Raw genomic sequence first — 72,089 nt, forward strand, 5'->3', positions numbered from 1 at the left:
ATGACTTTAGAGGGGCCGTCCCTTTTAAGTTAATGTTAATTCCTGGGCACAGTTTGCTATGTATAAAAAATTAAGTTGTGCTGTACTCACCTTCCCCAGGTCCACCAGTAAATCTCCACTACTTTGGAGAGTTATGGGATCCAGCTCTCGTCATACCAGAATCTCATCACCCAGAAGTTCTATCTCGACTTTTGCAAGAAAGTCAGGTTCTTTCAAGTGACATTAGGGGCATTTATCATTATTTTGGATAAGGGTTATTTAGGAAAAATGATCATTCTGTGACTGTAAAATAAGGGCAGCCGCAGATTGGTGACGGGTATTCTTTCACAATAGGAGGTAAATATTCTGAATGAGTCACAAATAGAATTTTCAGGGTCAAGGTCATAGTTTAAAAAAGTCATACGTTTAAAAAAACAAGTTAACCTTGTACTTCATCTTATTAACCCCAGCATGTCCTTAAAAGAGGAAGCAGAGACGTCTCGGTGAGGAAAGCACAAATTATGCTGCTACAGAGGGGAGTACGGAACATACCAATAGAAAAAAAAAATAAAATATATATATATATATATATATATATATATATTGCAGATATTGCAAAAAACACTTTTTATTTACATTTATGATTTTATTTGTAAATAATGTCGTTTTATCTATCATGTGTGTGGATCAATAAGCAGTTTGTCCAACTTGTCAGCGAGTTTCAGGAAGTGATCTTGATCTTATTTTCGCAGCCTTTGACGTAGCAACTTCTAGGGCACGAAACATGTCCACAACCGTGTGCTTCTCCTATGAGCGAGTCATTTAGGAAACTATTGAGGTGAAGTTTATGGAGTATGGAAGATCGATGGATTTTATTGTTCAACCTGTGGTATGTGGTTCACTTGGCTCGGAGCTGCTGCATCGAGGTAGGTGCTGCCTTGTGTTACCTGGTTTATACTTCTTGTGTTTTTTCTTGTACAGGGTAAAAAATATAAGTCTGTATCTCAAATCTAAGAAAAATATTTTTTTTAAATTGAAATATAGACTTATATTTTTTACCCTGTACAAGAAAACACAATATATATATATGTATATATATATATATATATATATACCGTATATACTCGAGTATAAGCCGACCCGAGTATAAGCCGACCCCCCTAATTTTGCCACAAAAAACTGGGAAAACTTATTGACTCGAGTATAAGCCTAGGGTGGAAATGCAGCAACTACCGGTGAATTTCAAAAATAAAAATAGATCATTATTTCCCCATAGCTGTGCCATATAGTGCTCTGCACCGTTCATTGTGCCCCATAGATGTGCCCCGTATAGTGCTCTGCACCGTTCACTGTGCCCCATAGATGTGCCATATACAGTGCTCTGCACCGTTCACTGTGCCCCATAGATGTGCCATATACGGTGCTCTGCACCGTTCACTGTGCCCCATAGATGTGCCATATACGGTGCTCTGCACCGTTCATTGTGCCCCATAGATGTGCCATATACGGTGCTCCGCACCGTTCACTGTGCCCCATAGATGTGCCATATACGGTGCTCTGCACCGTTCACTGTGCCCCATAGATGTGCCATATACGGTGCTCTGCACCGTTCACTGTGCCCCATAGATGTGCCATATACAGTGCTCTGCACCGTTCACTGTGCCCCATAGATGTGCCATATACAGTGCTCTGCACCGTTCATTGTGCCCCATAGCTGTGCCATATATGGTGCTCTGCACCGTTCACTGTGCCCCATAGATGTGCCACATACGGTGCTCTGCACCGTTCACTGTGCCCCATAGATGTGCCATATACGGTGCTCTGCACCGTTCACTGTGCCCCATAGATGTGCCATATACGGTGCTCTGCACCGTTCACTGTGCCCCATATACAGTGCTCTGCACCGTTCACTGTGCCCCATAGATGTGCCACATACGGTGCTCTGCACCGTTCACTGTGCCCCATAGATGTGCCATATACGGTGCTCTGCACCGTTCACTGTGCCCCATAGATGTGCCATATACGGTGCTCTGCACCGTTCACTGTGCCCCATATACAGTGCTCTGCACCGTTCACTGTGCCCCATAGCTGTGCCCCATATACAGTGCTCTGCACCGTTCATTGTGCCCCATAGATGTGCCATATACGGTGCTCTGCACCGTTCATTGTGCCCCATAGATGTGCCATATACGGTGCTCTGCACCGTTCACTGTGCCCCATAGATGTGCCATATACGGTGCCCTGCACCGTTCACTGTGCCCCATAGATGTGCCATATACGGTGCTCTGCACCGTTCACTGTGCCCCATAGATGTGCCATATACGGTGCTCTGCACCGTTCACTGTGCCCCATAGATGTGCCATATACGGTGCTCTGCACCGTTCACTGTGCCCCATAGATGTGCCATATACGGTGCTCTGCACCGTTCACTGTGCCCCATAGATGTGCCATATACGGTGCTCCGCACCGTTCACTGTGCCCCATAGATGTGCCATATACGGTGCTTCGCACCGTTCACTGTGCCCCATAGATGTGCCATATACGGTGCCCTGCACCGTTCACTGTGCCCCATAGATGTGCCATATACGGTGCTCTGCACCGTTCACTGTGCCCCATAGATGCTCCACATAAATCTCTGCCGCCGCTGCTGCTGCTGCAATAATAAAAAAAAAACACATACTCACCTCCCTTGATTGCAGCTCCCGGCGTCTCGTTCCGGCGCCTCCATCTTCCCGGCGTCTCTGCTCTGACTGATCAGGCAGAGGGCGCCGCGCACACTATATGCGTCATCGCGCCCTCTGCCTGAACAGTCAGAGCGCAGACGCCGGGAAGATGGAGGCGCCGGCCGGGAAGATGGAGCGACGCTCGGCGGCTGGAACGAGGACAGGTGAATATGCTATACTTACCTAGTCCTGGCGATCCTCGCGCTGTCCCTCTGCCTGGTCTTCGGTGCCACAGCTTCTTTCTCTATCAGCGGTCACCGGCACCGCTGATTAGAGGAATGAATAGGCGGCTCCGCCCCCATGGTAGGTGGAGCCGCTTATTCATTTCTGTAATGAGCGGTCCCACGTGACTGCTGAAGAGGGGAAGAAGCTGCAGCACAGAAGCCCGTGGGACGGCAGGGACAGCGCGAGGATCGCTGGGACTAGGTAAGTATGCCTCAGCGCCCTCACCCGCCGACCCTGCCACCCACCTTGACTCGAGTATAAGCCGAGAGGGGCACTTTCAGCCCAAAATTTTGGGCTGAAAATCTCGGCTTATACTCGAGTATATACGGTATATATATATATATATATATATATATATATATATATACCAGCTGAAGAGCCCGGCGTTGCCTGGGCATAGTAAATATCTGTGGTTAGTTATAGCACCTCACTTCTCTTATTTTCCCATCACACCTCTCATTTTCCCAATCACATCTTTCATTTTCCCCCTCACATCTCTCATTTTCTCCCTCACTCCTCTCATTCCCCCCTAACACTTGTCATTTCGCCCTCACATCTGTCATTTTCCGATCACTCCACTATTTTCCCTCACTCCTCTCATTTTGCACTAACACCTTTTCATTTTCACCTCACACCTCTCATTTTCACCTCAGTATATACATGTTTGTCATCTCCCTTATATATAGTATACACCTGTATGTCATCTCCTGTATATAGTATATACCTGTATGTCATCTCCCCTGTATATAGTATATACCTGCTGTGTGTCATCTCCCCTGTATATAGTATATACCTGTATGTCATCTCCTCCTATATATAGTATATACCTGTATGTCATCTCCTATATATAGTATATACCTGTATGTCATCTCCTCCTGTATATAGTATATACCTGTGTGCCATCTCCCCTGTATATAGTATATATATGTGTGTAATTTCCTCCAGTATATAGTATATACCTGTATGTCATCTTCTATATATAGCATATACCTGTATGTCATCTCCTCCTGTATATAGAATATACCTGTAGGTCATCTGCTCCTGTATATAGTATATACCTGTGTGTCATCTCCTCCTGTATATATTATATACCTGTATGTCATCTCCTCCTGTATATAGTATGTACCTGTGTGTCATCTCCCCTGTATATAGTATATACCTGTGTGTCATCTCCCCTCTATATAGTATATACCTGTGTGTCATCTCCCCTGTATATAGTATATACCTGTGTGTCATCTCCTCCTGTATTAGACCTTGTTCACACGTTATTTGCTCAGTATTTTTACCTCAGTATTTGTAAGCTAAATTGGTAGCCTGATAAATCCCCAGCCAACAGGAAGCCCTCCCCCTGGCAGTATATATTAGCTCACATGGTACATTTGTTGCTCTTGTAGTTTGTCTGCTTATTAATCAGATTATTATTTTTGAAGGATAATACCAGACTTGTGTGTGTTTTAGGGCGAGTTTCGTTTGTCAAGTTGTGTGTGTTGAGTTGCGTGTGGTGACATGCATGTAGCGACTTTTGTGAGATGAGTTTTGTGTGGCAACATGCATGTAGCAACTTTTTGTGTGTCGAGTTGCATGTGACAGGTTAGTGTAGCAAGTTGTGTGCAGCAAGTTTTGCGCATGGCGAGTTTTGCGCATGGCGAGTTTTATGTGTGGTGCCTTTTGAGTATGTGCAAGTTTTGTGTGAGGCAACTTTTGCATGTGTTGCAACTTTTGTGCATGTGGCAATTTTTGCGCGTGTGCAAGTTTTGCGTGTGGCGAGTTTTCCATGAGGTGAGTTTTGCACTTGTGGTGAGTTTTGCGTGAGCCTAGTTTTTGCATGTGGCAAGTTTTGCGCGTGGCGAGTTTTGAGTGGCGACTTTTGTGTTTCGACTTTTATGTGGCGAGGTTGGTGTATGTGTGGTGAAATGTGTGCTGAGGGTAATATGTGTTCAAGCACGTGGTAGTGTGTGGTGCATTTTGTGTGTGTGTTCATATCCCCGTGTGTGTTGAGTATCCCATGTCGGGGCCCCACCTTAGCAACTGTATGGTAAATACTCTTTGGCGCCATCGCTCTCATTCTTTAAGTCCCCCTTGTTCACATCTGGCAGCTGTCAATTTGCCTCCAACACTTCCTTTCACTTTTCCCCACTATGTAGATAGGGGCAAAATTTTTGGTGAATTGGAAAGCGCGGGGTTAAAATTTCACCTCACAACATAGCCTACGACGCTCTCGGGGTCCAGACGTGTGACTGTGCAAAAATTTGTGGCTGTAGCTGCGATGCCTCCAACACTTTTCCTTTCACTTTTTCCCATTATGTAGATAGGGGCAAAATTATTTGGTGAATTGGAAAGCGCGGGGTTAAAATTTCACCTCACAACATAGCATATGACGCTCTCGGGGTCCAGACGTGTGACTGTGCAAAATTTTGTGGCTGTAGCTGCGACGTCTCCAACACTTTTCTTTTCACTTTTTTCCCCATTATGTAGATAGGGGCAAAATTGTTTGTTGAATTGGAACGCGCGGGGTTAAAATTTCACCTCACAACATAGCCTATGACGCTCTCGGGGTCCAGACGTGTGACTGTGCAAAATTTTGTGGCTGTAGCTGCGACGGTGCAGATGCCAATCCCGGACATACAAACACACACACATACACACACACACATACACACATTCAGCTTTATATATTATATATATATACTAGCTCTTGAACCCGTTCTACACCCGGGTGGTGAGCATTTATATTGGTATATGGTCTCCATCCTGGTATGTGCTGCTCCATCCTGCATCCCCATCCTGTCATGTGCTGCTCCATCCTGCGTCCCCATCCTGTCATGTGCTGCTCCCATCCTGCGCCCCCATCCTGTCATGTGCTGCTCCATCCTGCATCCCCATCCTGACATGTGCTGCTCCATCCTGTGTCCCCATCCTGTCATGTGCTGCTCCATCCTGCGCCCCCATTCTGTCATGTGCTGCTCCATCCTGCACCCCCATTCTGTCATGTACTGCTCCATCCTGCATCCCCATCCTGTCATGTGCTGCTCCCATCCTGCATCCCCATCCTGTCATGTGCTGCTCCCATCCTGCGCCCCCGTTCTGTCATGTGCTGCTCCCATCCTGCGCCCCCGTTCTGTCATGTGCTGCTCCCATCCTGCGCCCCCGTTCTGTCATGTGCTGCTGCCATCCTGCGCCCGTTCTGTCATGTGCTGCTCCCATCCTGCGCCCGTTCTGTCATGTGCTGCTGCCATCCTGCCTCCGTTCTGTCATGTGCTGCTCCCATCCTGCGCCACCATTGTATGATATGCCCCCCATAAGACGCTCCAGTGTGTATGCCCCCGTATGCTGCTGCCATATAAAAAAAAAAAAAAAATACCATACTCACCTATCGTCCGGCTCCACTGCAGGTGTGTCTTCAAGAAAATGGCGCCGGAAAGCGCGGACTGCGCAGGCGCCGATTCCGGCAGCAGGAATCGGCGCCTGCGCAGTCCGCTCCTTCCGGCGCCATTTTCTTGAAGACACACCTGCAGTGGAGCCGGAGTGTGTCTTCAAGAAAATGGCGCCGGAAAGCGCGGACTGCGCAGGCGCCGATTCCGGCAGCAGGAATCGGCGCCTGCGCAGTCCGCGCTTTCCGGCACCATTTTCTTGAAGACACACTCCGGCTCCTCTGCCTGTGACTGGTAAGTCAGAGGGCGGTGCCGGCGCGCATTAGGCGCGTCTCGCGCCCTCTGAACTGTCACAGCAGAGGAGCCGGGAGACGGAGCCGCACGCAGCGCTGGAACGGGGAACAGGTGAATATACTTACCCTCCTGGCGGTCCCTGACTCTCCGGTGGAGATCGCGGTATGCGTTCAGTGTTTACGCATACCGCGATCTCCCGGGAGCGTCACTCTGTGGGGGCCAGACTGCGCCGGCGCTTGCGCCTGCGCAGTCTATAAAGGCTTCTGACAGAGTGACGCTCCCAGCGTTATATTATATATATTTATATATATATATATATATATATATATATATATATATATATATATATATATATAATTATTTTTCTTAGATTTCCTATACATAAACTGAAAATAGTGTTTTGGTGTTTTCCACCTTAGGAGAAATTTTGTTTTTACTTAAATAAGCTAAAAATATATTTTTTGTGATTGGGTTTCCTCAATGGTCTTGCACCTTTTTCCTTTACATAAATGAACCTTAAAAATACATCTCCGAATATAGACAACATCTGGGAATAACTGTCAGGACCAGAACAAAGGATAGGTGAACAAAACGAACTGTAGAAGATGACGGACTGAAATATACATTTATAGCCGGCTAGCCCTGCATTGAAAGGTCTCTGTCCGCAGGTTTTTTGCTATGTAATTTAATGGCAGCAGGAGGTAGGGGCTGAAACCCTGATTCCAGTGATGTGTCACTTATTAGGCTGTGTACTGTCGTTTCAATATGATGAGTATTAATCACTGCCCGGACTAGTGCCCTTGTGAGACTTAGTCCAACAACGGCCCCAGCACTGATAAGCAGCTGTCAATATGCAACGTACACAGAAAGCTGCGGTATGGGGTCAGCTTTCTGAGCTCTGCTGCGTCTAAAAACTCAGATGGTATCACAAATGCTGCACACAGTAAAATCAGTGATACGTGACTGGAATCAGGGTTTCTGCCCCTACATAGCCATGCTCTCAGATGAGGTAGAACAAACCTGCTGACAGACTCCCTTGAAGATCTTTGCCTGCATGGAAGCGATATACTGTAGGTGAATTGAAATGGGTAGCAAGTAGCATAAATAAAATGCAAATTGGTTAATAAAAGAGCAAAAGAAAACAATTTTTATAAATCATTGTATACCGTCTCAATATTCTGTTGAACAGGGACCATTGATAGTGGAGCATTTTCTGAAATCCCTTAGTTTTGGTATAAAAATAGACTGTATTTCCCGTCCCTGTTCCCCTTGACAATGTCACATGTAGCTGAAATATTTGATCTGAGTATCTTGTGCTTGTATATTATGTTTCTGTCCCTGCGGCTGCATGATTTGTGGCTGTTAGACACACGTGGGGATTCCCTAACAAACAGGCACATAAGACGATATCTGAGCACGTTCGCTCATTACTCCTCAATGCCTTAGAAACCGACCACCATTGCCAGATAGTCAAACATGCGCAGTGCTTACAAGCTGCTTTCTATTGAGCTTGTAAGAGCTGTTTTGAAGTCGGCCAGGATAGCTGGAGATCGGAGTTACCTCCTAATCCCGGCCAGCTTCAGCGCAGTGCTTGCAAGCTACACAGCAGCGATGGTCGGTCTCCTAAGCAAAAGTAAAATGTCACTATCTCAAGAACGGCGGCAACATTTAAAAGGAACCTGTCGGCAGGATTGCGCACAGTAACTACAGACAGTGTCAGGTCGGCGCCGTTATACTGATTGCAATGATACCTGGTGATGAAATCCGTCTTGTGGTTCTTGTGGAATCTTTATTTTCAGCTTTGAGTTAATGATATGCTCGTGCTCCGGGGCGGCCTGAGGGCGGGGCTGTGGGTGGGGTTTTATGTGGTGCTCTGATTAGGTATCCATAATGCAGACTGCTGACAGGTCACTGATCCCTCACTGCCCCACCCCCTAGTTTACATAATGAATATATGCACATACTAAAAAAAAACCTTCTGCGGGCAGCTGCCAGTGATCGCCGATAGCTGCTACTGCGTTGTGCAGGCGGTGCCATCTTGGAGGAAGAATTTTTTTTCTCAAGCAAGATGGTGAGCAGTAGCAGCTATTGGATCAGCTCGATATACACAGATAGGTGCTACTGTGCAAGCACAGTGAGCGCCATTTTCAAATGGATTTTTTATATACTCCTGAGGAAAACATCAAGCACGGTTATTAACGTAACACCCCAGGAAGCCAGTTGTTACAGTGGTATTGCCTTCCTCACGGGGAGGGTAATTCCATGCCTGGAAGCGATGAAGGATCCCTTTAACAGGTGACACATACACACAACACTGTTCTGACTCCAGGCTAGAAGGGGAAGCTCTGATCCAGTTTGTTGGTGGCTTCCCTATATATTCTGGCTGGAGGAGGAGTTAGATGATTGAGGGTCATTGGTTCGTCAGCATGACAACCAGAGGTCTCAGACTTCTATGGTTGTCAGTGCAGGAGTGCTATGAGCGCCACCCGGTGGTCAGCGCTCATAGCAACTCAGCAATTCTGCTGCATAGGAGCGATCTGATCATCGCCTCTATGTAGCTGAGCCGATTCATTTATCGCAACTTCTAACCTCCCATGGAGGCTATTGAAGCATGGCAAAAGTAAAAAAATATATATTTTTAAAAATTTTAAAAATTTTAAAAAAGTTCAAATCACCCCCCTTTCGAAATAAAACAATAATAAAAAAATCAAACCCACACATATTTGGTATCACCGCATTCAGAGTTGCCCGATCTATCAATAAAAAAAAGGACTAACCTGATCGCAAAACGGCGTAGCGAGAAAAAATACCAGAATTAAGTTTTTTTGGTCACCACGACATTGCATTAAAATGCAATAAAAGGCGATCAAAAGATCGTACATGCAATTAAATGGTATTATTAAAAAAATCAGCTCGGCACGCAAAAACTAAGTCCTCGTCCGACCCCAGATCACGAAAAATGGAGACACTACGGGTCTTGGAAAATGGCACAATTTTGTTTGCTTTTTTTTTTAGCAAAGTTTGAAATTTTTTTTCACCACTTAAATAAAAAAAGAACCTTAACATGTTTGGTGTCTGTGAACTCGTAATGACCTGGAGAATCATAATATCAGGTCAGGTTAGCATTTAGTGAACCTAGCAAAAAAGCCAAACAAAAAACCAGTGTGGGATTGCACTTTTTTGAAATTTCACCGCACTTGGATTTTTTTCCCATTTTCTAGTACATGATATGGTTAAAACCAATGGTGTCGTTCACAAGTACAACTCATCCTGCAAGAAATAAGCCCTCACATGGCCATAGTGACGGAAAAATAAAAAAAGTTATGGCTCTGGGAAGGAGGGGAGTGAAAAACAAAAACGCAAAACCGAAAATGCTCCAGGGTGAAGAGGTTAATAAACAGTAAATTCAAAAGTACTAAAACAAGTGCTAATCTGGCAATATCCATTATAAAGATGGTAATAACCATTCAACTGTAAGGTCATGTCACTGCCTTGGTGCAGCTGTAACACATTTTTTAACACATTAGTAGCAATGTATCCATGGAGCCTTAAACTCAGACTTGTCTTTACAGGCAGCAAAACCACACATCCACTATACAAGTGCATCTCACTAACTTAGAATATCATAAAAAATTTATTTATTTCAGTTCCTCAATACAAAAAGTGAAACTCATATATTATATTATATCAATGCACTTGCAATTGTTTTTTATTTTTTAAAACATGCTTTTTCTCCTGCAAAATTAAGAAATTACGGCTGCCCTATGGGTATGACAAAGATCATTTGGTGCGATCCTTTCCCCACCAACACAGTCAACCTCGCCCATCTCTGACTGTAGAACAAATCAGATGAGTTATAGCCACTGGATAGAGACCCGCAGAAAATTTTTGAAAGCGCAACCCCCAGCATGAACAGTTAGGAGACATCCACATGAGCAATTTTTTTTCCACTATGGATAATGATTAGTGATGGGCGAGCACTAAAATGCTCGGGTGCTCGTTGCTCGGGCCGAGCAAATTAGAATGCTCGGGTACTCGACCCGAGCAACAGCCCAATGTAAGTCTATGGGAGACTCAAGCATTTTTCTGGCAGCCACCCCGCCTGGTAGTCTGCAGAGGGACTAGAAAATGCGAAAATCGATGGGAACAGTACTCAAATGACAGGGGAACAGCATGGGGAAGACCCCTGGAAGCCTTTTTGACTCCCAGGTCACTGCTGTGAATAACGTTGTCCGAGTCTTACGCCACTCAAACATACAAAAACTAAACCAAAATGGATTTTCCTGGGAAATATGTTAAGGAACATCCTTTCCAGGGTAATGACTTGTATATAAGACACAACAAAATAACCAAAAGCAAGAATACTCCTCCACACTTTGGGCTATGTTCACACGTAGCGTTTTGAACTTTTGCATTGCTTTCAACCAAGGCAAATGCATTCACTGGGAAATGTCATTGTAACGTTTAACAACCTTATCTGGCCATGTGGTGTGTGACACATCATCAGACACACCCTGTTTAATTTATAAAGGAGGGACTCTGAAAGTCACAAAGCCATCAGGCAGCCTTTCCTATTTTTAAAGGGCCAGCAGTCGGCCCTCACTATTCTTAGAGAGCCATCAGCTGGCTATGTTTTGTTGTTCCCATTATTAAACAATGGGTTTCCTATACTGTTATTGCGTATGCAGTGAGTGGCAGGGCTGCCCAAAATTTGTACGCACCCCAATACCCCTTTGAAGAAACACACAGATGGGCCTCCTGAAAACAATGCTCCCATTATTAGGAAGTGGGTCTCCCATAGTGTTTTCTTATGCAGTGAATCCAAGGGCTGCCGAAAATTTGGAGGAAGAGTCTGCCTGTCAGCATTTTCAGTTGACAGGCGGATACGCCTACCAGTTATAATTCCACCAGCAGCACTAAAAATCCGCTCTGACAAAACACTAGCCGCAGGGCAGGCCAGGACCTCCAATGCGTAGAGAGCCAGTTCATGCCACGTGTCCAGCTTGGATACTCAATAATTATAAGGCACAGGGGAATCACGGAGGACTTTGGTACGGTCAGCAAGATACTCCCTCAGCATCTTCCCAAACTTTGCACTCCTTGTGAGAGTACCCCGCGCCCTAGGACCTGTGCGATGGGAGGGTCTGAGAAAACTCTCCCAGAACTTTGACAGCGTTCCCCTGCCCCTGCTGGATTGGCGTTGTGTCTCTCGACTGTACTCTTTGGTTGTCCAATGAACTGTGACCTCTGCTGTCAGCGTTTTCAGATGGGAATTTTTTAATAATTCCACAACAAGGGCCTTTTGGTACTGCCCCATTTTACCATTTTAGTAGACCTGTCTGCCTTGGGAATAAGAGATAGAAAGTTCTCCCTGTAGCGTGGGTCTAGAAGTGTCACCAACCAGTGATGACTGTCACCCAAAATTTTGAGAATCTGAGGGTCACGGGAAAGGCAGTGTAACATAAACTCAGCCATGCGTACCAGACTGCTAACAGGCAAGACTTCCATGCCCTCACCAAGAGGATGAATAACCATGCTCTCCTCCTCTTCCTCTTCCCTGTCCTCAGGACATCCAGGAACAGATGGTATGACAGTTGTGCAGGTAGTACCATCTATAGCGCATGAAACTAGCTCCTGTTCTTCTTCCTCCTCCTCTTCCTCATTATCACCCAATCCACATTGGGATGAGATGAGGCTGGGCTGAGTGTAATCACCCTGTATGGTTCCTTGCTCCATCTCATCGTGCTCCGCCTGCATTGCATCTTCTTTGATTGTGAAAAAAAAAACACAAAATTGAGCTTAAAGTGAGTTGGTACACATGCAGAGGTTAAACGCATGTTCACATTGGCCACAAAACATTAAAACCTACAGGAGAAAAAAGTAAATGAAAACCCTGATGTAACTAAATAAAAAAGCAAAAGTGCATTTAAATAACACAGAGTTTTTAGTAATACTGTTTTTTGATAAAAAAATAGCACAAAAGCCATCCCACCTCGTCACGGTAACTCTGATCGGGACAGTCCTACACTGTCTAATATTAAAACCTTACATTGTGTCAATGTTGACCTCAGTGTGATTATGAGCAGAGAGCATTTCAGAACACAGAGAAGTGGGATGGCTACGCTAATTATGGCGTCATCATCGCTCACCATCTTGGTGGAGTCCTCAAAGTTTTGGAGGATGGTACCTATGTCTGAAGTCCATGTCCACTCCTGATCTCTCATGTGTGGAGTCTGAACTGAATACCGATGGCCTTGTTTATGCTGGTAGTCAGTAACTGCCCTCTTCTGCTCACAAATCCTTCCCAACATCTGCAATGTAGAGATCCAATGCGTGGGGACATCACACATCAGTCAGTGAGCCGTAAGCTGCAGATGCTGCTGAAGCACAGCAACTGCAGCAGAAGCTGTAGCTCACTTTCTAAAATGGGCACACAGGCGGCGTACTTTGACAAGCAGAACCGGCAGCTCTGGGTAGGTTTTGCGAAACTGCTGAACCACGAGGTTAAGCACAAGGGCCAGGCATGGTCTTCGCCTCAGAGCTGCCACCAGATTCCGGCCATTGTTACACACGACCATGACTGGCTGTAGGTTCAGCGGTGTCAGCCACAGATCTGCCTGCTATTTCAGAGCTGTCCACAACTCTTTAACATTGTGCGGTTTGTCACCGAAGCATATCAGCTTCAGCACAGCCTGTTGCCTCTTGGCGGAGGCAGTGCTGCAGTGCTTCCAGCTTGTGACTGATGTGGTCATTTCACATATGGAGGCTGAAGAGGAGGAGGAGGAGATGCAGGAGCTGTAGAATATGGGGGGAACCCTGTTTGACCTAGGGCCCACAATCCTTGGTGTCGGGATGACGTGTTCCATCCCAAGGTCCGACTGGGTACCGGCTTCCACTATGTTAACCCACTGTGCCATCAGCAAGATATACCATCCTTGCCCACAAACACTTGTCCACATGTCTGTGATTAGGTGGGCTTTCCCAGTAACTGCATTGTTGAGGACACAGCTAATGTGAGACACGTGCTTGTGTAATGCGGGGATGGCACACCGGGAGAAATAGTGGCGGCTGGGGACTGAGTGCAGAGGGATGGCCGCTGCCATCAGGTTGTTTAAAGTTACCGTCTCCACGAGTCTAAAAGGCAACATTTCAAGTTTAAGCAGTCAGGAAATGTGTGAATTTATAGTGTGGCCTGTGGGGCGTTGGCTGCGTTTTTGAGCTTGCATTCCAAGGGTTGAGGTATGGACAACTGAACGCTGCGTTGGGACAAGGACGTGGATGTGCTTGCTGATGGTGTTAGTTGAGTGGGTGCAATGACAGGTGCAGGACAGGAGGCATCTTCGCATGCACCACAGACAGGGGATTGGCTTGCACGCACAAAAGCGGAAGAAGCCGTGGTCACCTGCAGACACTGTGACTGGACACTGGGATTTGGACAACAAAGTCGGGTGCTTTGCTGCCATGTGCCTGATCATGCTGGTGGTGGTCAGGCTGGTAGTTTTCATACTCAAAGAAAAACAGACTAGGTCCTATAAACAGGGATCACCACGCAACAGATATGGCATAACTGTGAACACAGCTTTATTAAATAACACGAAAACAAGTGACATGAACACTTATTAAAAACATTTAAAAAGCATAGTTATGCTATGTACAACAGCCTCTAATACGGCAATAACCCACATAGGACTCAAAAGTATAATCTTATATACAATATATTCTCACAAAAACCAGACTGGCCATGCTGTAATACATATAGGCCCTGATATATTGGCACTCCCCTGGAAAATTATTCAATTATACAAGTGTTAGTAACAAATGAAAATAGACATATAACAATGGCAGAAATGTGGAGCTGACCCCAGCATGTAGAGCCCTGCGCCCTTGGCCCATAATATGGGACCACACCGCACCAACCTGCCTAACAATAAGAATCAGACGTGCGACTAAATGAATCCACTTCAAGGTAGCAGAGACCGTAGACAGGTCAGGTTTTTGAAATGTATTCTTTAGCATTCTGATCGTGCACTCCGCCTCCTAGCTTCAGGTGTTTTAATTACAGCAGGTCCAATACCCCTCCACAGAGAGAGAGAATTTTAGTCTAAGAAGAGGTTTCACATTTACACATTCAGATGGAGACGTTTATTCTCAGCGAGGTAAGGCAAGCGTAGGACCTGGTATAAGAGAGATGCCGTAAAGAGGCTACCAGGTACACATAAAATTGGCCATTTTTATGCGCTAAAAGCTCTCATTTTTCATATTTCTAGTGCAGTAATGCAGTTCAAATTTCGTGTTTTCAATTTGCATGTTCTGCCAGACGTATATTCTGCTTGTGAGTAGTGATGAGCGAGTATATGCATTGCTCGGGTTTTCCCGAGTATGCTAGGGTGTCCTCCGAGTATTTTGGCGTGCTTGGAGGTTTAGTTTCTGTCGGTGCAGCTGCATGATTTGCGGCTGCTAGACAGCCTGAATACATGTGAGGAATGTCTGTTTGTTAGGGAATCCCCACATGTATTCAGGCTGTCCAGCAACCACAAATCATGCAACTGCATCGACAGAAACGAAATCTCAGAGCACGCCAAAATACTCAGAGGACCCCCAAGCATGCTCGGGAAAACCCAAGCAATGAGTATACTCGCTCATCACTACTTGTGAGGTTTGTTCTCCTGTGCCTGGAGTTCTGTATGCTTGATCTGTTGCCTGACCTTGGACTTCATTCTGACCATCTGCCTGTTTAACGCCTTCAGACCTGATCCATTATCCTCCCGGTTCTCTGACCTCGGGACGTTACTTGACTACACTTTTGTCTCTTCCTTCTGCTTATGACGTAATCTCCTGGTTTCTGACCTTGAACTCCTTGACCACTCTGACTCACAGATTGGCCGTGAGAAGTGACTAGCATCACATCAATCGCACATTAACTGTTCCCATATAAAACCAGATCACATACATAGCCATCAGCTTTTGCTTTGGCCAAAAGATCTTTTAAGCCGCCACCATGACAAGGTAGACTCTTTTGGCCAGGTCCTACTCTACTCTAACCTATTAAAAACTTCTTAAAATATCCTATACTCTTTTTTAGGTATACTTTTATTTATTTTCATTTAAGGGAATGTGTCACATACATTTTTTAAAATGACCAATAATACCAAGTACAAGGAACAAATACCGCCACACCATGATCAAACCACATATCACCACCACATAGGGACCAATAATACCACATAAAATGAACAAATACTACCACACCATGACCAGACCACATATCACCACCACATAGTGACCAATAATACCACATACAATGAACAAATATCGCCATGCCATGACCAGATCATATATCACCATATAGTAACCGAATAATACCACATACAAGAAACAAATACCTCCATGCCATGACCAGACCACGTATTACCACCACATAGTGACTGAATAATACTACATTCAAGGAAGAGATACCGCCACACCATAACCAGACCACATATTACCACCACATAGTGACCAATAATACCACATACAATGAACAAATACCGCCACAACATGACCAGACCACATATCACCACCACATAGTGACCAATAATACCACATACAATGAACAAATATCGCAACGCCATGACCAGACCATGTATCACCATATAGTGACCGAATAATACCACATACAAGAAACAAATACCGCCACGCCATGACCAGACCACATATTACCACCACACAGTGACCAAATAATATCACATACAAGGAATAAATACCGCCACACCATGACCTGATCACATATTACTAGTGATCGAATACTGCAATACTTACACACGTCTTCACATATACGCAACAAGCATATACACATTGCTTGCAAACACACACGCAAGTATACCCATGAAAAAATTACACAACTACACACATTACACAACACATATATACATTACACACATAAACACACATGACAAGCACATATATAGTATTTACATGGACAATTTTTCTTCAAATGCCTGATTTTGGGACATAAATAAGTAGGATTGTTGCATTCAAGGATAGCAATAGGTGTGGCTTTTGTCTTCTGAGAAGGCCAGGAAAACTATTGGAGGGAGGGCAATAGGTATTTGGAAGAGTAATCAGAGGATTGGAGTGGGTTGTTGGAATGTGGGGGAGAGGATAGGGAAGGGCAGCTGTTAAGGGGTCAGCAGACAGGGAATGTGGCTAGGCTACAGGCATAAAACAGCCTTTGCATTTGATCCCTGCATGGCTTTAGGTTGCTTTGCAGCCTCTTCCTCCTTATTGTCAGGGCCACCACACTGGTTTAGCAATGCAGGAGAGGAAGAAGGACATGATCTCTACTATATTTTCCCTCCTAGACATTGTCAAGGCTGTCTGAAAAAGCAGCATTCTGGCTTCTCATTAACATGCCCATGCTACTTGGTTGGGTTTGTTGCTTTGGAATAGTTTAATCAGAGCGAGAAGGATGACTGGGCTGTGTCTCAGATGATTGCTGCTGTGGCCGCTGTGCAGACAGAGCGGCAGGTGAACTAGCTGCTGATCACTGCTGAGAGGCACAACATGTGTTCAGCGGCTGCAGCACCAATCACCTGTTGTGGACTATGCAGTGTCTTTGGTGACTTTGTTTCATCCCAGCAGTCCCCCTCTACGTCCTTGCATTATGTGACATCAATGCATTTTGCGCAAGTGTCATGCACTAAATGAATCTGTATTTTATCTCAAAGATGCATCCATTATTACCTTTCCCTTCTTGATGTGTGTTTTCTATATATGAGGATAGATGTTCTGCATCTGAGTTATCTCCATTTTTAGCCATTACAACAGAATATTAGCTTTATCTTACTGTCAGCCTCATTATTATTATTATTATTATTTATTTTTAGAGTACCATTGATTCCCAGCTGCTGTACATGACAAGGGGTTACAGGATACAAATCGGAAATACAGATAACAAACTAACAATGACAGATGGGTACAGAGGAGTGAGGGCCCTGCCCTTGTGGGCTTATAGTATAGAGGATCATGGATAATTTGGAAGAAGAAAGTAGGTTACAGTAGCTCCGGTGTTGGTGAGTTGGCACTGGGGTTATTGAACGCTGCCAGCTTTTTTGAAGAGATGGGTTTTCATGTTCTGTCTGAAAGATTCAAGGGTGGCGGATAGTTGGAGCAGTAGCGGCATAGAATTTCGGACGATGGGGCATATGTCAGGAATGGTAGCTCCTTTCCTGAGCAGACCCCTCGCACTCCTGGGCGGGCTCCCTCTCTTCAGCGGGTCACCAGACCAGGTATCACATTCTGGGAGATGCCGTGCTGCTCGCTGACTGGGAAGGGTTCGGCTAAAGTTTCCCTTTGCCATTACAGGGAGGTGAATGAAGAGTATACTCGGCCTTCAAGGGTGCGCGGCAGGGTGACTGACACACTACTCTTGCTGGCTGGCAGTAGGTCATTTCCCCATTACCCAGTATTACACTTAATTAGTCTTGATTGAATTAATCAGCTGGTAGAGCAGATGCAAAATCTGCTTAGCATTTTTCAGGATTTGGCTGTTACTGTGGGGCATCATACCCAAGGGTCTCAGGTGAAGCTGGCTATCTCTTTATTTTGGGGGGGATTCCCAGACATGGGCCTTTACTTTGATGATTCCCTGTCCAGTAACTCCATTGAGGAATTTTTTAGGGCATTGGACTCCTTTATGATGAACCAGAAACAGCTGGCATCACCAAATTTAAGGCTACTTTCACACATCAGTTGTTTGCCGTCAGGCAGGATCCGGCTAATTGTTGAAAAAACGGATCCGTTGCAAATAGTGGAAAACCTGATGCATAGTAACATAGTTAGTAAGGCCGAAAAAAGACATTTGTCCATCCAGTTCAGCCTATATTCCATCATAATAAATCCCCAGATCTACGTCCTTCTACAGAACCTAATTATTGTATGATACAATATTGTTCTGCTCCAGGAAGACATCCAGGCCTCTCTTGAACCCCTCGACTGAGTTCGCCATCACCACCTCCTCAGGCAAGCAATTCCAGATTCTCACTGCCCTAACAGTAAAGAATCCTCTTCTATGTTGGTGGAAAAACCTTCTCTCCTCCAGACGCAAAGAATGCCCCCTTGTGCCCGTCACCTTCCTTGGTATAAATAGATCCTCAGCGAGATATTTGTATTGTCCCCTTATATACTTATACATGGTTATTAGATCGCCCCTCAGTCGTCTTTTTTCTAGACTAAATAATCCTAATTTCGCTCATCTATCTGGGTATTGTAGTTCTCCCATCCCCTTTATTAATTTTGTTGCCCTCCTTTGTACTCTCTCTAGTTCCATTATATCCTTCATGAGCACCGGTGCCCAAAACTGGACACAGTACTCCATGTGCGGTCTAACTAGGGATTTGTACAGAGGCAGTATAATGCTCTCATCATGTGTATCCAGACCTCTTTTAATGCACCCCATGATCCTGTTTGCCTTAGCAGCTGCTGCCTGGCACTGGCTGCTCCAGGTAAGTTTATCATTAACTAGGATCCCCAAGTCCTTCTCCCTGTCAGATTTACCCAGTGGTTTCCCATTCAGTGTGTAATGGTGATATTGATTCCTTCTTCCCATGTGTATAACCTTACATTTATCATTGTTAAACCTCATCTGCCACCTTTCAGCCCAAGTTTACAACTTATCCAGATCCATCTGTAGCAGAATACTATCTTCTCTTGTATTAACTGCTTTACATAGTTTTGTATCATCTGCAAATATCGATATTTTACTGTGTAAACCTTCTACCAGATCATTAATGAATATGTTGAAGAGAACAGGTCCCAATACTGACCCCTGCGGAACCCCACTGGTCACAGCGACCCAGTTAGAGACTATACCATTTATAACCACCCTCTGCTTTCTATCACTAAGCCAAAACCTGATGCAACGGATCAGTTTTTTTGCTGGATCCATTTTTTTTATTTAGATTATCCCGCGGATGGACTTCCTGTTCCGGGGAAGAGAGAGAGAGACCCCACAACAGAAAATGTGCATGATTTGAATGGAGAATGCATGGAAAACCTCTGAACATTTTCTCCTTCCGCTGAAAACAGCTTTTAGGATGGATCTGGCAAAAAATAGATGAAACGTGGGGCCATCAGGCGCAATCCAGCGCTAATACAACTCTATGACAAAAAAACGGATCCGGCGGAAAAAAACGGATCCTTTTTTTTTAAACTCGCCGGATTTTGCCTGATGGCAAAAACCTGATGTGTGAAAGTAGCCTAACCTCAGAGCACTCGTTCAGGGTAGCCTCTTGGAGGAGAAAAATTGTTCTCAATTCAGACGGTGGAATGATGCAAAGCATAGACTGGCAGATTCTGCAAAGCACATGTTAGTGCATCACTCACCGCTTCAAAGTCTGGAAGCCTCCATGACTCTGGCCGTACATCTGTACAGAAGGAGACAAGATCACTTATGCGACAAAGCTTCTGGTAGGAGAGTAGAGCTGTCTCCATAACTACCTTCAACTATCGTGGAGGAGCCGATGCAACTGGGAAAGATGTCCTCCTTATATGAGCAAAGACAATTACACTGGGAAGGTAGATTGTGGCTCCTCTGCGGGTCAACTGAACATTTGGTGTGAGACTGTCATCATCTGGACCATCTGGGAAATGACCGCTCAGATGGGACCCTGATGGTGTAGATGATGTAGCTGAGGGTACGCAAAAAAGGGGACATTGTGTGCATGTGGCGGGAGGCCATTGCGCATGTGAGCAGATACTATCAGCCACGGCTATGGCCCTGGCCCTCCCTCACATATGTGTCCCTGCAGCTGCATGATTTGTGGCTGTTAGACAACCTGAACACATGCAGGGATTGCCTGATTGTTAGGGAATCCCCATATGTATTCAGGCTGTCTAGCAGCCGCAAATCATGCAGCTGTGGGGACACAAACATAATCTACGAGCATGCCCAAGATACTCGGAGAACACCCGAGCATGCTCGGAAAACTCGAGTAACGAGCACACTCGCTCATCACTAATAGGGATGTGTTGTCCCATAGGGATCATGTTCATATTGTCTTCAAGAGACTCAAAGATTATTTTTTATATGTAAATCAGCCCAAATGCTCTTTTAACCCCTTGACCCTCGAAGGTGGTTTGCACATTAATGACTAGGCCAATTTTTACAATTGTGATCTCTGTCACTTGATGAGGTAATAACCATGGAACGCTTCAACGGATCCCAGTGAGATTTTTTTTTCGAGACATATTTACTTCATGATAGTGGTAAAATTTCTTCGATTTGACTTGCCTTTATTTGTGAAAAAAGTGGAAATTTGGCAAAAATTTAGAAAATTTTCCAACTTTGAATTTTCATGCCTTTAATCACAGAGATACAGTCATGACCAAAAGTATTGACACCCCTGCAATTCTGTCAGATAATACTCATTTTCTTCCTGAAAATGATTGCAAACACAAATTATTTGGTATTATTATCTTCATTTAATTTGTCTTAAATGAAAAAACTCAAAAAGAATTGTCCTAAAGCCAAATTGGATATAATTCCACACCAAACATAAAAAAGGGGGTGGACAAAAGTATTGGCACTGTTCGAAAAATCATGTGATGCTTCTCTAATTTGTGCAATGAACAGCACCTGTAACTTACCTATGGCACCTAACAGGTGTTGGCAATAACTAAATCACACTTGCAGTCAGTTGACATGGATTAAAGTTGACTCAACCGCTGTTCTGTGTCCTTGTGTGTACCACATTGAGCATGGAGAAAAGAAAGAAGACCAAAGAACTGTCTGAGGACTTGAGAAACCAAATTGTGAGGAAGCATGAGCAATCTCAAGGCTACAAGTCCATCTCCAAAGACCTGAATGTTCCTGTGTCTACCGTGCACAGTGTCAACAAGAAGTTTAAAGCCCATGGCACTGTGGCTAACCTCCCTAGATGTGGACGGAAAAGAAAAATTGACAAGAGATTTCAACGCAAGATTGTGCGGATGTTGGATAAAGAACCTCGACTAACATCCAAACAAGTTCAAGCTGCCCTGCAGTCTGAGGGTACAACAGTGTCAACCCGTACTATCCGTCGGCATCTGAATGAAAAGGGACTGTATGATAGGAGACCCAGGAAGACCCCACATCTTACCCCGAGACATAAAAAAGCCAGGCTGGAGTTTGCCAAAACTTACCTGAAAATGCCTAAAATGTTTTGGAAGAATGTTCTCTGGTCAGATGAGACAAAAGTAGAGCTTTTTGGGCAAAGGCATCAACATAGAGTTTACAGGAGAAAAAAAGAGGCATTCAAAGAAAAGAACACGGTCCCTACAGTCAAACATGGTGGAGGTTCCCTGATGTTTTGGGGTTGCTTTGCTGCCTCTGGCACTGGACTGCTTGACCGTGTGCATGGCATTATGAAGTGTGAAGACTACCAACAAATTTTGCAGCATAATGTAGTGAGAGAAAGCTGGGTCTACCTCAGAGGTCATGGGTCTTCCAGCAGGACAATGACCCAAAACACACTTCAAAAAGCACTAGAAAATGGTTTGAGAGAAAGCACTGGAGACTTCTAAGTTGGCCAGCAATGAGTCCAGACCTGAATCCCATAGAACACCTGTGGAGAGATCTAAAAATGGCAGTTTGGAGAAGGCGCCCTTCGAATATCAAGGACCTGGAGCAGTTTGCCAAAGAAGAATGGTCTAAAATTCCAGCAAAGCATTGTAAGAAAATCATTGATGGTTACCGTGAGCTGTTGGTCACAGTTATTTTGGCTAAAGGTTGTGCAACCAAGTATTAGGCTGAGGGTGCCAATACTTTTGTCTGGCCCATTTTTGGAGTTTTGTGTGAAATGATCAATGTTTTGCTTTTTGCTTCATTCTCTTTTGTGTTTTTTCATTTAAGAAAAATTAAATGACGATAATAATACCAAATAATTTGTGTTTGCAATCATTTTCAGGAAGAAATTGAGTATTATCTGACAGAATTGCAGGGGTGTCAATACTTTTACCCATGACTGTATGTCACAAACATAGTTAATAAGTAACATTTCCCACATGTCTACTTTACATTAGCAAAATTTTGGAAACAAAATTATTTTTTGTTAGAAAGTTGTACGGATTAAACTTTGATAAGCGATTTTTGATTTTTCCAACAAAATTTACAAAAACATTTTTTAGGGACCACATCTAGTGATGAGCGAATGTGCTCGTTGCTCAAGTTTTCCGAGCATACTCGAGTGTTCTCCAAATATCTTGGCCGTGCTCGTACATGAATTGTGGCTGTGAGACAGCCTGAATACATGTGAGGATTCCCTAACAAACAGGCAATCCCTGCATGTGTTCAGGTTGTCTAACAGCTGCAAATCATGCAGCTGCGGAGACACAAACATAATCTACGAGCACACCCAAGATACTCAGAGAACACCCGCATGCTTGGAAAACTAGAGTAACGAGCACACTCGCTCATCACTAACCACATCACATTTGAAGTCACTTTGAGGAGTCTATATAATAGAAGATACCCAAAAGTGACACCATTCTAAAAACTGCACCCCTCAAGGTGCTCAAAACCACATTCAAGAAGTTTATAAACCCTTCAGGTACTTCAGAGGAATTTTTGGAATGGGGAAAAAATGTACATTTATCTTTTTTTCCCCCCAAAATTAATTCAGATCCAAATTAATTTTTATTTTGACCAGGGTAACAGGAAAAATGAACCCCCAAATTGTTGTGCAATTTCTCCTGAGCATGCCAATACGCCATATGAGGAATAAAACCACTGTATGGACGCACAGCAGGGCTCGGAAGTGAAAGAGCGTAATTTGACTATTTGAACTTAAAATTTCCTGGAATCATTAGCGAAAGTCATGTCCCATTTCTGATGTGCCTAAACAGTGGCAACCCCATGAGTGACCCCATTTTGGAAACTAGACCCCTCAAGGAATGTATTTAAGTGTGTGGTGAGCACCTTGAACCCCCAGGTGCTTCACAGAAGTTTATAACGTTGAGCTGCAAAAATAATAATATCATATTTTCCTCACAAAAATGTTATTACGGCCCCAAATTTAGCATTTTCATAAGGGTCACAGAAGAAAATGCACCAATTTGTTGTACAATTTTTCCTGAGTACGCCAATACACCATATGTGGGGGAATACCACTTTTAAGGCACAGTGCAAACCTCTGAAGGGAAGAGGCGCTGTTAAGGATATGTATCCTGATTAATGATTGAAGATATTTAAAAAAAATTATGCTTACAGACAAAATGGATGCTTTTCTGAATATGTATATCTCCATGCTTTAAGAAAATTATGATGAAAACCAAGGAAACCACATTGATGACCATACATGCCGACTTTAATGATCTTCTAGATGAAAGATGCTGCTGTGAAACCATGAGAGGAGTGACATATCCACCTCCCCTGAATATGTCTGCCTGAAACATGTCAATGAGGGAGAGAGTAGGATCTGATTTCATTATGCACAAGTCCGTTAAGGGGGGTCCGTCTACTAGAGATAGCTCGTCTCGTAAGCAGTGAAGAAATCCATCAGATCACTAAGACATATCGATAGGCTCGATGAGATTAGGGGTCTGATTTTACATATCTCCAAAGGGATATGTATCCTGCTTAAAGATTGAAGATATCCAAAAAAATAAATGCTTACAGACAAAATTGCCGCTTTGCTGAATATGTATAAAAATCACAGATATTAATTAATGTGTGTACGTGCTCTAAGGCCGGTTTCACATTCGCATTTCCCTGATCTGCGGCGGGCTGCGGACTTCCTCCGTGAAGCCCTGCCCTCGGCCGCACCTCCGCCGCTAGCTCCACCTACATCTGCATGCGGCCTGCGTACCTATATTTAACATTAGGTACGCAGGTCGTGCGGCTGTATGCGGATGGTGCCGCATGCGTCGTTTTGACGATGCGGCGACCAGCGTAGACGCAGCCTGTAGCATTTTTTTTTCTGCATCGTCAAAACGATGCATGCGGCACAATCCGCATACAGTCGCACGAACTGCGTACCTAATGTTAAATATAGGTACACAGGCCGCATGCGGGCAGCATGCAGATGTAGGCGGAGCTAGCAGCAGAGGTGCGGTGGAGGGCGGGGCTTCATGGAGGAAGTCCGCAGCCCGCCGCAGGTCAGGTAAACGCTAGTGTGAAACTAGCCTAAGTCATACCTGTCAGCAGGTTATACAACGCTCAAGTGGACTCTGATATGACAACATGTCCACTCAGCTAATAAAGAATGAGGTAATACTTAGGAGAAAAACAGAATAATAAAAGTTATGAATATTAATTAAAGCCCTCCATAAAGAAGGAGGACTTGGGGGTTTAACGACAGATTTACATTGATAATTGATAATTTATAAAAGGATGTGCCTTCTGATCAATAAACGGATTTGCTGCTAATAACTGTGCCGTCAATCATGAGTGGTTTTTCCTTGTGCATGTAAAATATTTCTCAGAGATACACTTGAGCCACAGACAATTAAGAAGAGTCACACCCTACTGTGACACCTTCAACAGCGCCATATTAGAGTTCAGATTTTGCTGGAATGGTTTGAGGGTACCATGTCACATTCGCAGACCCCTGAGGTGCCAGGACAATAGAAACCCCCTATATGTGAACTCATTTTACAAACTACACTCCCCAATGGATTCATGTAGGGGTGCAGTGATAATATTGACACCACATGTGCCTTACATAATTTTATACCATTGAGCGATGAAAAAAGAATTCATTTCATTTTTACCACTAAAATGTTGTTTAACCCCTTTACCCCCAAGGGTGGTTTGCACGTTATGGACTGGGCCAATTTTTACATTTCTGACCACTGTCCCTTTATGAGGTTATAACTCTGGAACGCTTCAACGGATCCCGGTGATTCTGACATTGTTTTCTCAACACATATTGTACTTCATGATAGTGGTAAAATTTCTTTGATATTACCTGCATTTATTTGTGAAAAAAATGGAAATTTGGCGAAAATTTTGAAAATTTCGCAATTTTCCAACTTTGAATTTTTATGCAATTAAATCACAGAGAGATGTCACACAAAATACATAATAAGTAACATTTCCCACATGTCTACTTTACATCAGCACAATTTTGGAACCAAAATTTTTTTTTGTTAGGGAGTTATAAGGGTTAGGCCGGCGTCACACTAGCGAGTTTTACGGAAGTATGAGCGTATAAAATATGTCCGTAAAACACGCATTACACACGGCCCAATTATTCTCTATGCCCCTGCTCCTATCTGCCGTATTTTACTGATCTGTATTATACGGCTTTCTACGGCCGTAAAAAATTGCAGCATGCTGCGTTTGTCACCGTATTGCGCAAAAAAATTGCCAATGAAAGTCTATGGAAGCCAGAAAAATACGGATTACACACGGACCAGCAGTGTGACTTGCGAGAAATACGCAGCGGTGTTAGAGAGCAAAGCCGGCAATTCAGTGCGGTTTACAGTAAAATTACACTGACAGCTTACAGTAGAATAGGTAGAATAAATGTGTACACATAGCATAGGTATATATATATATGTCAGTGAGACACATATATGTATATATATTATTATTTCATACAGCGCTAGATAGCTTAAAAGCCGGTAATTCAATTGCCGGCTTTTGCTATCTTCTTCCTAAACCTGACATGATATGAGACATGGTTTACATACAGTAAACCATCTCATATTCCCATTTTTTTTGCATATTCCACACTACTAATGTTAGTAGTGTGTATATGCAAAATTTGGCCGTTCTAGCTATTAAATTAAAGGGTTAAATGGCGAAAAAAATTGGCGTGGGCTCCCGCGCAATTTTCTCCGCCAGAGTAGTAAAGCCAGTGAGGGCAGATATTAATAGCCTGGAGAGGGTCCATGGTTATTGCCCCTCCCCCCCGGCTAAAAAAATTTCCCCCAGCCACCCCAGAAAAGGCACATATGGAAGATGCGCCTATTCTGGCACGTGGCCACTCTATTCCCATTCCCGTGTAGCGGTGGGATATGGGGTAAAGAAGGGTTAATGCCACCTTGCTATTGTAAGGTGGCATTAAGCCAAATTAATAATGGAGAGGCGTCAATTATGACACCTATCCATTATTAATCCAATAGTAGTAAAGGGTTAAAAAAAACACAAACACATTATTAAAAAGTATTTTAATGAAATAAACACAAAGGTTGTTGTAATATTTTATTCTACGCTCAATCCATCTAAAGACCCTTGCTCTGTAACAAAGAAAAAATAATAAACCAACAATATCCATATCTTCCATATATCAAACACCAGTGATTGTCTTACCGCTGTCTCTAACATCATGTCCTCCCTCTATCTGAAACTAAACCTGTCAAAAACTGAACTCCTCGTGTTCTCTCCCTCTACTAACCCACCTTTGCCTGACATTGCCATCTCCGTGTGCGGTTCCACCATTACTCCAAAGCAACATGCCCGCTGCCTTGGGGTCATCCTTGATTCTGACCTTTCATTCACCCCCTACATCCGATCACTGGCTCGCTCTTCTTACCTGCATCTCAAAAACATTTCTAGAATTCGCCCTTTTCTTACTTTCGACTCTGCAAAAACTCTTACTGTTTCACTTATTCATTCTCGTCTGGACTATTGTAACTCTCTACTAATCGGCCTCCCTCTTGCAAAACTCTCCCCGCTCCAATCTGTCCTGAATGCTGCAGCCAGGATCATATTCCTCACCAACCGTTACACCGATGCCTCTACCCTGTGCCAGTCATTACACTGGCTACCCATCCACTCCAGAATCCAGTACAAAACTACTACCCTCATCCACAAAGCACTCCATGGCTCAGCACCACCCTACATCTCCTCCCTGGTCTCAGTCTACCACCCTACCCGTGCCCTCCGCTCCGCTAATGACCTCAGGCTAGCATCCTCAATAATCAGAACCTCCCACTCCCGTCTCCAAGACTTTACACGTGCTGCGCCGATTTTTTGGAATGCACTACCTAGGTTAATACGATTAATCCCCAATCCCCACAGTTTTAAGCGTACCCTAAAAACTCATTTGTTCAGACTGGCCTACCGCCTCAATGCATTAACCTAACGATCCCTGTGTGGCCTATTTATAATAAATAAAAAAAAAAAAAAAAAAAAGGTTCCTCGCATCATGTTCTCATACACTTTATGCAGTATTAGCCCTCTGTGTCTGTACTGCTACATACTGGTTCATGCAGCTTTACATGAACACCTGAGCCTTACACTATAGCTGGTCCGAATAACTAAAGCAATTGTTACCATCCACCTCTCGTGTCTCCCCTTTTCCCCATAGTTTGTAAGCTTGCGAGCAGGGCCCTCACTCCTCCTGGTATCTGTTTTGAACTGTATTTCTGTTATGCTGTAATGTCTATTGTCTGTACAAGTCCCCTCTATAACTTGTAAAGCGCTGCGGAATATGTTGGCGATATATAAATAAAAATTATTATTATTATTATTATTATCTTCCGAAGATCTGTAACGTCCCACACTGTAAATCCATCTGAAGGGGTTAAAATATTTTACAGCCACGAGCTCTGCTAATGCAGCAGTGCTCGTGGCTGCAAAACCCCGGGGAATGAAGGTAAACTAGGTCAATGACCTATATTTACCTTCATTTGCGGTGAGGCGCCCTCTGCTGGTTGTCCCTCGAGCGTGGGAACTTTCCTAGAAAGCTCCCAGGCTCGAGTTCCTATGAGGACAACTAGCAGAGGGCGCCTCACCGCAAATGAAGGTAAATATAGGTCATTATATATATGTTTTTATTTATTTTTTTTTACACATGGATCCCTTGTATATCCGTATGTTGGTTTTGCAAGCCTGCGAGAAAAACACGCAGTACGGATGCCATACGGATTACATACGGAGGATGCCATGGGCAAAATACGCTGACACACCCTGCCTACGGAGGAGCTACAGACCACTATTTTGGGGACTTTTCTGCGTATTACGGCCGTAATATACGGACCGTATTGTCTTACGCCGAGTGTGACGCCGGCCTTAAAAGTTGACCAGCAATTTCTCATTTTTACAACACCATTTTTTTTTAGGGACCACATCTCATTTGAAATCATTTTGAGGGGTCTATATGATAGAAAATACCCAAGTGTGACACCATTCTAAAAACTGCACCCCTCAAGGTGCTCAAAACCACATTCAAGAAGTTTATTAACCCTTCAGGTGTTTCACAGGAATTTTTGGAATGTTTAAATAAAAATGAACATTTAACTTTTTTTCTCAAAAAATGTACTTCAGCTCCAATTTGTTTTATTTTACCAAGGGTAACAGGAGAAAATGGACACCAAACGTTGTTGTACAATTTGTCCTGAGTATGCTGATACCCCATATGCGGGAGTAAACCACTGTTTGGGCGCATGGGAGAGCTCGGAAAGGAAAGAGCGCCGTTTGACTTTTCAATGCAAAATTGACAGGAATTGAGATGGGACACCATGTTGCGTTTGGAGAGCCACTGATGTGCCTAAACATTGAAACCCCACACAAGTGACACCATTTTGGAAATTAGACCCCCTAAGGAACTTATCTAGATGTGTGGTGAGCACTTTGACCCACCAAGGGCTTCACAGAAGTTTATAATGCAGAGCCGTAAAAATAATACAAAAATTTTTTCCCACAAAAATTATTTTTTAGCCCCCAGTTTTTGTATTTTCCCAAGGGTAACAGGAGAAATTGGACCCCAAAAGTTGTTGTCCAATTTGTCCTGAGTGCGCTGATACCCCATATGGGGGGGGAACCACCGTTTGGGCACATGGGAGGGCTCAGAAGTGAAGGAGCGCCATTTGGAATGCAGACTTAGATGGAATAGTCTGCAGGCGTCACATTGCGTTTGCAGAGCCCCTAATGTACCTAAACAGTAGAAACCCCCCACAAGTGACACCATTTTGGAAAGTAGACCCCATAAGGAACTCATCTAGATGTGATGTGAGAGCTTTGACCCCCCCAAGTGTGTCACTACAGTTTATAACGCAGAGCCGCGCAAATAAAAAAATATTTTTTTTTTCCACAAAAATTATTTTTTAGCCCCCAGTTTTGTATTTTTCTAAGGGTAACAGGAGAAATTGGACCCTAAATATTGGTGTCCAATTTGTCCTGAGTACGCTGATACCTGATATGTGGGGGGGAACAACCGTTTGAGCGCATGGCAGAGCTCGGAAGGGAAGGAGCATCATTTGGAATGCAGACTTAGATGGATTGGTCTGCAGGCGTCACATTGCGTTTGCAGAGCCCCACATGTACCTAAACAGTAGAAACCCCCCACAAGTGACCCCATATTGGAAACTTGACCCCCCAAGGAACTTATCTAGATGTGTTGTGAGAACTTTGAACCCCCAAGTGTTTCACTACAGTTTATAACGCAGAGCCATGAAAATAAAAAATAACATTTTTCCCCCCAAAATCATATTTTAGCCCCTAGTTTTGTATTTTCCCGAGGGTAACAGGAGAAATTGGACCCCGCACCTTTTTTTCCAATTTGTCCTGAGTACGCTGATACCCCATATGTGGGGGGGAACCACCGTTTGGGTGCATGGGAGGACTCGGAAGGGAAGGAACGCCATTTGGAATGCAGACTTAGATGGAATGGTCTGCAGGCGTCACATTGCGTTTGCAGAGCCCCTAATGTACCTAAACAGTAGAAACCCCACACAAGTGACCCCATATTGGAAACTAGACCCCACAAGGAACTTATCTAGATATGTTGTGAGAACTTTGAACCCCCAAGTGTTTCACTACAGTTTATAACGCAGAGCCGTGAAAATAAAAAATCCTTTTTTTTCTCACAAAAATTATTTTTTAGCCCCCAGTTTTGTATTTTCCCAAGGGTAACAGGAGAAATTGGACCCCAAAAGTTGTTGTCCAATTTGTCCTGAGTACGCTGATACCCCATATGTTGGGGTAAACCCCTGTTTGTGCACACGGGAGAGCTCGGAAGGGAAGGAGCACTGTTTTACTTTTTCAACGCAGAATTGGCTGGAATTGAGATCGGACGCCATGTCGCGTTTGGAGAGCCCCTGATGTGCCTAAGCAGTGGAAACCCCCCAATTATAACTGAAACCCTAATCCAAACACACCCCTAACCCTAATCCCAACGGTAACCCTAACCACACCTCTCACCCAGACACACCCTGTTAGGTCTCGAGTTCCCGCTTCTGCACAGGGGGAATCTCGAGCCATCTCCGCTGCGGTCTCCCATTCTTGTCCAGCCGCAGTGGAGTCTGCTCAGCAGGGACGTCGGTCCCAGCGTCTTGCTCAGTCTCACTCTGTACAGAGAGTTACTGCTGCTTCTTCAGCTTCTGCCATTAAACCCAGTGCTGGTCAGCAGCGAGCGGACTTCTCTGGGACTAAGTCCTTGTCTGCACACACTGAGCATGCCCAGGGCAAGATCTCCCATTGGAGATCGAGGGTCATGTGCTCAGGCTCTGCAGCACATTCCATTGGTCCTTTTGGCAGGTCTTGGAAGGGCAAAGTTTCCGTGGCCACTTCCTGTGCTGCAACTATATAAACTGCGCATGACCGCACGGCCATGCGCTACTGTACATTTGCTTACGTGTGTTTGTTGTGAGTGCAAGTCATCCTTGGATACCCCTTCCCTATTGAATGTCTGTTCGCGGAAGGTGTATGGTTGCTATCTAGCGCCCGACTTATCCTACAGCACTAATCACACGTTACAGCGTCCAGTTGCTGTGACCGCCAGTACGGCGCCGTGCACTTCCTCTGTGCTTTCCTTACCCAAGCCTGGGTGGTTAGTGGCGTTCGTCAGTGCGGCACCGCATGCACTCTTGTGCCCTAATATTGTTATTCAGCTTCCTTACACACCCAGTTGCGGTGTTGTGCCAGCAAGGGTCTAATCGGACTTCAATCCTAGTTGGGGTTGAGTTCGCTGACTACTTGCTCGCCTTCTATGTGCGGTACCGCGATCCTGTGACGCAACAGGATCGCTTCCTTCACGCTGGGTGAAGTTTAACCCACGTGTGTATACTTATGAGTACCGCCATATAGTCCGTCATTACTTAGCAGCAGGTTCCATCTCTGCACGGTGGACCCTGGGCTGCGAACGCACCATACACTATCTGTCTTATTATTTGGTGCGTTCCGCTAGCCCTAACACACCCCTAATCCCAACCCTATTCCCAACCGTAATCTACACCCTAACCCTAACTTTAGCCCCAACCCTAACTGTAGCCTTAACCCTAGCCCTAACCCTAGCCCTAACCCTAACCCTAACCCTAGCCCTAACCCTAACCCTAACCCTAGCCCTAACCCTAGCCCTAACCCTAGCCCTAACCCTAACCCTAATGGGAGAATGGAAATAAATACATTTTTTAAATTTTTTAATTTTTCCCTAACTAAGGGGGTGATGAAGGGTGGTTTGATTTACTTTTATAGCGGGTTTTTTAGCGGATTTTTATGATTGTCAGCCGTCACACACTAAAAGACGCTTTTTATTGCAAAAAATATTTTTTGCGTTACCACATTTTGAGAGCTATAATTTTTCCATATTTTGGTCCACAGAGTCATGTGAGGTCTTGTTTTTTGCGGGACGCGTTGACGTTTTTATTGGTTACATTTTCGGGCATGTGACATTTTTTGATCGCTTTTTATTCTGATTTTTGTGAGGCAGAATGACCAAAAACCAGCTATTCATGAATTTCTTTTGGGGGAGGCGTTTATACTGTTCCGCGTTTGGTAAAATTGATAAATCATTTTTATTCTTCGGGTCAGTACGATTACAGCGACACCTCATTTATATCATTTTTTTATGTTTTGGTGCTTTTATACGATAAGAACTATTTTATAGAAAAAATAATTATTTTTGCATCGCTTTATTCTGAGGACTATAACTTTTTTAATTTTTGCTGATGATGCTGTATGGCGGCTTGTTTTTTGTGGGACAAGATGACACTTTCAGTGGTACCATGTTTATTTATATTTGTCTTTTTGATCGCGTGTTATTCCACTTTTTGTTCGGTGGTATGATAATAAAGCGTTGTTTTTTGCCTCGTTTTTTTTTTTTTCTTACGGTGTTTACTGAAGGGGTTAACTAGTGATATAGTTTTATAGGTGGGGTCGTTACGGACGCGGTGATACTAAATATGTGTACTTTCATTGTTTGTTTTTTTTTATTTAGATAAAGAAATGAATTTATGGGAATAATATATATATTTTTTTTTTCATTATTTAGGATTTTTTTTTTTTTTTACACGTGTGGAAATGTTTTTCCACTGTGAAGCCACCTTCCTCCCTGCAGGCCATCTTGGATCCGGGGCTTGCAGCGAGGAAGGAGGTAGGAGACCCTCGCAGCAACGCGATCACATCGCGTTGCTGCAGGGGGCTCAGGGAAGCCCGCAGGGAGCCCCCTCCCTGCGGGAAGCTTCCCTGTACCGCCAGCACATCGCGATCATGTTTGATGGTGGTGTGCCGGGGGTTAATGTGCCGGGGGCAGTCCGTGACGGCTCCTGGCACATAGTGCCGGATGTCAGCTGCGATAGGCAGACACTCGGCCGCGATCGGTCGCGCTCCCCCCGTGAGCGCGGCCGATTGCGCTGGACGTACTATTCTGTCCTTGGGAATTAGGGCCCACCCCACATGGACGGAATAGTACATCAAATGGCAGAAAGGGGATAAACTGCAAATTTTCAATTTTTCTAAGGGCTGATAGGATTTTTGTTTTACAACAAACTGAGGTTCATTTTTTCCTGAGTGCGCCAATACCCTACATGTAATCAGCAAATATTTTTCAGGCACGGTGCAAAGCTCAGAAGGCAAGGAGCACCAGATTTTACTGTTATGGGTTGCAGGTGCCATGACCAACTGGGAGAGCTCATGAGGTGTCAGAACAGCAGAACCCCACATAGGTGGACCCATTTTACAAACTACAACTCTCAATGAATTAAACTAGGAGTGCAGTGTTCATATTGATACCATGGGTGTGTCATAGAATTCTATACCATTGGGCAGTGAAGAAAAAATAACTACATTTTTACCATCAAAATTTTGTTTTAGCCCCAGATTTTACATTTTCACACAAGAAGTGGGTAAAATTGCCACCACAATTTGTCCCACAATTTCTAGAGAATGTGGCAATACCCCATATGTGTCTGTATAGTACTGCTTAGCCATAAGGAGAGACTCGGGAGAAACGGAGCGCTATTTGACACCTGGAGCTCAGATTTTTCTAGAACAGTTTCTATATACACAGCCCCTAATTGCTAGATGAGCAGAAACTCCACTCAAGTGACCCCATTTTGGAAACTGTACACCTTGGGGAACTTATCTACAGGTGTAGTGAAGATTTTGATTCAATGAATATTTTCCAGAAACAAGCAGCAATGAATGATGCCGAGTAGTGATGAGTGAGTATACTCGTTGCTCGGGTGGTCTCCAAGTATTTATGACTGCTCAGAGATTTAGTTTTATTTGCCGCAGCTGGATGATTTACAGCTATTAGCCAGCCTGAGTACATGTGGGGGTTGCCTGGTTGCTAGGGAATCCCCACATGTAATCAAGCTGTCTAGTAGCCGCAAATCATCCAGCTGCGGCAAGGAAAACTAAATCTCCAAGCAGTAACAAATACTCGGAGACCACCCGAGCGTGCTCAGGAAAACCTGAGCAACGAGTATACTCGCTCATCACTAATGCCGAGTGAAAATTGCAAACTGCCGTTGTAGTGAGTGACCAACACCCTGTAGTGACCAGCACAATGCAGTCACCAATACATTATACCCAGCCTGTGCTTCTGGAAGCATGCACCCTTAAGTTGGGCAGGCTCTCATCACTTCAGAAATCCCAACCGTGGATGCTATATGCGGTTTAGGTACACTGTGGGGCTCAGAAGAGAAGGGGGCATGTGGATTTGGGAGCAGAGAATTTGCTTAATTTCTTTTGGCGAGTGAGGAGCCATTTCACTTTTCCACAAACTGTATGCTACCAGTAACATGGAAGCTCCCAATATTTTCGTTAACAGATGGTGGACCTGAATGAGGGCTTGCTTTTTTGTGGATTGAAGTGAAGATTTTATTGGGAATCTTTTACATAACGTTTGGGATCACATTTATCCGGCGCTCTACCCTGAGCACTTACTTTGTGGTTTCCATCTAAATCTCTGAGTGACGTGATTCACATGAAACTCCCGGGGGATCCATTCACTATAAAGAGGCAGCAGATTTACTCTGGACTCCATCTGGCCTCTCTTCAGTGGTGTCCTTCTTTTCAGAAGTGCACAAAACTGTGGCCGACGGCACTTTTATGCAATCATAAAAAGCCGGACACCGCCGGTTCACTGGTCCTATGGCGTCCACAGTGCCCCGATCTGCCTCATTATTGGGGAATCTTCCAGCAGAGATTCTGTCTGAATCATGTATTTCAGAGATTTACATGGAAACCCCAATGTAAGTGCTCAGCGCAGAGCGCAGAGTAAAGGTACACCGAGCCTCACTGCGATCTTTGGGAGGCAGAATGAAAAAATCAACACCATATGAAGAATTGATTTTATTTATTTTTTTCCGATCTTTAGGAGGCAGAATGAACAAAAACCAGCAATTCAGGAATTTGTGGGTTTCTTTGGGGGGGGGGGGGGGGGTTATGCCATTTTGTGTGTGGTAAAATTGATAAAGCAGTTTTATTCTTCAGGTCAGTATGGTTACAGTGATACCTCATTTATATAATTTTTTTATGTTTTGGAGTTTTTACACATTAAAAACTATTTTATAGAAAAAATAGCTATTTTCACATTACTTTATTAAGAGATCTATAACTTTTTTTATTTTTCCGCTGATGGAGCTGTATGGTGCTTTGTTTTTTTGCGGGACAAGATGACGTTTTCAGTGGTACCATGTTTATTTTACTTTTTACTTACGTTTTATTACACTTTTTGTTCAGTGGTATGATGATAAGGCATTGTTTTTTGCCTTGTTTTTTTATGGGGTACACTAAAGGGTTATCTAGTGGGACAGTTTTATTGCTAGGTTCCTTGCGGATATGTGTATTTTTATTGTTTATATTTTTTTTTCATATCAATATTTATTTATAGATACCATATCTTTTTAATTTTTAATGTTATGTTTGATTTTTGTTTAAAAATATTTTTACAATTATTTAAAAAAAAGTTTTACTTTTTTTTACTTTGTCCCACTATGGGACTATCATTTTTTTTACAGTCTGATTGCTTGTACAGCATGGGGATGTAGCAGCATCCTTATGCTGTACAAGCTGTCAGCTCTGCACTGCGCATGATCAGCAATTTTCTTAGATCTGGTCACCCAGATGTTGTCATGACGACATGAGATCACCATGGTAACGATCGGGACCCCACGTCACACTGTGGGGGCTCTGATCCAAAGGCAGAGAGAGGGGCTGTCATCCCTCTGCTGGCTCCTGGAATTCTGTGATCGTGTTTGATCGCAGCATTTAGGGGATAAAGTGCTGGGAGCTGGGAGTGGGGGACTGCTTCTGGCACTTAAGGCCAAGTATCAGCTGTCAGAATCAGCTGACACCCATCTGTGATTGCCCACACACAGCCAGTGTGCGCAGGGCGATCGCGAAGACGTAATAATCCGTCCCTGGTCAAATAGGCCCAGGGCACAGGGACGTATTATTATAACAAATATCAGAAAGGCGTTAAGCTGGAGGAGATTGGATTTCTTTTGGTAATTTGGTCCTCCATTGGTTTCCGTATGGACCCTGCTAAGGTACAGTTCATATGAAACTGGGTGCAGCCCAAGAACCTCAAGACTCTTAAGTGTTTTTGGGGGGTTTCCAACTACAAAATAAGGTTCATCATGGGATTTTCCAAAATGTTCAAACCCATCATCGACTCTACTCGCAAGGAGGCCGATGTACCTGGGTGAGGGGTTGAGTCTGAATGTGCATTTTCTAGCCTCAAGGAGGCGTTTGCCTCTGCCACAGTTCTGGTCCATCCGGACCTTGATAAACCATTTGTGGTGGAGGTGGATGCATCTGAGGTCGACGTGGGGCGGTGTTGTCTCAGGGATATGCTACTCTTACTCAACTTCGGCCCTGTGTTTTTTTTCTAATACATTTTCCCCCACGGAGTTAAATTATGATGTTGGGAATTGTTGGCCATTAAATGGGCTCTTGAGGAGTTGAGGCACTTCTTTGAGGGAGCTAGACATCCGCTTGTAGAGCTCACTAACCATAAAAGTTTTATCTATTTGGAAACTACCAAAAGGCTTAATCCCAGACGGGCTAGATGAGTCTCGTTTTTTCACAATTTCATTTTTCTATTACCTACATTCCTGGGTCTAAAAACACCCATGTGGATGCTGTCTCCTGTAGTTTATACCCTGTTCAGCAGGAAGAGGTCAATCACCTATGTTATCCCCTGGTGGTCGCCACTAGGGTTGAGTGAAACGGGTCGAAATTTTTCAAAAGTCGCCGACTTTTGGCAAGGTCGGGTTTCATGAAACCCGACCCGACCCCTGTGTGGGGTCGGCCATGAAGTTGGCGATCTTTTGAATCTGGAATCGGAATTCCGATACCGATTCCCGATATGTTTAAGATATCGGCAATTGGTATCGGAATTCAGATTTAAGTGTAAAATAAAGAATTGAAATAAAAAATATCGCAATACTTACCCTCTGACGCGCCCTGGTACTAACCTGGAACCTTCCTCCTTCGAATCAGCGCTTCCAGGACCTTGCGGTGACGTCGCGGTGACGTTGCGGCTTGTGATTGGTCACGCGGCCGCCCATGTGACCGCTCGCGCGACCAATCAAAAGCCGTGACGTCACCGAAGGTCCTTCAAGCGCTGATTCTTAGGAAGGAAGGCTGTCGGAAAGAAGCAGGGCGCATCCGAGGGTGAGTATATACCTAATAGGAATATACTCACCCTCGGACGCGCCCAGCTTCTTTCCGGCAGCCTTCCTTCCTAAGAATCAGCGCTTGCAGGACCTTCGGTGACGTCAAGGTGACGTCACGGCTTCTGATTGGTCGCGCGAGCGGTCACATGGGCGGCCGCGCGACCAATCACAAGCCGCGACGTCACCGCGACGTCACCGCAAGGTCCTGGAAGCGCTGATTCGAAGGAGGAAGGTTCCGGTTAGTACCAGGGCGCGTCAGAGGGTAAGTATTGCGATATTTTTTATTTTAATTCTTTATTTTACACTAAAATATGGATCGCAGGGCCTGAAGGAGAGTTTCCGCTCCTTCAGACCCTGGGAACCATGGAAACCCAATGCACTGCATTGGGTTTCGGGTTTCGGCCGACCCTGACCCCGACTTTTTTTATAGGATCGGCCGATTTCACTCAACCCGACTTTTGAAAAAGTCGAGTTTCGTGAAACCCGACCCGATCCTATAAAAGTAAAGGTCGCTCAACCCTAGTCGCCACAAACAAAGTAGAATGGAAGATTGTTAAGTCATAGCACTGGATCCTACTGATACCCCGCAGAATAAGTTGTTTGAGCCTGTTAACCTTAGGCTCCGTATTATCCAGGACTGTCATAATTCTGTCCTGGCTGGGGTCAAGGGTACCATGCACTTGGTGAAAAGAGGCCCTCCTTGGATCAGGATGTGAAGGCATTTGTTCAGTTCTGTGAGGTGTGCGCCAGGAGTAAGGTGCCATGGTCCGCTTAGGTTTGTAAACTCCTCCCACTTCCTATTCCGGACTGACCCTGGTAGAACATCTCAATGGATTTTATCATAGATCTACTTGCCTCTGATGGGATGACTGTTATCTGAGTTATCGTTGACCGTTTCTCCCGCCAGTGTCACCTTATCCCTCTGACATGTTTGCCTTACTCTCACAAGATGATAAACGTGTTTATTGATAATGTGTTCAGGTTACATGGTGTCCCGGTCAATATAGTGTCTGAGGTTCACAGTTTATCTGTAGGTTCTGGAAGGCTTTCTGTGGCAGTATTGGGACAAAATTGACATTTTTTTCTGCATGCGATCCCCAGTCTAATGGTCTTTCAGAAAGGAACCAGTCACTGTAAACGTACCTTAGGTGCTTTTGTTCTCATAACCAGATTGAATGGGGGACTATTTACTTTTGGCAAAGTTTTCCTTTAATATTAGACATCATGAGTCATTGGGTATGTCTTCTTTCTTTTGTAACTTTTATCTCCATCCCAGGTCTCCTGCTTTCCTCAGGGGTGGGAAGAAATTCCTGGAGTCTATGAAACTACTATTAGGCTGAAGGTGGTTTGGGAGGGGATTCTATGGCAGCTTCAGAAGGCGTCCTCCAGGCAGAAGGTTGCAACTGATCAACTTCTGTCTTAAGGAGAGCAGTTGGTGGTTGGGGATCTGATGTAGGTGTCCACTAAAAACCTTAAACTGAAGTTACCTTGCTCTAAGTTAGGCCCTTGGTTTATTACACCTTTTCCTATTCTGGAGGAAGTTAATCCGGTTGCTTTTAGGGTTAACTCACCTCTGCTGTTAGGGTCCCCAATGTCTTTCATTGGCCCCTACTAAAGAAAGTTCAGAGACCGGTGGTCGCTCATCCCTCCTTGGGCCCTGTCCTCGTGGATAGTCAGGAGAAGTATGAGGTCGAACAGATTGTTGATTCCAGAAAAATACGGAATTCCATTTAATGTTTGAAAGGGGTATGGACCGGAAGAGAGATTGTGGTCCCACGGGATGCATTCATGCCAATGAGTTGATTGCCAAATTTCATGCCAAGTTTCCTGGCAAACCAAAAGAGTCTGGAGGTCTCTCCTCAAAAGAGGGATACTGTCAGGAATTGAGGTTCCCTCCAGTCTTCTCTCTCCTCCTCCGGTGTCTCTGTGGTCGAAGTGAAGATTGGGCATTGCCCCAGCGTGGTCAGGTGACTGCTGGGAGGCAGATTTAAACCCGCTATTTCCTCCTTTTGTTGTTGCTTATTCTCAGTTCTGGTGGGTGGTTAATGTCAATGTTGCTGTGCTTCTGAGGAGGTTCATGCTTTGGTGCCTGTGCTTCATTTATTATTGTTCACCTTAATTTATGCAGTTGGACTGTAATTTTTTGGCTCTGGTGTGTTTGCCCTTTCTTCTGTTAGCGAGTCTGGTCATCAGCCGCCGTGCTGCTCGCCAACTAGGAAGGACCCTGCTAAAGTTCCCCCTTGCCAGGATTGGGAGGAGCGTGAAGAGTTTACTCGGCCCTCAAGGGTGCAAGGCATCAAGTGTGACCAACACACTGCTCTTACTAGCTAGCAGTAGGCAATTTCACCATCACCCAGCAATAGAGCATACTCAGAAAAGACTTGGAAGCCATTGGGTGAGTGATTAGTACGAAGACATGCGGAGGAGACAGATTATGGACTGCAGTGTTAGCTGATTGAACTGAAGACGTTGGGGAATTTTGAGCCAGAAAAGGGATTTGTGGAGGAGTATTGTGGGGAGAGGTGGATTAGTTGGCCAGCAGAGTTAAGGATAGACAAGAGAGGTGCTAGTAGGGAGGCCACAGATGAGGATATTGTAGTAGTTGAGGCAGGAGATGATGAGGGCTCTAACTTTTTACTAAATTGAGGGTTGGGGAAGACATATTCTGCAAATATTTTTGAGTTGGAGGCAGCAGGAGGTGGCAAGAGCTTGCATATGCTTTTTGATAAACAGGGCAGAATTGAGGGTTACTCAAAGGCATTAGACTTTCTGTGTTGCGGAGAGCGTGGTGTAATTTATTGTGATAGACAGATCTAGTAGGGGGGTTAGTTGAGATGAATGAAGGATGATGAGTTCAGTTTTGTCCACATTAAGCTTTAGGAAGCGTGATGAGAATAAGGAGCATACGGCTGATAGACACTCTGGGATAGGTATAAAGATGTTATACCACTTACCTTGACATATAATTTTCTCACGAAGTTAGTAAGATTTAAAACAGGGTGCAACAAAATAGAAATATTATGCAGTCTCCTTTTTCTGCCATTTTAAAGAACAATAGAGATGAGCGAACCTTTCAAAGTTCGTTTCGGTTCAGATTCAATTCGCCGCACGGACTGATGTCCGCCAAACGGTTCATCGAATGTATCTGAACCCCATTAGATTCAATAGGAAGCAAAAGCCAAATGCATAGACAACATCTTAAGGGGTGGCAAATAACTTCCCAAACAGAATTAGGGGCAGACACCATGAAAAGTGGCATCAATTGACACACAGTAGAAATTTGCAAATGGCACCAGGGCCTGGTCCAGCATTTACAGCTTGGAATTGAAGTTTCAATGAGGACCTGGTGGTTAACAGAGCAGTGTTAGCCTTCTTAGATAAGAACCCTGACACCTCATGCAACACCTTCATTTTTTTTCAAATTCCAGCCAGACTCAGATGGCACAAACATTAGTTTCATACAGTACTGTTGGTAGAAAAATGTAAGGAAAGTAAGAAATGTAATTCACTGAAAGTGGGTTCAGGCCTGTCTATCTGGGAGCCCTACTTACACAGGCAACCCACCGGATGGAGATCCAACTTTGAGTCTCCACATTTAAAACAAATTGTAACATCAGCAGCAGTAGCAACATCAGGCACAGAAGACAACAAAAAGATGGCAAAGACTGCAATAATGTGAGATGAATACATGACACTAAATATGACACCATTGCCTAGTCTGCCCAATCTGTAACTGGGGTGCAAAAATCTTTGGATTGCTCATTTTGATGAAAGTTAGGTGGTCTACACTTTGAGAGGACAGCTGGATGCGCTAATCCATCAGGGCACTACCAGCAGTGCAGAAAACACATTCTAAAGGAACGCTGGCTTCTGGGCGTGACAAAACCTCCAAGGCATGTCAAGCGAGCTCATGCCAAACAGTTTGTCTTTGGAGTTTGGGAGGAAATCAGATTACCTGGATGAAACCTACACAAACAAGGGAAAAATACACAAACACCTTGCAGATGTTGTCCTTGGTTGGATTTGAACCCAGGAGCCCAATGCTGCAAAGCTTCAGTGCTAACCAATGAGCTGCGGTGCTGTGCAGCATCTTCTACCTATACCACCACTTGGACCTGTTCTTCCCGGTTTAAGATTATTATTTTTTATTTTTCTTCTGTTTAACGTAAGGACAGGATGCAGCTGTAGTGATTGACAGTGTTAGGTTTTGCATCTGTGCTGTTTTGAAAAGCCACTCTCTGTGTGCTCTGCACCTGTGTCTGTGACAATGCCATTCCTAACCCAAGGTTTTTATAATCTGTAACTGTGATGGTGGGAGTGAAGTGCGTCTGGACATATTATTTTTCTCTTATGCAACCCTGTGTGTAATGGTACTGTGCCAAAAGCCGCTGTGTGTATTCTTTGGCCCATACCTGATTATTTAACCAATATCTGTGGGAGTACTGTACCTTTAAGCCGCTCTGTGTACTCTGCAACCTTGCTTGTGGGGGTACTCTGGGCCATCGTCTGGGTGTGAAGTATTTGATCAGCTTTTTTATTGAAATGTGGAAATATACTCTGCAGAAGTAATCAAACTAGGTATAAGGGGTAAATAAATATAAGCTAACATGAATATTCCCCAATAATAAGAAGATAAAAAAATAAAACTTTTAATATATAACTCTAAAAAGGGACAAACAACAATTACAAACACCACACTAAAAATATGCACACTACATCCACCCTCAAGATGAACCCTGAACTGTGTGCCTGCCCGGCTGTGGAGGTTGGCACCCTTTGACAACGCACACAAGAATGGCGCCCCGCTCACCGACTACTGACCCTACTGTCCTATTATGCCCTATCGATAAGTGCCAGCTGATGCACTTTCACAACATATGAGGATTGTACACAATAGAACAGGTCAGAAAGAAAGGCAGTGCACCTGTATATATAAATCAGGTCAGGGAAAATAGTGAATTACCATGCCTGATAAAAATGATGCACAGCAAAAATGAATAAGATAAGTAACCCCTCTCTAATCTGTACCTCCGCTGTTCCATGGCTGTCAGCGGAGGTTGGCACCCTACTTGTCAGCTGATATGGCGCCCCCGCATCACGGCGGCTAGCCCTAAGAGACCCTTATGATACACAGGCCAGATTAAACACTTATAAAAGGTGCTTCAACCAAAATAGAACAGCATCAACTTTCACCATCATCAGTTATTCGAATGACCCATAGATTAAGATGATATAGACAATAAAATGAACAAGAGGGCTACTTATCAAGATAGATGTCATAGAACCTCTATGCGTTTTGCCATAGGGATCATCAGGAGGTTGGGTAGATAGATAATGCATGTGCTCTGCGTGTGAAATTTGTTATCAGCTTCTGGGCAATAAATGTGGAAACAACATTGTTCTTCCATTTGCAGCCCCCTAGTCCTTACTCCGACATTTTACAACCATTTTACTGCATTAAAGTTAGAGTCCCCATTGACTTATATTGTGTTTGGTTTCCAGGGTCAAGTTCGGATGCCAAACCAGTCTTTTTAAAAATTCTGGGCCAACCCAAACATCCACGGGTTTGCTCATCCATAGCTGCTAAGATCGAAACTTGTATTTTTGTGCCAGTTTTTATGGGAATTCTTTTGTTTACCTATTACTGTGTGTCCCCATATCTAAGATGAGCTGAGAACATACTTGTTCTTAATTAAGTCTTACAGGATTTCCTGTTGAAAACAGAACATGTTTTTCATCTCATTATAGAAAAGCAAAAGGGCAATATTTTGCTACCACAATTGATAGGGTGCAATTTGCTGATATCATTAGTAAGTTCCACTCTTCTGGCACTATTAATTGGGGTGCAAAATGTCACATAAATGAATCAACATTAAATTCTACCTTTAGCTCTTGTACGTATGTAGCAACACAGGGTGATTATGCTTGTATTTATCTTTGATGTGTAATTTGTTTAATTATACAATGTTTAGCAGTTTTTATTATGCTGGCGTTTTATACATGCATAACTGTTAAATGAGCTTTATCCAGGGGGATCACAATAAAACTCCTCTGCCTTTAGTAACCACAGTTTTATGCTGCATCATATTAGCAATTCGTATTTGTAAGGCATGGGGAACTGAGATAAGGGCCGGATTTTTGTTTTAATAACAGTAAGGTTGGTCTTTTATGGCATAGCGACTAGAGTCAGTGCAAATAGATTTACAGTATCCGGCCAATCGGCCATGTCAGTATTCTGTAATCACTGAATGAGAGGCCTATCTCCCAGCTTTTCTATTAACTAGCTGGCTGGCCTGAAGCATTACGTTAGAAGTTCAGCCAGGCCGACGAATCAAAAGAAGAATCCTGTAGATTCTGCTGATGGACCTGTTTCTGCAAATCAATTTGCACCAACTCTAATAGCTTCAATATATTCTATAAATGTATAGTAAATGCAGATCCTGCCAATGAGGCCATGTCTATCTAGACAACAGGCCAGTAATGGTGGAGAGGTGGTCAAAATTCCCATTCATCTTTAAGGGAATTCCAATTCCAACCACCCCTCCACTGAAAGTAGCTCGTGATGGTGCCCCATTCTGGAGACAAATGCAGGTCTCATTAGTGGATATGCCTTGTGAGGGGTCTTTTCTCTGCAGGTTTTCACCCGCAGACACGACACACTGTCCTCAGCTCCTCCTGGAGCCATGTGGGAGTCCTTCCTCTCCCAAGTCACAACACAAACTGACTCTCATGTCCAGGTATTTAACAAACCCATGTGATGATCACATGACTGTGACATCACCGCAGGTCCTGTTCGTACAAATACCGGTGTCGGCTCTGCAAGTGGAGATATGGTGAGCACCCTCCCTCTTACTCTATGGGTGCCCACAAAACCAGCCCATGTATACAACTTTAAATTAACCCTCTTAGCATGTAGTGTGCTGGAGGAAAACTATTCTGGTTTTACATCACTGATATCAGACTGCACAGTGACACATATCTATTCATGAACTGTGCTAGAGACCCTGTCACAGCCTTTAACATGCTAAATGAGAAGATCCCTTTAAGTCTTCACTACAAATAATTGAGTGATCATAATGCAATCTAATTTAAAAAGAACATTTTTTTTAATTCACTCTAGGAACTTCCTCTAGTGTCATTGAACTGCTGTAATTGCAACTTCTCTACGGTGCCCCAGGATTTGCCTACACATGCTATAAGACTAGACCTTAGTTTTAACCCACTCAGGAGTCTTCGCAAAAAGAACTTCTTCCAGATGTCTAAACTTGAACTTCTAGACCTTACAGGGTGAGTATTCCACCAAATCCTCCAAAGTGGCTTGTAAATGTAACTGTTTTTGTGCCTATATACCTTTGTAATATAGCTTTAATCCCTTTCGTATCCATCTTCATAGGTGCAGTATAGCCTCTATTGAAGATCATGCTTTCGTTGGCCTTGAGAATTTGCATACCTTAATCCTCACTGGAAACCCAATACGATTTTGGCCTCCATTAATGTTTTCAGGCCTTGATTCCTTACATCGACTTGTTGTTGTTGAAACATCTCTTATGTCACTATCAAAGCTTCCTGTGGCTCAACTTATCTCGCTAAAGGAGCTGAATGTTGCCAAGAATTTGCTGAAGAGTTTGTACCTGCCCTTTTATGTGTCTTCCCTTCACGTTCTGGACCTCCGTGCAAATCAGATTATTGACATAAAAGAAAATGACCTAGAGAACCTACGGAATGTAAATGTTTCCAATTTTTCACTCATATTATCGCAGAACCATATAGACCACATTGATCCTGGTGCCTTTACATTAATTTCTTTACGTACATTACATTTAAAAGGCTGCTTTTCTAATGGGGATATTATGAAAAGGAGCTTTAATGCCATGTATGGACTTCATGTTGAGACTGTAGTGATTGGCCATTACAGAAACTCTTTAACAAAGATTTCGGTAAAAAGTGAACATTTCGAAGAATTATGCGGAATGAAAATTAAGGAATTGGCAATAAGTGGTATGCACTTTTCAAAAGAAAATATCTTCTGCGAATGCTTTCTAAACATCACGTCTCTTCGTGTGATAAATACAGACTTGCATTTTTTGTACTTTAAATCTGTAGCCTCCAACCTTCAAAAGATTGAAGTAAAAAAAAGTCTGCTCTGTAAAATGCCCTTGGGAGTCATCTCAAAGCTCGAAAAACTGAAAGAGATTCGGATAACACAAAATGAACAACTTTCCTACTTCACAGACACAATAGAAGCCCCTAACCTTGAATTATTGGACTTGAGCGGGAATAAACTAAATATTGACCCTTGTTGTGCTTTGATTTATGATGGGGTACCTTTTCTGAAACACCTAAACCTTAGTTACAATCCTAAGATATTCCTGAGCAGTTTATTCCTAAACATGTCTCATCTCCATGTACTGGATCTCAGTCACACACAGTTGGCCAACGTAGGCTCATATCCAATATTTTATCTTATGGAAAGACTAGTTTACCTTGATCTGTCATACACATCATGCCATTTTTCTATTCAGTGCTCTTTTTGTGGCCTGAAGAGTGTAGAAGTGGTTAAAGTTGCCCATACTACCTTCGATACTAATATCCTGGCTTCTGTATTTGCAAACTTGACTGAGCTCCGCTTACTGGATGTGTCATCTTGTGGACTGAAGAATATTCCCGTTGAAACATTTGCTAGTCTTATATTTCTACAAACATTGGACCTCAGTAAGAACAACCTACTTGAACTCCAACCACCGATGCTAAGTCCGTTAATAGGACTTACAATGTTAAATGTGAGTTCCAACAGTTTCCAGAGTTTCTCTGAGGAAACCACTGAATTTCTATCCAAAAAATTGAAAAACGTGGACCTATCACATAATCCATATGTCTGTTCTTGTCACCAGAAAACATTTCTCCTGTGGGTCCATGAGCAAAGCAGCAGAGGACTGAAATTCAGTGAAAATCTTAAATGTAGTACACCAGAAGATCTAAAGGGTACACAGCTTAGTGAAGTGAACTTAAACTGTGATTTGATTATTTTTGTAGGTTTGGCGATTTTTGCAATGATAATAGCCATTGCTGGGGGTATATTTTGTTGTTATAAACAAAAGTACTTTTACCTTTGCTATTTATTACGAACTGATAAAAATGAAAATTCTGAAAAGGAATATGATGCATTTGTTATCCATTCCAGCTTAGATGAAGAATGGGTAAAAGAACAATTAGTTCCCAAATTAGAAGACAATAATCCACACTTTCAATTATGCCTGCATTACCGAGATTTTATACCAGGCATGCCCATTACTACCAATATCGTGAATGAAGGAATTCGTAGAAGCAGAAAAGCTTTAATTATCCTGTCTCAAAACTTTATTGAGAGCAAATGGTGCAGCTTTGAATTTGAGATGGTCATGTCCTGGCAGTTCTTGGAAAGCCAATGTGGAATCATCGTTATTCTCCTGGAGGCAGTTAATATGGCTCATCTTAAACATATGCTTGGACTAAACAAATATCTTCGCAAGAACACTTACTTGAAGTGGGTGGATGGATATGTGGAGAGAAGAGTTTTTTGGATGCGCTTAAGAGAAGCTTTACAGCACGGGGATGAAAAGACAAAAGGCACTCACCTGGTAGACGTCGATGGAGAACTTTTTGAGAACCAGAATGAACACAACAAAATGTACGAATAAAGGAAAAACTGTAATTTGGGGGTAAAATGGACTTATTTGCAAGCTACTTAATAAATTAATGTTTCCATTCTTATTGATGTTAATCCAATTCATAAAGTTGATGGTTTCCATGTGTCAAAGAAGCACTTCCATAATATATCAATAGAAAAATACAGGGGCCAAGGGCCCAGTCAGCTCACCAACAGACCACAGGAGCACGTGAACCCGTCCTGACCCAGACGTAGCAACAGCTTGAAGACGTAAGAAATGTGAAGATTGTTCCAGCTCCTTTTCGATTAAAAGTCCTTTATTGATCCATATCCTTAAAAATCATCCCTGCACAAAAGGGAATGTGAACAGCGACAAAAATCTGCTAATAGCAACGCGTTTCAATCTAAAAGATCTTCATCATGGCTATCTGGAACAATCTTCACATTTCTTACGTCTTCAAGCACTTCCATAGTCTTATTATATTGTAGCCATTCTATTATAAAGCACTGTGTACTTACAATTGCTCATTTTGCCTTTCCACCCAGATAATTCTTCTCTTTTACATTAGGTCTATGACATCATGTGATTAAAAACTGACAAACTGAATCCTTCTAAGCTCTAGGTAGAAACAGGAGGTCAATTTTCCCTGCATGAGTCATCACTGCAAAAGTCCCTAGCAGGGTGAGAAGGAGCAGCAGGGTCAGGAGTTGAAGAGGGGAGTAATAAATGCAGGGAAAAGAGACTTCCTGTTTCTACATAGAACAGAGAAAAGAGAAGAATTAGCTGGGTAGAAAGGCAAAATGAGCAATTGTAAGTACACTGTGCTGTATAACATGTTGACTGCAATATATTGATAGGATAAAGGCGTTGATGGCAAAGCTTCTATAATGTCTGGTTAATTTATAAGTAAAATTGCATTAATTTTGGGATTATATTTGATATACTATAGGTATGAGCTATGATACTTGAAATTGGGCCTGAATGTATGTATTATATTGTATATATTATAGTTAAGAGTTGCGATACTAGACATTGGACCAGATTTATGCAAGACTTTATGCAACAATTCTGAAGAAAAGCAATACCATCAAATGTCACAATTTTGGGGGGCAAATTTGAGTTGCACAAAAATTTTGCAACTTTTGCTGTTTTTTTCCTCCAGTTTGGGAGAAGATAAAGCCCACACGCATAATTCAATAAAATTTACGACACTGATGTCACTGACTGTAGTAACAGTTCTAAATTTCTGGTGAAGATGCATTCTGTTTGTAAGCTGCGTACTAGAAAATGTAGTGAATTCCACTCAACTTAATGAAAAACATCACATGGTCCATACGTGGAGCCCAGGATTCCGTCTCTGCCAGATACGGAGGTGATGCAGGGATGAAGGTAGGAAAATCCAGGTCCAACAAAATCCAATAAAAGGTCATCTTTAATAAAATGAGAGGCATTGTTGTGCAGAAAATATGAAAATAGATAACACGTACTGTATATAGATTCAGTATTTGATTGAATCAATAATGTAACATGATTTCCCGTTTTACATTCAGTCCTGCAGGAACCTGTGTGTTAAGGAAATATATCCAGAATGCTTCCCTGTGTCTTAGCGTTTTTTCTTTATCACCTCCGCGTATATATTTGTGAATATGTTCAATGGCATAAACTGAAAGGTAAGTTAACTGTTGTGACACTTAATTAAATGGTTAATTGTCTCTTCGGAGAGGAAGAGGACTAAAACTGTACCTATAGGTAGTAGCAATCCTAGAAGCCAATATCGACCCTTTAACGAAACTTGTTACAAGCCAAACCAGATTCTCAATTTGCAGACACTGAGCTTCAGTGGAATGGGGTATAGTCGAGCAACGCCAACAAATTCATCATCATTTGGGCATAAGAGGTATGACAAAAATTCACTGGCGGAGTACATTTCTGGCGATGGCAAATCGCAGTTATGCATGCCAAATTTTTTAAGAGATGCATGCCTTGTAATAAATTGGGCGCATCTTACTCAAGAGCATTCTTCATCAATACTGGAGTACAAAAGTGCCATCTTGATGAATCCGATTCCGAGTGTTTTGTGTACTTATTTCCTAGCCCAATCTTAAGTACCCCAGAAAATATATACTAAAGTCTGGTTTTTTTTTGTTCCAAAATGTTTCCATAATTCATTTGCTTGTTCAAATCTAACAGCTTATAAATAGCGGTGGTCAATAAAGATGGACGTCCTCAAATAAAAAATATCTAAAAATTTACAGAATAAGAAGAATTTAACACATTTACAAACAAATTAACATGAAGTTTGCATCTTCCCATGCTACCGAATAGCAAGATGAAGAAACAAAACCATAACACTATATCTTCCTTGTATCAAAGTGCCAAATTACCTTGGCCTTTCTAACGGAAAGAATACAGAAAGTCTATAAATCCATTAGGCATATGTTCTAGGGTATAAGCAGCATGTTGTGAATTAATCCGTCAATGCCTACATGATTGTTCACATTCTCAAATGACATTATAATACGTGCTTCAAAACAGATTCATCAGCTACCTGAAAGAAAGACAACACCTTTTTCTTTATCTTTTATGTTTCTAATTTGTTACAAACAATTATACTTGTCGACAAAATTCACAAAATTTAGATTTTGAAAAAATGTTACCATTTATTACAATTTATACCTTTTTTAATACAATAACATAATACTTTAAGCAATTGTCAAACATTTGTCTTATTTACCCTAAAATTAAAGGGTACCATATATACTCGAGTATAAGCCGACCCGAGTATAAGCCGACCCCCCTAATTTTGCCACAAAAAACTGGGAAAACTTATTGACTCGAGTATAAGCCTAGGGTAGGAAATGCAGCAGCTACTGGTAAATTTCAAAAATAAAAATAGATGCTCCATACCGTTCATTATTTCCCCATAGATGCTCCATATACAACTGTGCTGTATAGATTGCTCTGCACCGTTCATTATGGCCCCATAGATGCTCCACATAAAGCTGTGCCATGTGGAATGCTCTATACCGTTCATTATGGCTCCATAGAAAGCTGTGCCATATATATATTGCTCTGCACCGTTGATTATGGCCCCATAGATGCTCCTTATAAAGCTGTGCCCTATATATAATGTTCTGCACCATTGATTATGGCCCCATAGATGCTCCTTATAAAGCTGTGCCCCATATATAATGTTCTGCACCGTTGATTATGACCCCATAGATGCTCCTTATAAAGCTGTGCCCCATATATAATGCTCTGCACCGTTGATTATGGCCCCATAGGTGCTCCATATATAATGCTGTGCCCCATATAGAATGCTCTGCACCGTTGATTATGGCCCCATAGGTGCTCCATATATAATGCTGTGCCCCATATAGAATGCTCTGCGCCGTTGATTATGGCCCCATAGGTGCTCCATATATAATGCTGTGCCCCATATAGAATGCTCTGCACCGTTGATTATTGCCCCATAGATGCTCCATATATAAAGCTGTGCCATATAGAATGCTGCTGCTGCTGGTGCTGCAATAAAAAAAAAAAATCACATACTCACCTCTCTTGCTCAGGACGCCGGCGCTTTCAATATTTACCTGCTCCTCGTGCGGCTCCGTCTCCAGCACTGACGTTCAGCAGAGGGCGCGCACTGACTACGTCACCGCGCTCTCTAACCTGAGCGTCACTGCTAGAGGACGCTGCAGACGGAGCCGCACTGGAGCGAGGAGCAGGTAAATATAGCGCAGCGCTGCGCTCCCCGTATACTCACCTGCTCCCGGCGCGGTCCCTGCAGTCCCTGGCTTCCCTGGCGCTGCAGCTTCTTCCTGTAATTGAGCGGTCACAGTTACCGATCATTTACAGCAATGAATATGCAGCTCCTCTCCTATGGGAGGTGGAGTCACATATTCATTTCTGTAATGAGCGGTGCCATGTGACCGCTCAGTACAGGAAGAATCTGCAGCGCCAGGGAAGCCAGGGACTGCAGGGACCGCGCCGCAGCAGGTAAGTATAACAACACTGCCCCCGATGCCCCTTCCCTGCCGACCTCCCGGTATATGACTCGAGTATAAGCCGAGAGGGGGACTTTCAGCCCCAAAAAATGGGCTAAAAATCTCCGCTTATACTCGAGTATATACGGTAATTCAAAAAATAAAAGTTAACACTTATCCACATGCACAAGTATAATTGCAAATAAACACATTACAAACATGCACATTTTTAGATACTACATACTCGTACACACACATTCGTAACTGCACACATACACACAAACGAGTATTCGCTTGTACACACATAATGGCCTCTTATCTCGCTTTTCCTCAATGATGCAGAAAAGCAATGTAGAATCTAAGAAAGTATTCTAAGCCTATAATAAAAAATAGAAAAATTAAAATTGCATCCATAAAGTGCTACCACAAAAATCGTGTCGAGCTATGTACCCATTTTTTGTAAGCATGAAAAAAGGGAAGGATACATAAGTCCAACTTCTGGGACTTTCACGGAACATGAGTAGAAGGAGACCTAGGATTTTTGTCCTTGGGAAAGTAAGTGTTGTAGTATTTTTTCATTCTTCACTTAATAGAATATGAGAAAATAGAGAGAGCGCTCCATCATAATGTGGTTGAATAACCTCGAAAAGGAAGAGCAGAGAGTTTAATCTCTTTTTTTGGTTTTTCAAGACTGCAGAAACCGTTCAGTTGTCCAGGAATCTCCAGTGGAGACTATAAACCAAAATCACTATCACTTTGACAAACTTCGCATAAAAGGTAGAAGTTAATATAATTTTTAAGGTTGAAGGCAGACATAAATCAATTGAGTTCAATCTATAGCCTAACATATTGATCCTGAGAAAGTTCAAAATCCCAGGGATTCAAGCTTGAGGAGGCTAATTTGCATATTCCAGGTGCCTTCTGGGAAAAGCGAAGAGTCTCCCTAAGCTAGAATTTTTGCCTGTAGGACATTATTGCAAGAGAGCTTGGCTGAGTAGATTACACAAGAAGGAAAACACACAGCAAGTCAGCAGGATCTAGAGGCAACATGGCAGATGTGACAACCTACATGGTGAGCTGCAGCATGTGCTACATGTTCACAGATCGACCAGAAGAAGAATTAAATTTCACCTGTCAGAAGTGTAGACTAGTGGCCCTTTTAGAAGAAAAGGTGCGGGGTCTGGAAGAAAGAATAGCAACTTTGAAACTCATCAAAGAGAATGAAGACTTTCTAGACAGAACAGAAGCATCTCTACTGGTCACAGAAGGTGAAAAAAGTGTCAGAGAACCTCCAAAAGCAGATGAGTGGAAGCATGTGACCAAAAGAAGCAAGAAGACCATGGAGAAATCACCAACCACACAACTGAAGAACCGATATCAAATCTTTGTAGAGGATGAAGATGGCACACCTAAGGATGAAGCAATACCAGCAAGCAAAAAAGAAAAGGGCACACAGCAACAAGTGACAGCAAAAAGTACAGCCAAGAAGCAACGAAGAGTGGTGGTGGTGGGAGACTCACTACTGAGAGGCACAGAAGCAGCCATCTGCAGACCGGACATAACTGCAAGAGAAGTATGCTGCCTTCCAGGTGCGATGATCAAGGATGTGACCGATAGGATACCAAAGCTCTTCAACTCCAAGGACGTCCACCCATTTCTTCTGATACATGTTGGCACCAATGACACGGCAAGGAAGGACCTACCGACAATCTGCAAAGACTTTGAAGAGTTGGGGAAGAAAGTAAAGGAACTGGATGCACAGGTAGTTTTTTCTTCTATCCTTCCAGTAGACGGGCATGGCACCAGGAGATGGAACAGGATCCTTGATGCAAACAACTGGCTAAGACGATGGTGCAGACAACAAGGATTCGGATTCCTGGACCACGGAGTGAATTACTTGTACGATGGACTCCTCGCCAGAGACGGACTACACCTCAACAAACCTGGGAAACACACATTTGCCAGAAGACTCGCTACACTCATCAGGAGGGCGTTAAACTAGAAGAAGAGGGGACGGGAAGAAAAACATTAGACTTGAACAAAGAAGATCAAGGAAAACATACTCAGAAGGGAGGTAAGAACATTTCTAAAACAATCCACAGCGAGGAGATTGGAACAAAACAAAATCCTCTAAACTGCATGCTCGCAAACGCCAGAAGCCTGACAAACAAGATGGAAGAACTAGAAGCAGAAATATCTACAGGTAACTTTGACATAGTGGGAATAACCGAGACATGGTTAGATGAAAGCTATGACTGGGCAGTTAACTTACAGGGTTACAGTCTGTTTAGAAAGGATCGTAAAAATCGGAGAGGAGGAGGGGTTTGTCTCTATGTAAAGTCTTGTCTAAAGTCCACTTTAAGGGAGGATATTAGCGAAGGAAATGAGGATGTCGAGTCCATATGGGTCGAAATTCATGGAGGGAAAAATGGTAACAAAATTCTCATTGGGGTCTGTTACAAACCCCCAAATATAACAGAAACCATGGAAAGTCTACTTCTAAAGCAGATAGATGAAGCTGCAACCCATAATGAGGTCCTGGTTATGGGGGACTTTAACTACCCGGATATTAACTGGGAAACAGAAACCTGTGAAACCCATAAAGGCAACAGGTTTCTGCTAATAACCAAGAAAAATTATCTTTCACAATTGGTGCAGAATCCAACCAGAGGAGCAGCACTTTTAGACCTAATACTATCTAATAGACCTGACAGAATAACAAATCTGCAGGTGGTCGGGCATCTAGGAAATAGCGACCACAATATTGTACAGTTTCACCTGTCTTTCACTAGGGGGACTTGTCAGGGAGTCACAAAAACACTGAACTTTAGGAAGGCAAAGTTTGACCAGCTTAGAGATGCCCTTAATCTGATAGACTGGGACAATATCCTCAGAAATAAGAATACAGATAATAAATGGGAAATGTTTAAGAACATCCTAAATAGGCAGTGTAAGCGGTTTATACCTTGTGGGAATAAAAGGACTAGAAATAGGAAAAACCCAATGTGGCTAAACAAAGAAGTAAGACAGGCAATTAACAGTAAAAAGAAAGCATTTGCACTACTAAAGCAGGATGGCACCATTGAAGCTCTAAAAAACTATAGGGAGAAAAATACTTTATCTAAAAAACTAATTAAAGCTGCCAAAAAGGAAACAGAGAAGCACATTGCTAAGGAGAGTAAAATTAATCCCAAACTGTTCTTCAACTATATCAATAGTAAAAGAATAAAAACTGAAAATGTAGGCCCCTTAAAAAATAGTGAGGAAAGAATGGTTGTAGATGACGAGGAAAAAGCTAACATATTAAACACCTTCTTCTCCACGGTATTCACGGTGGAAAATGAAATGCTAGGTGAAATCCCAAGAAACAATGAAAACCCTATATTAAGGGTCACCAAGCTAACCCAAGAAGAGGTGCGAAACCGGCTAAATAAGATTAAAATAGATAAATCTCCGGGTCCGGATGGCATACACCCACGAGTACTAAGAGAACTAAGTAATGTAATAGATAAACCATTATTTCTTATTTTTAGGGACTCTATAGCGACAGGGTCTGTTCCGCAGGATTGGCGCATAGCAAATGTGGTGCCAATATTCAAAAAGGGCTCTAAAAGTGAACCTGGAAATTATAGGCCAGTAAGTCTAACCTCTATTGTTGGTAAAATATTTGAAGGGTTTCTGAGGGATGTTATTCTGGATTATCTCAATGAGAATAACTGTTTAACTCCATATCAGCATGGGTTTATGAGAAATCGCTCCTGTCAAACCAATCTAATCAGTTTTTATGAAGAGGTAAGCTATGGGCTGGACCACGGTGAGTCATTGGACGTGGTATATCTCGATTTTTCCAAAGCGTTTGATACCGTGCCGCACAAGAGGTTGGTACACAAAATGAGAATGCTTGGTCTGGGGGAAAATGTGTGTAAATGGGTTAGTAACTGGCTTAGTGATAGAAAGCAGAGGGTGGTTATAAATGGTATAGTCTCTAACTGGGTCGCTGTGACCAGTGGGGTACCGCAGGGGTCAGTATTGGGACCTGTTCTCTTCAACATATTCATTAATGATCTGGTAGAAGGTTTACACAGTAAAATATCGATATTTGCAGATGATACAAAACTATGTAAAGCAGTTAATACAAGAGAAGATAGTATTCTGCTACAGATGGATCTGGATAAGTTGGAAACTTGGGCTGAAAGGTGGCAGATGAGGTTTAACAATGATAAATGTAAGGTTATACACATGGGAAGAAGGAATCAATGTCACCATTACACACTGAATGGGAAACCACTGGGTAAATCTGACAGGGAGAAGGACTTGGGGATCCTAGTTAATGATAAACTTACCTGGAGCAGCCAGTGCCAGGCAGCAGCTGCCAAGGCAAACAGGATCATGGGGTGCATTAAAAGAGGTCTGGATACACATGATGAGAGCATTATACTGCCTCTGTACAAATCCCTAGTTAGACCGCACATGGAGTACTGTGTCCAGTTTTGGGCACCGGTGCTCAGGAAGGATATAATGGAACTAGAGAGAGTACAAAGGAGGGCAACAAAATTAATAAAGGGGATGGGAGAACTACAATACCCAGATAGATTAGCGAAATTAGGATTATTTAGTCTAGAAAAAAGACGACTGAGGGGCGATCTAATAACCATGTATAAGTATATAAGGGGACAATACAAATATCTCGCTGAGGATCTGTTTATACCAAGGAAGGTGACGGGCACAAGGGGGCATTCTTTGCGTCTGGAGGAAAGAAGGTTTTTCCACCAACATAGAAGAGGATTATTTACTGTTAGGGCAGTGAGAATCTGGAATTGCTTGCCTGAGGAGGTGGTGATGGCGAACTCAGTCGAGGGGTTCAAGAGAGGCCTGGATGTCTTCCTGGAGCAGAACAATATTGTATCATACAATTAGGTTCTGTAGAAGGACGTAGATCTGGGGATTTATTATGATGGAATATAGGCTGAACTGGATGGACAAATGTCTTTTTTCGGCCTTACTATGTTACTATGTTACTATGTTACTATGTTACTATGAGTCAGATGCTAATTGCCTCATATTAGGGAGTTAAATTTCATCTTGACTCCACATGACTCCGCGATCAGACTGGTTCCTTGGATTAGCGCCCCATCGTGAATCTAGTGTCCATAATCTGTAATATTATATTTTTCAACACAGGCATCCAGGCCCTTCTTGTACAATTTTCATTGGCAGCAGCTGCCTGTCAATGGTCAATAAAGTTCAGTTTCCTGTCAACCCATACGTTCAAGTGTTTTTCAACAACAATTTTACCCCATGTTTTAACGTTTAGTTCATAATTACACATTTTATTTGCCCTGCCCACGTGCAATACTGTTATGATCATGCTCACACACTCAAACGGGTAACAGAAGAGGAAAAATGTACCTGTACCCAACTTGTCCCTGTACAGACTACTAAAGGCCCTAGCCAGACAACTAAATACCTAAGACCTGGCTCCCTAAAGGGCCATCGAGGGGTTTCTCATACCTTCTGAGCAACTAGAGGGGAGGCTGCAGCACAAATCCAACAATGGTAGAAAAAAAAACATGCAGGGAGACACGAGAACCCAGGATGAGAAACTAAAACACATTCATAAAAAGTAAATAAATAAAATATGTGCAGAAAACTGTGCGCTCCCTTTGGAGTCAGTTGAACACATTTTGAGTTCTGTAATGCAAAGACAGCTATTTTAATGTACAAAAGTATTCAACCTACCTGGCTACGGAAAAACAGATGGTAATGAGTGGCAATCAACAGCATCTTTCTGCAGTCTGCATATCAAAATTTTTAGGCTACCTAAATTGCATAAACGGTCTAAAAATTATCCATTTTCTGTCAGGATTTGCACCATTGTCCCAGGATGGTTTTGCAAAGTATGCTTTCTCTGAATTTCCATAGCATAAGGAATATATGTCTGCAACAATGCAGCCTGATGATTCACGAAGAAAAACCCATTAAAAATTAACTAATTTCCTAAAATAAACTCTGCGAAGGTGAGAAAAGTGAAAATGTGCAAAACAGGTACAAAGTACCAGTAAAAAGGGCAAAAGAACAGGGAATGAGTTCATTCTCACACTTCTGAAAAAATATAACCCTGACTATAGGGGTAGACGCTCAGCATAGTCAATAGTCCCTGCTGCAGAATCTACCTGTTAAGAAATGCTGCAACACAAACCAAGAGAAGAAAACAGTCCAAAGTCCAATTATATGCAAATAGACAGATAATCTTTATTAGAAATAACAGGTGAACAAACAGCAGGGAATGGATCCCCATGGTAACCTCAACACGCATAAACAGGGCACAGGTAGGTGTGCATCTGAATACTCAATAATAGGGACAGTATACCATACATTTTAAAAGAATATATTGCTGCCAGATAGTATGGATAACATGTATCGCAACCAATCATAAATATAAAAGATGGTACATACCCGTAAAGGAAATAAGGGTCACTGTGAACTCACTACCGCGCCCACCTTGACGCGCGTATCGGCAGATGCCTTTTTCAAGGGGTGAAAAGGGATGCCTTGAAAAAGGCATCTGCCGAAACGCGCGTCGGGGTGGGCGAGGTAGTGAGTGCACAGTGACCCTTATTTCCTCTACGGGTATGTACCATCTTTTATATTTATGATTGGTTGCGATACATGTTATCCATCCTATCTGGCAGCTATATATTCTTTTAAAATGTATGGTATACTGTCCCTATTATTGGGTATTCAGATGCACACCTACCTGTGCCCTGTTTATGCGTGTTGAGGTTACCATGGGGATCCATTCCCTGCTGTTTGTTCACCTGTTATTTCTAACAAAGATTATCTGTCTATTTGCATATAATTGGACTTTGGACTGTTTTCTTCTCTTGGTTTGTGTTGCAGCATTTCTTAACAGGTAGATTCTGCACTGTTGATTTAGAATCATCCAGCAGAGGAGTTAAAATGGTTATAGCAGACAGTGAGTGGTTAGATCAGCCCCAGGGGATACTGGGAAAGTTGATATTGTGTCCTCTGTGTTGGACATCCAAGAGTAAGGTGTGTGTGTTAGAGAGTCTACTGTCAGACTGAAATCAGACAAGCTGTATAGACCAGTTCTTCATGGGAAGCATTTGAGGTAAGCATAGAAGCAGTCAGGACAGCCAGAAGCATCTTTATTACATCAAGATAGCAGTGAGAGAGCTACAGCACCGGACTCACCCCCCCTCCCTCACCTCACTACATAAGAAAGGTACAGTTCTGCTTTTGTTAAGACACTGTGTGAAGAGAAGTTATCTGTGAAGAGACTTCATATACAGTGCCTACAAGTAGTATTCAACCCCCTGCAGATTTAGCAGGTTTACACATTTGGAATTAACTTGGCATTGTGACATTTGGACTGTAGATCAGCCTGGAAGTGTGAAATCCACTGCAGCAAAAAAGAATGTTATTTCTTTGTTTATTTTTTTTTTAAATTGTGAAAAGTCTTTTCAGAGGGTCATTTATTATTCAACCCCTCAACCCACCAGAATTCTGTTTGGTTCCCCTAAAGTATTAAGAAGTAGTTCAGGCACAAAGAACAATGAGCTTCACATATTTGGATTAATTATCTCTTTTTCCAGCCTTTTCTGACTATTTAAGACCCTCCCCAAACTTGTGAACAGCACTCATACATGGTCAACATGGGAAAGACAAAGGAGCATTCCAAGGCCATCAGAGACAAGATCGTGGAGGGTCACAAGGCTGGCAAGGGGTACAAAACCCTTTCCAAGGAGTTGGGCCTACCTGTCTCCACTGTTGGGAGCATCATCCGGAAGTGGAAGGCTTATGGAACTACTGTTAGCCTTCCACGGCCTGGACAGCCTTTGAAAGTTTCCTCCCGTGCCGAGGCCAGGCTTGTCCAAAGAGTCAAGGCTAACCCAAGGACAACAAGGAAGGAGCTCCAGGAAGATCTCATGGCAGTGGGGACATTTGTTTCAGTCAATACCATAAGTAACGTACTCCACCGCTATGGTCTCCGTTCCAGACGAGCCCGTAAGGTACCTTTACTTTCAAAGCGTCATGTCAAGGCTCGTCTACAGTTTGCTCATGATCACTTGGAGGACTCTGAGACTGACTGGTTCAAGGTTCTCTGGTCTGATGAGACCAAGATCGAGATCTTTGGTGCCAACCACACACGTGACGTTTGGAGACTGGATGGCACTGCATACGACCCCAAGAATACCATCCCTACAGTCAAGCATGGTGGTGGCAGCATCATGCTGTGGGGCTGTTTCTCAGCCAAGGGGCCTGGCCATCTGGTCCGCATCCATGGGAAGATGGATAGCACGGCCTACCTGGAGATTTTGGCCAAGAACCTCCACTCCTCCATCAAGGATCTTAAGATGGGTCGTCATTTCATCTTCCAACAAGACAACGACCCAAAGCACACAGCCAAGAAAACCAAGGCCTGGTTCAAGAGGCAAAAAATCAAGGTGTTGCAGTGGCCTAGTCAGTCTCCTGACCTTAACCCAATTGAAAACTTGTGGAAGGAGCTCAAGATTAAAGTCCACATGAGACACCCAAAGAACCAAGATAACTTGGAGAAGATCTGCATGGAGGAGTGGGCCAAGATAACTCCAGAGACCTGTGCCGGCCTGATCAGGTCTTATAAAAGACGATTATTAGCTGTAATTGCAAACAAAGGTTATTCCACAAAATATTAAACCTAGGGGTTGAATAATAATTGACCCACACTTTTATGTTTAAAATTTATAAAAATTTAACTGAGCAACAAAACTTTTTGGTTTGTAAGATTTATGCATCTGTTAATAAATCCTGCTCTTGTTTGAAGTTTGAAGGCTCTAACTTATTTGCATCTTATTAAACCTGCTAAATCTGCAGGGGGTTGAATACTACTTGTAGGCACTGTATGTTGATGAAGCATTGCATGAAGAGAAGTGATTCTGTGCGATGAAAAAACCTGAATAAAATCCCTGTGATCAACTTCAGCTTAGAACTGTGTCATAGCTGTGTACCTGTAAACCATTACCTTTCTTCTACTGTGAAGAATTGCAATTAATGGTCAGTCACCCTGAGTAAAATTTCCCCAGGATTTCAACAAGAGCTCATGTTTTCTTCATATTCTGAGTGGCGTACATGCAACAAACGGATTTTTTTTACGTTTCAACTACTGCATCGGTAGATGTCGGAATCTAGGAATTCTAGTGTGGTGTTGCTCAACTTCCATGTCATTTTTTTATCATTTCATTTTTTCTTTATTCCATAGTATGTTACACATATATCATCATTAGTGATCATCATCACTGTCCCCATTGGAGCTCACAATCTACATTCCCTATCAGTATGTCTATCGAATGTGGGAGTAAAGCCATCAAACATAGGAGAACATACAAACTCCTTGCAGATATTGTCCTTGGTGGAATTTGAACCCAGTACCCTGCACAACACTGAACCACCTTGCTGCCCAAATCCCATATTAATTGCATTTGATTCATTTAAACACATGGTATAAATGGTATAAACTTCAAATGCTTCCATTAGTCCATGCCACACAATACTGTACATATGGAGTCTATGGAATGCAAATATAACTAATATGTGGTATGTAGGGATTTTTTGTAATGTCCTAAAATATATACACTGCTCAAAAAATAAAGGGAACACTAAAATCCCACATCCTAGATATCACTGAATGAAATATTCCAGTTGTAGATCTTTATTCATTACATAGTGGAACGTGTTGAGAACAATAAAACCTAAAAATGATCAACGTAAATCACAACAGTGTTCTCTGGATTGCTTTTTAATCAAATAATCAAGATTAAGATCTAAAAAAAATATTCCTGGCCCCTGATACCTGGGGCTATGTTTAGAAATATCTGTAATAGCAGCAGACAGAACTGGAATGGACAGTGCTATATGCACTGCAGTCTGCCACATACACTGCCTGCCTAGCACTGATATCTTAGCAGCTTTATTCGTCCTCAGAAGGACTGTTAGTTGAGAAGGATATGTGTATAATACACTGCTCCAAAAAATAAAGGGAACACTCAAAACCCAAATCCTAGATATCTCTGAATGAAATATTCCAGTGGCAAATGTTTATTTATTGCATAGTGGAATGTGTTCAGAACAATAAAACCTAACAATTATCAATGTAAATCAAAATGAATATCCCACGGAGGTCTGGAGTTGGAATGATGCTCAAAATCAAAGTGGAAAATGAAGTTACAGGCTGATCCAACTTCAGTGAAAATGCCTCAAGACAAGGAAATGATGCTCAGTAGTATGTGTCTCTATGATCTCTCTACAATGCCTGGGCATGCTCATGATGAGGCGGCGGATGGTCTTCTGAGGGATCTCCTCCCAGACCTGGACTAAAGCATCCGCCAACTCCTGGACAGTCTGTGGTGCAATGTGACGTTCATGGATGGTTCGAGACATCATATCCCAGATGTGTTCAATCGGATTCAGGTCTGTGGAATAGGCGGGCCAATCCATAGCTTCAATGCCTTCATCTTGCAGGAACTGCTGACACACTCCAGCCACATGTGGTCTTGCATTGTCCTGCATTAGGAGGAACCCAGGGCCAACCACACCAGCATATGGTCTCACAAAGGGTCTGAGGATCTCATCTCGGTACCTAATGGCAGTCACGCTACCTCTGTCGAGCACATGGAGGGCTGTGCAGCCCTCCAAAAAAATTCCACCTCACAGCATTACTGCCAAACCGGTCATGCTGAAGGATTTTGCAGTTAGCAGATCGCTCTCCATGGTGTCTCCAGACTCTGTCGCGTCTGTCACATGCGCTCAGTGTGAACCTGCTTTCATCTGTGAAGAGCACAGGGCGCCAGTGGCGAACTTGCCAATCCTGGTGTTCTCTGGCAAATGCCAAGCATCTTGCATGGTGTTGGGCTGCGAGCAAAACCCCCATCTGTGGATGTCGGGCACTCAGGGTGGTTTCACACTTGCGTTTTTTTACGCATGCGTTTAACGCATGCATCCAAAAAACGCAGCGTTTACATGCGTTTTTGCATGCGTTTGCGTTTTTTTCAGCATTTCTCAAAAAAAAAGGAGCCAAAAAAAGATAACCAGACACAAACAATGGGAATAGAGAGGGCGTATATGATTGTCTCTCTATATATTGACCCTAGGGGTACAGAAATTTTCACAGCTTGCTACTGTTTCTGGTGTCATGATGGATCTTTCCATGGAGAGCTTTTATTTCAACCTGGATTTCAGCTTCAAGATTTTTCTGGCCTGTGCTTTTGCTTGGGAGCAAGACCGAAACCGCCAAAGATGGAGAAGGAGACAGCGTAGGCGTTTTTGGAGGCACCCCATCATTGAAGTGCGTGAGAGCCGTGGAGCCAATTACACGCTCTATGTGGAGCTGAATGCCAACCCGGAGAAATTCCAGGATTACACGAGAATGTCGCAAGAATCGTTCCGGGATTTGCTGTCTCGTGTCCAAGGATCCATACGGCGACAGGACACACGGCTCCGTAGAGCGATTCCACCCGAGGAACGTCTGCTAGTGACATTACGGTACGTTCCAAAACTAAACCAATGACAGTCCAAATTTTGGTTATGATATGTATTTTATGTTTTTTTTTTCTTTTTGTTATTTTTAAACACACCATAAAAAGAGTAGATTTTAAATTTTTTTTTTTGTTTCTTTTTCTTCTAGATTTCTTGCCACAGGAGAGAGTTTATCTTCCCTCCACTTCCAATACTCCCTTGGAATATCAACCCTGTCCGGAATCGTTGTGGACACCTGTCGTGCGTTATGGAATGTACTCCGTGAGGAGTTTATACCAGTACCCACCATGGACATGTGGCGTGAAATTTCAGATACATTTTTGAACGTGTGTGATTTCCCCAACTGTTTAGGGGCGGCGGATGGAAAGCACATCCGCATTATCAAACCTGCCAGAACCGTATCTGAGTTTTTTAACTACAAAAAATATTTTTCGGTAGTGCTCATGGCAATAGCGGATGCGGAGTGTCGCTTCATCGCCGTGGACATTGGAGCTTTTGGCCGTGGCAATGATTCCCAGACTTTTAAGAGCTCGGATATGGGCCGTCGGGTGTATGGCAACAATTTTAATTTTCCCCCTCCGCAGCCTCTCCCCAACACTCAAGGCCCACCACTGCCATTTGTTATGGTTGGGGATGAGGCCTTCCAGATGTGTGAAAATCTCCTGAAGCCATATTTTAGTAGGGACTTGGACCATACTAGAAGGATCTTCAACTACAGACTGACCAGGGCCCGGAGAACAGTAGAGTGCACCTTTGGCATTCTGGTTGCTAAATGGCGCATTCTTGCAACAGCCATAAATCTAAAAGTGGAAACTGTGAACGAGGTGGTCAAAGCCTGTGTGGTTCTACACAATTACCTCATTGCTAAGGAACGACCCCACATTGAACTGGATGAACCAGTTTCACACCCACTGCCTCATTTTCAGCATCACCCGATGCGGTCAACTGCAGCCGTTGGTCTTATGCGGGACCAATTTGCGGCCTATTTTGTTTCCAATATTGGACGGGTGTCATGGCAGGACAATGTTGTGTAAATGTCCTGTTGTATGTTTATCTTTACCAATTATTAAATACTGATAAAAAATTTTCAAATTAATAAACTTTGTTGGTTGTGTTGACCGTGTCTCCTATCTTTTTCCTCTCTAAACAAAGGTTGACCAAAGATGGGCAGTAGATATGTATGTATATCATATTTTGTAATCCAAAACCAGGAGTGGGTGATAGATGATGAGGTAATAGTTATTATTTTAATATCATAATTGACCTCTTATATTGTTGCACTGCCTATTTTGGTTTACAAATAATGATATAAAACACTGGCCGCATACTTCTAATAATGGAAAAAATGTTGATTTATTGGTAAGCATGTTGATTTATTGGTAATCTTGTTGACGTCATTGACATCAAGTCAAGTAGAGAAATAAAGGTATTAAATGGCAACATCACCAAAATCTATATGAATACTAATATTGCCCTATAATGGATACATAAAAAACCCAGTCGTATAACGTTACATAGAGCGGGAGTGTGGAAACCACATGAAGAACGACCAAAATGAGGTACTAATACATAAACATCTTTATTAACAAACAAAGTTACAATCATAAAAAAGCCTAAATAGGCTTGAGACAAAAAACGGAACAAGGTGAAGTAATGGTGGCGATTGCCCCAACTAGTCGCCACTATGCCTGAAAAACGTGCGGACCAGAGAACTAAGGCTGCCAAGAAGGACGCAAATAAGGATAAGTTCTATAACTAGGAATATCTATACATCCTGGTGCATACACATATTATATACCTAACGGGATGACAATATCAATATAGACAAAAATAAATACCACAGTGGGGTGCTAGCAGCAATGTCAATTATTATTATTATACATTTTATTATACAGTGGGGCAAAAAAGTATTTAGTCAGTCAGCAATAGTGCAAGTTCCACCACTTAAAAAGATGAGAGGCGTCTGTAATTTACATCATAGGTAGACCTCAACTATGGGAGACAAACTGAGAAAAAAAAATCCAGAAAATCACATTGTCTGTTTTTTTAACATTTTATTTGCATATTATGGTGGAAAATAAGTATTTGGTCAGAAACAAACAATCAAGATTTCTGGCTCTCACAGACCTGTAACTTCTTCTTTAAGAGTCTCCTCTTTCCTCCACTCATTACCTGTAGTAATGACACCTGTTTAAACTTGTTATCAGTATAAAAAGACACCTGTGCACACCCTCAAACAGTCTGACTCCAAACTCCACTATGGTGAAGACCAAAGAGCTGTCAAAGGACACCAGAAACAAAATTGTAGCCCTGCACCAGGCTGGGAAGACTGAATCTGCAATAGCCAACCAGCTTGGAGTGAAGAAATCAACAGTGGGAGCAATAATTAGAAAATGGAAGACATACAAGACCACTGATAATCTCCCTCGATCTGGGGCTCCACGCAAAATCCCACCCCGTGGGGTCAGAATGATCACAAGAATGGTGTGCCATCCCAGAAACACGCGGGGGGACCTAGTGAATGAACTGCAGAGAGCTGGGACTGATGTAACAAGGCCTACCATAAGTAACACACTACGCCACCATGGACTCAGATCCTGCAGTGCCAGACGTGTCCCACTGCTTAAGCCAGTACATGTCCGGGCCCGTCTGAAGTTTGCTAGAGAGCATTTGGATGATCCAGAGGAGTTTTGGGAGAATGTCCTATGGTCTGATGAAACCAAACTGGAACTGTTTGGTAGAAGCACAACTTGTCGTGTTTGGAGGAAAAAGAATACTGAGTTGCATCCATCAAACACCATACCTACTGTAAAGCATGGTGGTGGAAACATCATGCTTTGGGGCTGTTTCTCTGCAAAGGGGCCAGGACGACTGATCCGGGCACATGAAAGAATGAATGGGGCCATGTATCGTGAGACTTTGAGTGCAAACCTCCTTCCATCAGCAAGGGCATTGAAGATGAAACGTGGCTGGGTCTTTCAACATGACAATGATCCAAAGCACACCGCCAGGGCAACGAAGGAGTGGCTTCGTAAGAAGCATTTCAAGGTCCTGGAGTGGCCTAGCCAGTCTCCAGATCTCAACCCTATAGAAAACCTTTGGAGGGAGTTGAAAGTCCGTGTTGCCAAGCGAAAAGCCAAAAACATCACTGCTCTAGAGGAGATCTGCATGGAGGAATGGGCCAACATACCAACAACAATGTGTGGCAACCTTGTGAAGACTTACAGAAAACGTTTGACCTCTGTCATTGCCAACAAAGGATATATTACAAAGTATTGAGATGAAATTTTGTTTCTGACCAAATACTTATTTTCCACCATAATATGCAAATAAAATGTTAAAAAAACAGACAATGTGATTTTCTGGATTTTTTTTTCTCAGTTTGTCTCCCATAGTTGAGGTCTACCTATGATGTAAATTACAGACGCCTCTCATCTTTTTAAGTGGTGGAACTTGCACTATTGCTGACTGACTAAATACTTTTTTGCCCCACTGTACATTTTTGTAGCGCCATTTATTCCATGGCGCTTTACATGTGAATATGGGGCAAATATAGACAAATACATTAAACATGAGCAGATAACAAGGCACACGAGTACATAAGGAGGGAGGACCCTGCCCGCGAGGGCTCACAGTCTGCAGGGGGTGGGTGAGGATACACTAGGAGAGGGAAGAGCTGGCTGTGCGGCTGTCAATGATGATATACCCGTATGCGGCCAGTAACGCCACTCCAAATATGCATGAAGACTATCACACCTAACTATGTCCCTCCCCCATGGTCACCTAAGACCGTACAACTCCCCATATGGCTGCCCGGTGAATACCAGTACTAGTCGCCGCTATGCGGCTGGAAGTTTTACCTGTAACAGGGGGGTACTGGTTGGCAGCCCGGTCCGGTCCCACACGTGCACCCGACGCGCATTTCGGAGCGGAGGCTCCTTCGTCAGGGGGCGTGTCGGCTAACTCCGGAAACGGGGTTTAAATACAAGAGTATCCTTGATTGCCGGGACGATGCCCGGAAGTGACGCAGGCGTCGCCATGACACCGGTGACGCTAGGCGGCGGCGGCGTCATGCAGGAGAGCCGCCCGAACCATGGCAACCCTCGCTGCATATAGACACCGCAAGCCGCCCAGGGCAGCCGGGACAAGACGCGCATGCGTACAGGCAGCGCCATGGCAATCAATAGAACACTATCACAGACTAGGATACAGATAATGGCAGCACCTGAGAAGTAACTACCACTGGATACATAGATATAAAACCAGGGTGAAAGAAGGGTAGGGGGGAAGAGGGAAAGGGGAAAACAAGAAAAGGGAAAACATATACTGAGAATAACAAAGAAAAAAAGGAAGGAACCATAATATCACCATCTCAAAGAAATATAAAAGCTAGAGGGGTCCCAGCTAACCTACCTCTATACATGATGTCACCTAACATAGTAACATAGTAACATAGTAACATAGTTAGTAAGGCCGAAAAAAGACATTTGTCCATCCAGTTCAGCCTATATTCCATCATAATAAATCCCCAGATCTACGTCCTTCTACAGAACCTAATAATTGTATGATACAATATTGTTCTGCTCCAGGAAGACATCCAGGCCTCTCTTGAACCCCTCGACTGAGTTCGCCATCACCACCTCCTCAGGCAAGCAATTCCAGATTCTCACTGCCCTAACAGTAAAGAATCCTCTTCTATGTTGGTGGAAAAACCTTCTCTCCTCCAGACGCAAAGAATGCCCCCTTGTGCCCGTCACCTTCCTTGGTATAAACAGATCCTCAGCGAGATATTTGTATTGTCCCCTTATATACTTATACATGGTTATTAGATCGCCCCTCAGTCGTCTTTTTTCTAGACTAAATAATCCTAATTTTGCTAATCTATCTGGGTATTGTAGTTCTCCCATCCCCTTTATTAATTTTGTTGCCCTCCTTTGTACTCTCTCTAGTTCCATTATATCCTTCCTGAGCACCGGTGCCCAAAACTGGACACAGTACTCCATGTGCAGTCTAACTAGGGATTTGTACAGAGGCAGTATAATGCTCTCATCATGTGTATCCAGACCTCTTTTAATGCACCCCATGATCCTGTTTGCCTAAATACAACTAGGTAGTACCAGGATCCCAGAAAAACATCCCCAGACCAATACCCCTCAAAAAATAAGTGCCACAAACGCAGTAATGACACATATTAAAAACAACAAGAAATACTGTGATAATAGTGTATGCAGCAAGAATTTCCATCGAATTATCATCTTCATCCGTCATATACACGTATCAAACGAAAGCCGAGGAAACTGAACCCCATCACAGAGTTATACGACATTCACAAATTCTAGCGTGTAGGAGATACTAAAGCAATATTCTGTACGGCAGCAATTTCCATTGGATCGCAGTCTTCATCCACACTACCAGAGTCTCCAGCGAGAGCCTAGGAAACTGAACCCCATTACAGAGTCGTACCACATCACCAAATGCTAGCGTATCTATGAGTAAAAAAGTAAAAAGTTAAAAACAAACATAGCAGCCACAAGACGGGACAACCCACCACCAAAACACTGCCTAGGCCAGAGATCACAGAAAAGGTGCAAAGCTAATAGTTTCATTTAATCCGTGGGGGTAGACCGTGTTCAGGGTCCACATCCATAGTGTTTCAAGCTGTGCCAGCCGTTGGGAGATGTTCCCCCCCCTAATTCCCGGCTCAATCATGTCTATCCCTTTGACCCGTAGACCCTTGCTATTGCAGCCGTGATGGGACTTAAAATGCCTGGGTATCGTTTTTAATGTGCTTGAATCAAGCACACTGGCCGCTGCTTCAATTCCAAGCACATGCTCACGCACCCTTATTTTCAACTGTCAAGTCGTCAGCCCCACATAAATTAGGGGGCAAGGGCAAACCGCGCAATATATCACATTCTTAGATGTGCAAGTGATAGACTTGGTGATTTTGAAATTCTTTTGTCTTGATGAGTCAGTGAACGTGTCATCTCTGGAAATGATGCGGCATGCCACACAGTGACCACAAGTTCGACAGCCACCTCTAGGTAAGTAACGTGGATCGTTCAAAAATGTCACAGGAGGGTTTTCAACATAGTAGCTGCGCACTAAGTGGTCACGCATGTTCTTTGACCTCCTAAATGTAATGGATGGTCGAATAGGCAGTAGCTTTGCCAACGTTACATCCGTTCTGAGGATCGGCCAGGCACGTTCAAGTGCATATCTAATGGCGCCTGCCCTCGAGTTGTAGTTGGTCACAAACCTCACCACTTCAGATTCACTACCACCAGTCCGGCTACCATAGAGCAATACATTTCTTTTGCTATGCTTAGCCCTTAAATATGCTCTTTTGATAGCCCGATTGCTGTATCCCCTTTCTCTAAACCGGGACCAAAGGTCCCTTGCCTGTAACTCAAAGTCAGAGTCGGTGGAGCATAGGCGGCGTAGGCGTAGAAACTGCCCAATAGGGACAGCACGCACCATATGGATGGGATGAGAGGAGGCCACATGGAGCAGCATATTTGTGGCAGATGGCTTTCGATAAATTGTGGTTTGCACTGTATCAGAACCATCTCTTTGCAATGTCACGTCGAGGAACTCAATACTCGATCTGTTACATGTTGCTGTCAGCCTTATGTTGAAAGAGTTCTTATTTAAAATAGTCACAAATTCAGAGAAGGACTCACTATCGCCCTGCCAGATGATAAGAATGTCATCTATGTAGCGCGCCCACAAGAGGACGCGCTCCATAGATGACAGACCCTCTGACTGCAGGAGGTCCCTTTCCCACAGCCCCAGGAACAGATTAGCATAGGAGGGCGCAAAGGCCGCCCCCTTGGCTGTTCCCTGGAGCTGCAGGAAAAAGGACCCCCTATAAGTAAAAATATTATGAGTCAGGGCAAAATTCAAAACCTCCAAAAAAAAGGCAACAAAGTCAGGGGACAAACTGGATGTGGATAAAAAGAAACGAGTTGCAGCCAAACCATCACAGTGGCGGATGCTCGTGTACAGTGATTCCACATCCATAGCCCCCATAATCGTGTCCACCCCCAGATGTAGATCATCCACCCTTCGTAGCAGTTGGTTTGTGTCTTTCAAGAAAGAGGGGAGCTCTTCCACCAGCGGTTGCAGGATCGAATCGATCCATTTATTTATTCGTTCAAGATAACTGCCATTCCCCGACACAATGGGGCGTCCCGGTGGTGTAGCCATATCCTTATGCGTCTTGGGAAGTAAGTAGAATGTTGGCACTGTTGGTTCAACCACCACAAGTGCTGTATACAATTCCCTAGAAATGACTCTATCCTCCACGCCCTTTTCGAGAATCCCCCTGAGTTGCGAGCAGTAGGCGGACAAGGGGTTATAGGTCAGTTTTTTGTAACAAGTGGAATTCAGTAACTGACGCATGGCCTCTTTCACATACATGGTCTTAGGCCATAGCACTATATTACCCCCCTTGTCCGCCGGCTTAATCACAACATCAGGGAGATCCCGAAGCTGTTTGAGCCGTCGTCTCTCTTGTTTCGTCAGATTGTCGTTTTTAATGGTTTGAGGAATCTTGACTAATTCCTCGCTAGCCACTTTCACAAAAGTTTCAATGGCACTGCAACTTGCCAATGGGGGAAACTTTTTTGATCGCACGCGAATCGCTGGTGGAATCCTACCTCCTTCCTCTATCTCTTCTTCTCTAGACAGCTCCTCCAGGATTCTCAGGGCCGATTGTTCGCTTTCTGTAGGGAACAATTCATGAAGATTATTATCAAAAAAGTGCCGTTTGAATAGTAAAGACCGGGCAAATAGATGTAAATCCTTAAAGGGAACCTGTCACCCCGTTTTTTCAGATTGAGCTATAAATACTGTTAAATAGGGCCTGCGCTGTGCGTTACTATAGTGTATGTAGTGTACCCTGATTCCCCATGTATGCTGAGAAATACATTACCAAAGTCGCCGTTTTCGCCTTTCAATCAGGCTGGTCTGGTCAGGTGGGCGTGTCCACAGCGCTCTTTTCTTCCCCAGCTTTCCGTTGGTGACGTAGTGGTGTGCGCATCTCCAAGGTCCGAATTCCCTGCGCCCACGTGAAGACACAGCGCGCGATCTCCGCTGTAATCCCTTGCAACGGTGGGGGCGGCCATCTTCCTGGGGCCACGTGTGCACAGATGGAATGCTCTGCTGCACGGGGCTTCAGGAAAATGGCCGCAGGATGCCGCGCGTGCGCATTAGAGATCGCAGCGGCCATTTTCCCAAAGCCGAGATGCAAACTCGGCTTTGGGAAAATGGCCGCCGCGATCTCTTGTGCGCACGCGCGGCATCCCGCAGCCATTTTCCTGAAGCCCCGTGCAGCAGAGCATTCCATCTGCGCACGCGCGGCCCCAGGAAGATGGCCGCCCCCACCGATGCAAGGGATTACAGCGCAGATCGCGCGCTGTGTCTTCACGTGGGCGCAGGGAATTCGGACCATGGACATGCGCACACCACTACGCCACCAACGGAAAGCTGGGGAAGAAAAGAGCGCTGTGAACACGCCCACCTGACCAGACCAGCCTGATTGACAGGCGAAAATGGCGACTTTGGTAATGTATTTCTCAGCATACATGGGGAATCAGGGTACACTACATACACTATAGTAACGCACAGCGCAGGCCCTATTTAACAGTATTTTTAGCTCAATCTGAAAAAACGGGGTGACAGGTTCCCTTTAATCACCGTAAACCGGTCGAGACCCGCCGTGGGTGAAAAGGACAATCCCTTACATAAAAGCGAACAATCGGCCTGAGATAAAGGGTATTTACTCAGGTTTATTACCTTATTATCCTCCTTGGGGGTACGTTCCAAAACTAAACCAATGACAGTCCAAATTTTGGTTATGATATGTATTTTATGTTTTTTTTTTTCTTTTTGTTATTTTTAAACACACCATAAAAAGAGTAGATTTTAAATTTTTTTTTTTGTTTCTTTTTCTTCTAGATTTCTTGCCACAGGAGAAAGTTTATCTTCCCTCCACTTCCAATACTGCCTTGGAATATCAACCCTGTCCGGAATCGTTGTGGACACCTGTCGTGCGTTATGGAATGTACTCCATGAGGAGTTTATACCAGTACCCACCATGGACATGTGGCGTGAAATTTCAGATACATTTTTGAACGTGTGTGATTTCCCCAACTGTTTAGGGGCGGTGGATGGAAAGCACATCCGCATTATCATACCTGCCAGAACCGTATCTGAGTTTTTTAACTACAAAAAATATTTTTCGGTAGTGCTCATGGCAATAGCGGATGCGGAGTGTCGCTTCATCGCCGTGGACATTGGAGCTTTTGGCCGTGGCAATGATTCCCAGACTTTTAAGAGATCGGATATGGGCCGTCGGGTGTATGGCAACAATTTTAATTTTCCCCCTCCGCAGCCTCTCCCCAACACTCAAGGCCCAACACTGCCATTTGTTATGGTTGGGGATGAGGCCTTCCAGATGTGTGAAAATCTCCTGAAGCCATATTCTAGTAGGGACTTGGACCATACTAGAAGGAT

At 43.4% G+C, this 72,089-nt stretch overlaps 1 protein-coding gene across 1 annotated transcript; it reads left to right on the forward strand.

The window, feature by feature from the left end:
* Positions 1-719: 719 nt before the first annotated feature.
* On the forward strand, positions 720-47,167 carry TLR4 (toll like receptor 4). The gene is made up of 3 exons (XM_069748559.1): positions 720-905; positions 44,523-44,689; positions 44,796-47,167. The coding sequence occupies exons 1-3, from the start codon at positions 834-836 to the stop codon at positions 47,077-47,079; spliced, it is 2,523 nt and encodes an 840-aa protein (XP_069604660.1). The 5' UTR covers positions 720-833; the 3' UTR covers positions 47,080-47,167.
* Positions 47,168-72,089: the final 24,922 nt, after the last annotated feature.

The sequence above is a fragment of the Ranitomeya imitator genome, chromosome 2 (assembly GCF_032444005.1).
Source record: "Ranitomeya imitator isolate aRanImi1 chromosome 2, aRanImi1.pri, whole genome shotgun sequence".
NCBI lineage: Eukaryota > Metazoa > Chordata > Amphibia > Anura > Dendrobatidae > Ranitomeya > Ranitomeya imitator.

Coding starts and splice junctions, on each gene's coding strand:
- TLR4 (XM_069748559.1), top strand. CDS start 834: ATGGAAGATCGATGGATTTTATTGTTCAACCTGTGGTATGTGGTTCAC. Junction 906..44,522: donor CTCGGAGCTGCTGCATCGAG/GTAGGTGCTGCC, acceptor AATTCACTCTAG/GAACTTCCTCTAGTGTCATT. Junction 44,690..44,795: donor GAACTTCTAGACCTTACAGG/GTGAGTATTCCA, acceptor CCATCTTCATAG/GTGCAGTATAGCCTCTATTG.